The 72,089-nt window shown below is 40.6% G+C and overlaps 1 long non-coding RNA gene across 2 annotated transcripts; it reads right to left on the bottom strand.

The window, feature by feature from the left end:
- Nucleotides 1-21,172: 21,172 nt before the first annotated feature.
- Nucleotides 21,173-68,182, bottom strand: LOC129736365 (uncharacterized). 2 transcript variants are annotated; one of them, XR_008732848.1, is made up of 5 exons: nt 68,134-68,168; nt 56,820-56,913; nt 47,086-47,199; nt 27,452-27,504; nt 21,173-22,086 (listed from the first exon to the last, which is right to left on the bottom strand). It is a non-coding gene; the product is annotated as an uncharacterized LOC129736365 (long non-coding RNA). The 2 variants fall into 2 exon arrangements; XR_008732854.1 differs by lacking the exon at nt 56,820-56,913 and having other exon boundaries at nt 68,134-68,182.
- Between the last annotated feature and the right edge of the window lie 3,907 nt (nt 68,183-72,089).

Raw genomic sequence — 72,089 nt, 5'->3', positions numbered from 1 at the left:
CCTGCCTACTGCTCCTGAACAGCCTGTAGCCCTCCATCCCAGCACTCCAGCCATGGGATGCATTCCACCAAGTGTGAACGCCTTCAGAGTCAGGACGCGCTTGCCTGTGTTCAGAGGGAAATTCATGCCTTTTCATTTGTGCCCACTGGTTCTCGTGCTGTCAGTGGTCACTGCTGAGAAAGGTCTGGCTCCCTCCCATCCAGCATACACACACAGAGGCACCTTGCCCTTAAAATGGAAGCAGAGCAGAAAACTGCAAGAAGAAAGGGAAAAGGGGTCAGGGGAGGCATTCTGTTTCGGTGCTACTTGCTGACCTCAAAATGCCGCCCCGCTGCCTCTGCATCTGAGGAGGCAGCAACCTGCTACCCGCCCGCGTGCCCCAGCAAAGTGTTGCACAGACACTCACAGACAGACGGCTGGCTAAAACAAACTAATTTATTGTCATGTTTGCGTCGCAGGATTACAATAACAGGATTACAAGCAGTATCGGGATCCTCAGATGCAGTGGCATCTCCAGCTGGACCGGCGGACATTCCCCACACGCCGGTGATGCTGAGCTCCCCTCGGGCGGTGTCATGTCCGTGCCCAGCTTGCTCAGATCTGCGGCACACACTCCCCAGGCAGTCTCTGGGGTGAGCAGATTCTCTGGGCCAGTGTCCACAGTTGTCCCTCGGGCCCCACCGTTGAGAGATGAGAGGAGATCCTCAGGGTCGCAGGCACGGGTGGAAAAGCCTGTGACCACCAGGAGATGGGTGCAGAGCTGCAGACCTCTGAGGTGGAAACTGTCCTGCTGGGTGTGCCTTGCCGCGTACCTGCAAAGAAGCATCTCAAGAGCAGCACAGCTCTCCGGCCGTGGCATGCTGTTGGTGAAGCTGGCCTCCGCCTACTCAAGGCCTCCATAGGCACCTGGAGGCACCACAAAAATTAGCTCGGTGCAGATGTCAATCTCAGAGCTGCTTGTCAGATGGAACCTGCAGGACTTGAAGGAGGGCAGCAGCGTTAGATGGCAGTGGCTTGACTCAGGCAAAAGCAGCCAGGCTGCTTTCACCAACTCTTGGACCCAGTAGGTGACTTTATCCATGTCTAGGCAGGAGCGTGTGCAGAGGGTGTAGAGGAGGAATGACTTCTGATCTCTCGGCAGCTGGACCTCAGGGTGGTGAAGCAAGCACGGTTCATCTCCCAGCAGCTGCTGCCTCAAGCACACACACTCCAGCCCCACACGGATGCTGGGCTGCCCTTCTGGCAGCTGCCCCGTGGTGTCCGGCTCCAGGGTGAAAGAGTGCCCGGGGGGGTGGCCGCAGGAGCACAGGCAGGCGGTAGGTGATGCTGTCCCCGTGCACACTCCAGGTTTCACGGGCACCCTCCTCCCCAGTGGCTGGGTACAGCTCTGGCAAGAAACTCCTCTTGCACAGTATCTGGCAGACCTTAAGGAGGTCACCCACCAGCTCCTTCAGGGCCTCGCACGTGTCAGGCAGCTCCTGCATTGGCGGTGGGGTGGACACAGCCATGGAGATGCCACCGCTGAGTGCACCATGGAGGTCTTCCTCCTCCCTGTCATCCTCCTTTCTGTCCTGCTCACTGCGGCTGCCAGAGGCAAGCTTCATTTTCCTGACCAGCCAGCAGACGCTAGCGAGCAGCACCAGGGCCCCCGCAACAGTCCAAAGCGGCCACTGCTGCAACGTGGGAAGGAACATGCCCCAGCTCCGGTCAAGCTCCTGCATCACCCGAGTCGTCTGCTCATCCAGATACGCCTTACGCTGACGCATCCGCTCGTTTGTGGCCATATCTCTGCGGTGAAGGCCCTTCTGCGTGGGCTGCATGGCCAGTATAGCCAGGATGAGGGCGATTGCCGCAGCCATGGCCTAGAGGAGGTGGGAGAAAAGGGGGCTGAGCAGGGCTGGGTGGGAGGGAGCGCGGGGCTGGGGGAGCGGGGCAGGAGCCGGCTGGAGCTGGGGGCCGGTAGGAGAGGGGGTGATGGAGGTGCGAGGGAGCAAGGGCAGGGTTTGTGAGCACTGTACCGGCGGGAGCTGCGGGCTGTCCCCATAGAGTCTCCCGAGGCCCCATCCCTGCCACAGGACAGCGTCCCATGGAGCCACGGGCACGCGTCCCATCCCCAAAGCCGCTCTGGGCACCTGCCCCCAGCGGGAGCCCCCAGCAGCTCTGCCCCAGCCCCGAGGGCGGGTACCGTGCCCTGCCCTGAGGGGCTCGCCTCTCGCTCTGGGTTAGAAAGGCCCTGGGCATCTGCCCCGTCCCCCACCCAGCCCAGCCTTCCCCCTGCATGCTGCACTCACCGAGCGCCGAAGGCAAACTGCAGTGGGGCTGCCTGGTGATGTCCCTGAAGACAGCTCCCATTGTGACACATCCTCGGTGATGTCACAGACGCTGGGACAACATCACCCACCCAGCAAGTTCCAGTTGCTTCTGAGAAGCAGCTTTCAGATAATACAAACCCAAGCTCCTGCTTCATCTCAGGTAGTAAGGAAATACTTGAAATACATTCAAGTAAGTCATTTTTAAACCGACCATCCTTATTTTTAGTTCCCTAAATTGGATTCAGGATTCATCTCGCCAGATACTAACAGTCAATATCATACATGCTTACTTCTTCCCTTCTGTCAATCTTCTCAATGTCCGTGCACCTTCATTGGCTGGTGGAATATTAAAAAAGAGTTTATAAATTTTACAAACTGGAGGGTAAAGAGTTTTGACTTATTTGTGCGTTCCAGCTGGGACCACCACAAGTACTGTGAAAATAGAGTTGTCAGTGATATAGCTGCAATCCAGAGGGAATATGCCGGAAAGCTCAGGAGAAAGACCTTCCCTCCAAATTTTCCAGCCTGACTTGCTGGAACTGGGAGCTTTAGACGACCGAGGTAATATTACAGGAAACAGCAGTTCTGGTGTCATAACTGTTCTGTTCCCCCTCTCCCCCATTTCTTGAACATCTCCCAGTGAATTCATAGACTTTCTTCTGTCCGTCAAAGAGTCTAAATCTTTGATGACCTTTGTCTAACTTTAATCCTAATCTTAAACTTTGGGCTTTCTTTTTTAATTTACAAACAGAAATAGTCCGTCCTTTCCCCACAGGCAATATTTTAAGGCTTTGGGGTATTATTTATGATCATTCCTATAATTTTATCTGGAACTTGTCACAATTGTTAGCAAACTTACGGAACACTTGACTTCACACCAAGTGATAAATAAATGCTTTTTTCCTGTAAGGTAATGAAACTTGCTCTCTGCGCTGTATCCATTAAGATTTAAACAAACATTCTTTGGCACGTCACAAACACTTTTACCAGCAGAATAATAACATTTCCTCTGATTAAAGTTTGGCTATCTTACAGGTCATTGATTAACAGGAAAAAATTACGATGACTTACAAGGAGGGAGTGGATATTAAATAGATCCCAGGTTTGGCAAACACTCAAATTTTTCTTTTTTTATAAGGGATATTTTCCTGGTCGAAGATGGAAAATCGGAACCAACCAATTTTTTTATAGACATTTTCTTTCACTCACAGATATGTGTGTTTAAATACAAGTTTGTTTAACTCTCACTAATTCTTCTGCTAAATCCAATATCCTTGCAAGCTAGCTGCAAGGTTTTTGTATTAATCAGCCACTTCATAACTCCAGAGACATTCCCCTCCCACCTGATCATCCTTTTCTCCCTCTTTTTCCTGCTAAACCTCCATGTACATTTGGGATTGGCTGTCTCAGTAATGCTTCATCATCTCCTGAGACACAGCCTTTGTTTGCTCAAAAGTCTTTTAAATGCACTCACAGGTGAGTATGCACTAGGCTACAGATATTATACTGACCTACTTGGCAACAACAGAAACAGACAGAAAGTCCTTAACAACTTTTCTAAATGAAGGTGCCAGAACAAGAGGTGTTATTCTAGCATTAACCTTATTCTAGCAGGTGGGAGTTAAAATAATGTCCTCATTTTTCATCAGTGATCTCCAGTTTATCCATCTGCAGGTGGCACTTGTTGGCATATTGTGGAAGCAGTTTTGGAAACAGGACTTAATAACCCTCAAACCCATAGAAGAATCCCGTTCAGTGACATTTCCCTCTGTGCATTTATTCCTCGAGATCTATCATTTAGCCAGGGCTTAATCCCATTTCATGTATTCAATACTGATAATTACAACAACTAATTTTTTACGTAAGTGCCATGCAGTGCTAAGGCAAATGTGTTAAAGAAGCCTATCCATCTACCTTGTTAAACAAAATTTAAATTAAAAATAAAAAATACATCAGGTTTGTTTCACAAAACCTCTGTCATAAAATCATATTGTTTCATATTTACATATTTTATCCTTTATCTTTTTTTTTCTTTTCAGATTTAACCTTTCCCATATTCTCTGCTCTTCCGACTTGTACTGATGGCAGGTTAGCCGTTCTTTATGCGATCTGTGCCAGCCCTCTTGCTTTTTTGAGTGTTATCGTAGATTTAGTATTCTTTCAGCCATCAGTCTTTTCCCTGTTTTTTCATGATACTTTCTAGCCAGGTTTTTTGGAGATCTTGGAAAAGTTCTATCTTTTTGAACATTTATCTTTCATAGACACGACCATCTTCCTTAGTCACTAATACCCTGGACAGCCATTCCTAGCACTAATGCAATGAAGTACCAAATTCTCCAGAGCCTGTTTGCCTTTAGCAGTCAGAGAAAGTGTCAAATATTTCATAGGCCATCTGCATTAAAATATCTTTGAAAATACTCTTCTCGTGGTTCTTTTTGTTGCTGGTGTTACTGGACAAATACACAGAGTTCAGTGGTTCAGTCCTCTGCCAGTATAGGACGCAAGGGTCTTGTGCTCCTTTTAACCAAAACTATTTTTTATCAAGCATTGACTTTCTTGATTTGGAAAAGAAAAATTACAGACTATGTGACCTGAGCTTTAAACTCAGACTTCTGTTTCCCCCATCCCTCTGAGATTTCTGTCTCTCAGTCAGATGTCCTTGGACTCACCCAAGGGTTCAGTCTTTGGGAGGGTATACACAAGTGCATGCACTGCAGATGCAACACTGTCAGAGTGGAACCTTCCAGAGTGCTGTTGGTCAAGGAGCTGAAATAAGCCATACAAGAAGAGGCATGAGATTTTGGCCTGTTTTGGTTTGGCAAAAGACCGTCTGAAATTAAATATAATAATATTGCATTTAATAAATACATCTTGGGAGATGCACTGATATATCTGAAGGAGAAAAGCTAGTTGAAGTAGCAATGTTGGCACCAGAATAAATGGGTATATACTGGCAAGAAATATAATTAGGCTGAAGTCCCTGATGTCCCTGGCCCTTGTCCTCAGCAGTTTCTCTCAGTGCTGTGTCCTGTGTTTCCGCGGTTCTACATAAAACCCACACTTTTTGAGACTTACACGAGTCTACACTGATCTCTGTTGTCCTTGAAGAAATAGCCTCAGCTGCAAAGCAAGGACCACTTTTTATCACTTTATTTATCAAATGACATAAAAAGTGTTTAGGCAGAAGATAATTTCTGAGGAGAAATATCGCAAAAGAGCACACAATAATCTGTTGAGTGCTTATGCAACGCATATAAGAATTTCTTTTGGGAGGGAATCAGAATTACTTTTCATATTTTTTACTTTTGTTTACTTGGATTTTTTTCTTGTTAAACCAAAAATATTTTTCCTTCCATTTGAATAATCGTGATTACTGCAGTACCACCTGTGACACTGTAACCACTATTTAATAGCAAAACAGACAGAAGGTAGAAATAACATGAAACTGCTGTTGCAAGTATAAAGAAAAAGAGAATTCCTTTACACTAGATGAGTGAAATGAGCAAATGAATATTTATTGTTCGGACATGTAGTACTCTTCATGCATATTAGAAGTGGCCTTTCTTCTTCCAAAGTTGTACCTTTTCTCATGGTGTCCATCAGGTGTCTTATACTGAACCAATTAAAGTGTTGGGACATCCAGAAGGCAGTATCAAAAAAGAATAGCTAAAATAAAATAAAATGGGCTTACAGGAGAAAGTACTCAGGTCTGAAATACATTTCGCTCTTGCTAAACTAAACAGTGTTTATATAACTCTATATATCAAAAGGAGGAGAACGTGTAACTACTCCCCATGAGCTATAAAACAAAACGAGATTATCACAAATCTTTTTATCATTAGTGTGGGAAGGGAAAGGAAAAAAGAAACTTTGAGAAAACTTTGTAAGCAGATTTTAACCTTCTGTAATATATATCCCACTTTTAATCATTCATTGACTAGTTTTCTAGAGTAGATTTTGGTCCATACCTCACTGGGAAGCTCTTAGCTGCAAGTACTGGAGATTTGAGGGCTTTTGATGAGAAACAACACCCAAGTTGTGAATAAGAGGAGCAGAGTCTTTAAAATTAAAATCACTCTTAAAAATACCCCTCTGATATGAACACTTACAACTTGGAAGGTTAAAATTTTATAGTATTTTTCCTCCACATTCCTCTTCTCAGGTATTTGTAGACATGGAGTTTATCCTGCTACAGTGATCAAAGTGTTCCTGCATTCAGCAGCAGTGTATATGAGTATCCTAGCACTTTCTGCAGACAAGCAACTCGACAGATAACAGCATATTGAGATTTTTTTCTTTTCGTTAAGGTAACTGCAGACGTCCATACTGGTACACCTGAAGTCCTGTTTTGACCACTGCCTCTGTGCAAGTCAGTATGAAGTCTTGACATCACTAGTCCCCTGTTTGATGACTGTAGAAAAGCAAAGGTTTTGTAGTATTCTTTGTGTGGTTGAATTTCACTTTCAAAGCAAACAGCCCAGTAAGGAAATACAGCATCACTTTTTATCTCAAAATAATAATTGCACAAGTTACAGGATGTTGAGATTGTGTCACAGCCCTGAGTAACTCTGAGATGATTTTGGTTTCTCCTTTCTTCTGCCCTTAACAAAAGCCTGGCTGTTATTGCTACTTCTCATGAAGCACCATATTTCCAAGGTGTGAATATCCCCATATGTCAAACATTTTTGTTGTTATGCCTCCCAAATACAGTCAGATCATCATGGCTTTTTGATTTAATGGCAATGGCCCTAATTAGATCAGATCATCAATTAGAAAATTAAGCTACCACAAAATAAACATGTTAACACAGTAGGAAGAATCCTGCTTGCAAAGCACATCCAGCACTGCTTTGTTCTTGGCTTCAGTCTCCAGCCTGGCTTCATGTGCCCCTGCTTCCAGTTGACAAGGCTGTGGAGCTCTACAAAAGCAAGTTGAATATGCACTAACTATCCCAGACATTAAAGATCTTAGGAGTCTACAGATGATGTTCTGTCAGGAGAACATATAAATGTAGGCTAAAATACCCACTAAGCTACAGTGCCGTTCAGTAGCAAAGCACTTACAAATCTGCCATACATACTGACATTCATTTTGACCATCAAGACTTTTTCAGACAGTTAAGTAGTTCAGCTATTAATAGATTTTAAGATCAGAAGATATTTCCCTGTTCATTTAGTTGACATCTACTATGTTGAAGAGGTCAGGGGGTCTCATGCAGCAATGTCTGCATAAAGGCTGGAAATTCCAGGTGACTTCTAGCTACAATACATAATTTAGAAGGATATCTAGCTGTCTTGGTAGACTTCAAATGGGGGAAATGCATCTACCATACACCAGCCTAAGGTGTTCAAATATGCAAATAAAACAGTATACTGCATATGCTACTTCTTCCCTACAGAGAGACTGAGAAAAAGAATGAACCACAGGCAATGTGTATCATTTGCCTCGCTTAATATGAAGGCAAGTCTGCTGAGCACTGATCAGTCTTCTGAACAGAGACACAGCAAGCTCCAACAGAAAAAATGAGAAATGAAATATGTTAGTGCTCACACAGCAGCAGAGTCTTGAGGTTAATCTTTCTACTACCTGTGCACATCTGCCAGATTTACCTTGGGTACCTACGACAGTGAGGCCCTGTGCCATGTAGAGGTACTCTGAGAGCAACATGAAATCTAGTAGCAATGTGAAGTTATAATATATCATCGTTGTTAAAGGATTCTATCTTCCTTATAACTTCTGACTTGTCCAATACCTGCAATTTTTGTTTCTTTCTTCTCCTGAGACAACATTACTGACATTCCGTGCTCAATCATTTCTCTCTTGATAGGCAGGATAATTATCAGTCTTTTCCTCCTGAATGTACAGGGTTATTTTCACGTTTTTTAAAGCTGTTCACCTGTTCAAATATAAACGGGTGGAATATTGAACACTGTAGCACAAGACATGGAAGTTACTAATATATTTTCCATTTTCACCCATTCCCCCCTGTATTCCTAAATCTTACATTCAGCAACTTGTAGGTAGCAGAATTTAATTACTGAAACATATCAATCACTGGTTTTAGCTCCATTGTAAAAAGCAAATTGGATTTCCTTCTATATTACAAAGGATTTTCCTTTGTTTTGCAATAGAAATGACATAGCACAGGCATGAAAAGCACAAATAGAAAAAAGACAAAAGAAAAGAATTGGACTGTGAACATAAAGGATATATTTATACTGACAGACAAAAGAACACATCTGGAACTGGAACTTTATTGGCCTGATACATAAAGGCACATTAGTTACTACATAGGTCAGTCAGAGTTAAATGCAGTCTAGCAAATGCATAATGAAAAAAAAAAAACAAACAGTAGAAAGGCCAAGAATCATATCATCTTAGAATTGTTTAGGTTGGATAAGACCTTTAAGATCATCAAGTCCAACCGTTAACTTAGCACTACCAAGTCCACCAGATTTGAATCCTCTCTGCTACTCAGTGAACATAAGAATAGCCAAACTGGTGAGACCCAAGGTCAACAGGAGACAGACTGTGAGGTTACAGATGCCATAAAGGGGTAAACTAGAGAGAACTGAGCAAAAGGCAAGGAGAGATTATACCCTCCATGACACTTTCCCAGCCACCACCTGTTTTCAGATCAGGAACATCCTGGGTTAAGTCTGGCTTCTGTGTAGTTGGTATTCCCCAATGTATTTCTCTTCCATTAATCTGTCCAGTCTCTCCTTGGTCCCCCCTTACACCTTCAGTATTCACCACATCCTTTGGCAGGCAGTATCACTGACATATAACCTACTGCATGAAGAATAACCTGCTTCTGTTTGTTTTGAAGCTCATTCCTACTACCTCACTTTGATGATCCCTAGTACTTATAGTAGAAGAGACACTGAACCGTTAAACTCCATCCTCTCCACATCACTCCTGATTTTGTAGCCCTCTAGTATGTCCCCTGTAATTTGTCTCTTTTCCAGGAAATAGAACCGTGGCCTACTTAGTTATTCCTTACATAGCACGCATCCCATGTATTGATAGCCCTTGACAATCAAGGACAATTGAACCTTTTTCCAGTCCTACTATATTCTTTCTGAGATGAAAAGAACAGAACAGTACAAAGACACAAACATGCCATGCATTTATATAAAGGCATAACAATGAACTCCGTTTTATTCTCGATTGCTTTACCGATAGTTCCTAACATTTGCAATTTTGTTGTTGTTCAGTGCTGAGCACTGTGCTGTCATTTTCATGGACTTATTGATTGTATCCCCAAAGTCTCTCTTCAAACTGGTAAAGGCTAGGTCAGAACCTTTCATTTTACAAATGAAATTAGGGTGATGTCTTTCCTACATGCATCATTTTACTTTGACAAGTATTTAATTTCACCATCTATCCAGGTTGTGCAAAGCCACAATTTCATTCAGATCTGTCTTTTCAGTTATGTTCTGTTCTTAGCAATGTTTCAATAGCTGCTAGGAGCAAGCTGCTGCGTGGTACTTAGTTGCTCTCTGGGGTTAAACCAAGGCCACAACACACCAAAGCCCGCACACAGAGGCTGGTGTCTCCATTGCTTTATACAGAAGGACACCTTCAAACTGCGGTGTCCTACTGAAACATCAGTGTGAGCAAAGATGACATCTGGGGTCCCAGGAAAAACATCTGGATAGCAAGGTGCAAGGATGAAGCTGAAAGAGCTTTCTGTCTGTCAGCCATTAATTATGTACTTCTTTTGAGGAATCCAAACTGTAACTTGTTCAGTCATTTTATAAAGGAGTAGGTGAAATTCAGTATTTGTGTGTGCACATGGAATTCTCATCTAAGGTTTGGAAATCAAAAAGAGGAAAAAACATTTAAAGGCTTAGGGTCCTTACAATGACGTTTCCTCTGGGCATATCTAGCCCATGCCACTGCTTTCGTTGTAAAATTTGATAGGTTTTTTTTACTGAGATTAGAGGAAGTGTTTATTACACCATTATAAATTGCAACTTTTTGCAGCCATGATAAACAAAGGCCAGAAAATTGCTAGGGAAACTCTACTAGTAAGACACAGAACAGAGATCTTGAACTTGTTTATTCTGAGTTTAATGAAGAGACATGATCATAGACAGTTTTATAAGTTCATGTGAACTCACAGCAATTTGCTTATCATGGCAATGCAGACCTATCTTTTGATCCAAATTCTATTTGAAAGCATGATCTAGTTTCTGGTCCCAATTTAAAGTATTGTCTTCAAGGATATTGTCACTTACATATTTGTATTCTTTTTCTCTTTTTTTGGTTTTTTTGTTGGTTTTTTTTGCACATGTCCATTAAATACCTCACCCAAAAGACCTGGGAAGGGTATATTGGAGGATTATTTTCCATACCTGTACGTATAGTTATTTTTCCTGCATTTTGGCTCCAGATAATGTACTACCACTATAAAATTCCAACAGACAGCTTTGCAACAGAGTTTAAATGTTGACAGCTCATGCAAAGAGAATTACTTTTCAACAACAGCTGCAAAACAATTCTTTTACTCAGTATAGCTGTCTTAGCCAAATTCCACCGGGCTTTTCTAAATGCCTTCCTCCCTCTGTCCTGTCCCCCCACAGGCTGCAGAGGGTCGCTTAATATTTCATTTGTCCTGAGTTACTGTAGTGCCACTGCCCACTGTTACAATTACTGCATTTTGTCTTGCTCTGCAGCTTTACTGAACCCCTTTTTATGTTAACATAAGCAGCAGTAACATTTGCAAAGTGCTTAGGGATCCATCTGCTTAGCACGGAATACGTGTAGGATCATTGTCACCACTAACAGTTAACAACCTTATGCGTTCGCCCAGAAATACTTGTATTTATTTTGTCTAGACTACATCTTCAGGAAATAAGATGGCACAATTCATCATGGTCTAAGTGTGCAATTGTGTTCTTAGGTCAGAAAAAAAAAAAGCTATGGGGTCTGGGAAGTCAGCCCAAGAGCTTCTTAAATACAGATGGTGTCAGGTCTCCAGGGGGCTGGAAGGGCAGGCTGTTGCCAGCTGGATCCTATCCCATCACCTCAACAGAGACCAGGGCAACTGGAGAGTGGCCGAGGGCATAAGGCATCTCCCTGGGGACAGGGCTGAGGCCAGCCTGGGATGTTAGCCTGTGGGTGGGGGTCAGCTGGGCTGAAATGGGGTCCTGGGCCACAGGCAGGGTTGGGGACACCTCAAGAGATGCTGGCAGGGACAGTCCATCCCATTAGTTCCCTCCGGTCATGGCAATGTGCCCTTGGGTGAACTTCAGCTAAATTCATCCTTCGTTCTCTCCATCCCCCATCCCCCCCACCTCTTTTAAAACCCTTGGAAACTAGTACTAACAGGTTGTAGCATATTAATATACCTCCTGGGGTGTTGGTAGGCCAAGCTTTAGCTGGTGCATTACTGAGCATTTCAGTCTTGGCTGCATGTTCTGATATTAACTGTGTTTGTCATGCTACGTAAGGGGCATGATCAGCAGCTGGCCTCAGGCAAAGGGAAAGTAATCAGTCTTCTGGAGAACTTTTCCAGTGGCTGCCAAGAATTTTCTGCATGAGGAAGCCTATTAACAAGCATCATGTAAGAGTGTTTACAGAAAGTCAGAAAATGCTGACCCAGGATAAGGAAAATGTCCCCTCTACGTAGTTTCACAGCTGAATAACTCTCTGATATTTCATTGAAAGGATTTATAGATAAGAGTTACAAAATAACTGTACAAAAGTGCTTTTAAAATATGTTTATACCAACAACAGCCCAGTCCCGTATGGTAATTTTTGAGCAGAGATTACATTGCAAGGGGCAAAGGAATGTTCCTGGGTTGTAATATCTGTGCAAAGTAAGATCTCAAAGGTCAGATGGAGCATCTGACCCCCTGAGCTCCTTACTTCCTCCCCTTGTGACTGAGCCAGCGTCACAATAGACCTGTGAGAGCCTTGTGCACAAGTCAACTTGACTTGCTCTTAAAGGGAACTCAATAAAACCTCAAGTCATGTAATGAAAATAAACTACACAATTAGCAATGACAGATATTCTATTATTTATAACACACAAGGAAAAGGGCATTTTAAAATTCCTTTCCAGGAGCTTTGCCAGAGGAGCAAATATTCACATAAACTATGTCTTTTTAATTCTTTTACAATTCTGCTTTTCTAGGCTATAAAAGTATGTTCAGAGCTGAAACACAGAATTTAAGCATTTAGGCTGAAAAGCTCATTTTTCTCACAAAAATATATATTAAAGAATTTTTCTTAGACCAAATATTCACTAATTCTATTGGTTGAGCTATTTTCTCATGCTTACCTCTAAACTTTCAAATGACTGAAGCATAGCAAGTTCTCAGGTGCTCGCAAGTTGCCTGCCCTAAGCCTTCACCAGGGGTTTACAAAACCCTTGGTGGAGCAGTGCCGATGATCTGTCATATCATGCTGATTCTGTCACCTGTGTGATCATTCTTTTGTCACTGAGTTGGGGCGGGAGCACAGGCTTCCTGCCCCATCTGCTTTTTTGATTAGCCTCATTGGAACACAAAATGAAAAAAGAGGAACCGAACCAGTTGTGACAGAAGAGATTAGTCCAACTTGTTGCCACATGACATGCCTGAAGTTAATACTCAGCATTGCTGCTTTGAAAAAGTGACATTTTCATTAAAAAAGCTAGTAATCGAATCACCCTGAGCTAAACCATCTGCCTTTCTAACTGAGATTCTATCTACAGTGGCATTTAACATAACCTGTAAACACAGAAAATGAATTTTCCTTTTATGTATTACCTTGTGCTCTTAGCAGATAAGTTTCAAAAGGTTGTATGCTTTATCTTTCTTTCAGACTTCTCCACCTTGTGCCTGTCTGTGCCTATGGAGACTGACGCACATATCCTTAGGTACATGCTCTTATGTACACATAAAGTGGTGAGACTATAAACAAAGTTTCAGAGCTGTTTAATATACAGCCTTTATCACTGCAGGTGAGCTCTACCAGTTAATTGTGCCTACATGATCTCCTAACATACCCACTTTTCATGCCAGCAGCAGTCAGGACTAAAAAATGCCTGATAAATGTTCCTGCTTTTCTCAAAAATGCCAAATCTGAAATTTCCTCAAAAAAATATACTGGACGGAATTTTGAGGGATCTTGCTTGGTTTACCTTCTTTGATTTACGTACAAAAGATAACAAAATCAATGTTTCATGGGAAGGAGAATAAAGTAAATAATAAAATTGCATAGAATTGTGTTTTCATGACCTTTCTTATGCATCTTCTGATGGAAAACAGTATAAATTGCTGACACCCCACACTGGCCACAGAGACACTAAGCAGTGTTTCGGTAGGTAAGAAGCCACACACTCCTCCTGGGGCTGTGAGCACAGAGATGACAGAGACAATGGCTCGTGGGAACATGTGCTCAGTGGAAGATGCATCCTTTACCACCTCCTGAAGAAAGGTGTTCACTGAGCACCAGGCTCTGTTCCCAGCTCTGCTGGGGTCTGCACACCCCAGGATGCTCCACTTAGAGAGTCCAAGGCAAAGCTGCACTCAGAGTTACAGTGTTGGCTGTAGACTGAGCGGGTGAAGGACTCTACCCCAACAGGTGGTGTGAATTCTCTCATGTCGATTTGCAGGGGTGGTAAGCTGACCCCCAGAGAGCTGCTGTTTCTAAATATTAATGATTAACGCTGCTGATGAAAGGGAGGAGGCCAAAGGAGCAATTCTAAATGACCTGGAGAGGTCAGAAATATTGGCAGGAAATATCAGTCACTGGTACAACTTGGGGGAAAAAAAAAATTTATGAACAGACGTGCTTCAAAACAAGCCTGAATGCTGAGCTTCAGGGAGACAAAGAAAATTTGAAAAGCAGCTTCAGAAATGTGACTGCAAACAGTAAATTAGAAACTGAAATGGCAACAACAAATGCAAAAAAAGAATTTAGTATATCACAATTGTATGGTGGCTCCTTTTGCCCATTGACTTTTAGAGATTTTCATGTACACAGCCAAGGTACAGCAGTTCTGCACTCAGCCCTTATATGCAGTATTTATAAGAAGCAATTGGAACTTATTGGTAAATGAAGTTTTTTGGGGAAAATTTAAAACATATTCAGTGGAAATTCTTGTGACAATTAATTTTTCTTACAATAAACATTTTAAATGACAAATTATTTTCAAAAATATTTACTTTTTTAATAAACAAAATAGTAATTTACACATCTCTACTGTTAAAAAACTCTTCATGACAAAAGTTTTGCCTCTGCACAAACAAAGCAGTCTTTTCCAGGAAATATAGTTTAATCAAAATTAAAAAGTGGTTGAATACACATCTGGTTCCTACAAAATATTTTAACAGAAACCTTATCAGCTATAGATAAACATTGCCTTCAGACTCCTATACTACATGTTACAGAACTATCTCATTTTTTTTGTCCAAGAAACACCTGAACATAGCATCAGACATTAATATCTATGTTATCATCATTTGGACATGAACACAAAAGATTTAATTAAAAAAAAAAAAGAATATTGACATGAATGTCTATCTAACAGTTACATGACTGGTTATTCTTAAGAGTTGTAAGTTTTCCATCTGAGCCTATAGATTTTTCGAAACAAGTTCCATATGCAAGTTTGGATCTGTGAACAAGTCATGACGGCCATCATGACTGCCCCACCTTGGCATCACAGTAACACAAACCATTGCTGCCATCATCGAGGTCTATCAGCTTTGTAGTCACACTGGAATGTGTTTGCTGAGAGCCTTCTTGGGGACTGCTCTGGCCATGCCAAGCACAGTCTGGTCTTTGCAGGCTCTGCATGGCATTAATGGACAGAAGCAATTCCCTGTGCTTTGCAGAGATGCGTTGGTATCTGGGACATGCCACCGCATTCCATCACCTGCTTTTTACCTCCTGGAGAACATGATTTTCCATTTAAAAAGCAATCTGCAGTATTGGACTGGCTGATACAGGTAGTTCTGTAGTACAGCATGGCTGGGACCTCAGCACAGAACTCATCATCCTCTTTGCTCCCTATTGTGTCATAGTTGCTCCCCTAATTGTGTCCTTCCCACACATTTCTGTGATACCTTCATATCAATATGTATAGCTTCATCAGCAGGACAACTTAGCCTGGAAGGGACCTCAGGAGGTCTAAAGCCCAGTCTCCTGCTCAAAGCAGGATAAGCTGCAAGATCAGACCAAGTTGCTCAGGACCTGACCCATCTGCATCTAAAGTCTCTGATGGAGACTGCACAGCCTCTCTAGGCAACCTCTGTCCCACTGCTTGCCTATCCACGTGGAGAAAAAAGGCACACAGAGGTTTGTAGCGATGGTTTTCCCCCCAGTGCCCTCAAAAGCTGCATACTAAACAGCACATTTGACATGCTCTGGGCTGAACTCACGCAGTGTGACCCCTGCTTGGCAGTTTCTGGGGTCTGTGGCCAACAGCAGAGCAGTGACAAAACTCTGTACACCCTGTGCAGTGCTTCTTTCACCTGACACCTAAACATGTCCATTTGGAAGACAAAACTCTGTGTCTTCTCTTTCTATCCCTATTTCTTGTGTTGCTACAGTGATAACAAATGAGGACAGGGACAATGGTCATCACATCTGAAAAAAAATCTCTGAGAATTTTGGTGCTGAAGCAGTTAAATGAGCAATGCTAAGATTCTTCTCAACTAAGAAGCATGGCAAGCACAAACAGAAGTGGTATTTAAGGAAAGCAGCTACGAGAGTGATAGAAATTTGCAGGCTACAAGGCTCAGTGCAGTACGTATATTTTCTCTGCTTTCAAACAAGAGCTTAGCCCTGTAAGAAGATAGACATCCCACAACTCGTCATCACAGGCTTGGCAAGATACAACTGAAGGAGATGCACAAGAATCTGACTGACCTTTTGCAACCAAGATCACACAAGTGCATACAATACAATTACCTCGTGTTATTGTGATGAGAGAAAATCTCATTTCAACTCTGGACCCAGACGACAAGTGCTCCAATAAGTTATTTTTTTCCCGTAATGATGTCTGAGGGAAACTCTGAGTCATCCAGAGAGGGAAGAAATTAATAATATCCACCTTGAACTCTAGACATAGATGGGAGCTTTCCAACCTGATGTTGGGAAGAAAAAGTCTCTTTGCTTCCTATAAAAGGAAGATGATATTTTGTGAGAAAAAGCAGAACAGGGGGATACCGAAACCATCCTCAACTTGTCTAACTTCTCAGTTATTGCACAGTTATATCTTCCAGCATCTTCCAGAGCAACGGGTTTTAGCCATTGTCAGAATATTGGACCAGTAAATCCTCAGCTTGATTCAGTGTAGCATCTCTCTTGCACTACGGACAGGCTTCAGGGCAGGCAGATTCATATGAGTGCTGGTAATGGTCAGCAACATTCTGCTCTGTATGTACTCTGCCACAGGGTCTTGAAAGAGAACCACAAAGCAGAACACTGACTGTTTGCCAATATGGGAGCAATTCAGCAAGCAACTTTTCTGTATACTCTCTCATACAGATTAAGAGCACCGCTATCAGGCTGTGCTCATTTTGGCTGGGGTAGAGTTAATTTTCTTCATAGTAGGTAGTACAGAGTTTGTTTTGGGTTTGTGCTGGAAACAGGGTCGATAGCACAGGGATGTCTTTGTTATTGCTGAGCATCGCTGACACAGAGCCGAGGCCTTTTCTGCTCCTCACCCCATCCCAGCAGTGAGCAGGCTGAGGGGGCACAAGGAGTTGGGAGGGGACACCGCCAGGACAGGTGACCGCAACTGACTGTACGACACCATGCTCAGCATATAAAGCTAGGGGAAAAAGAAGGAAGGGGGGGATGTTCGGACTGATGGTGTTTGTCTTCCCAAGTCACGGTTACCCATGCTGGAGCCCTGCTCTCCTGGGGGTGGCTGAACCTGCCTGCTGGTGGGAAGGGGGGAATGAATCCCTTGTTTTTATTTGCTCGTGTGCGTGGCTTTTGCTTTACCTGTTAAACTGTCTTTCTCTCAGCCCATGAGTTTTCTAACTTTTACTCTTCTGATTCTCTCCCCCCTCCCATGTGGAGGGAGTCAGCGAGCAGCTGTGTGGGGCTGAGCTGCCAGCTAAAGTTAAACCACGACACAGGCACACATAGTACAGCATGTATGGGTTTGAGCTGAGAGTTTGCTTAGGACTTTTATTTAGCTTCCTTCTGATTCTTAGAAGCAAGAAAAATCTCTTCTGAAAAGGTAGATTGCTTTAGTAATTAGAGCACAGAGTAAACCAAGTTTGCTCAAGGTCAGTTCTCAGAGTTTGTCTTGCTTACTAGTGAATATTTCACACTTGCCAGTGAAACAGTTGAATATGTTGTATTTTTTAAATGGTTGAACACAGGATTTTCAGCACAGAGAGATCAATTTGCTGGTGGGAATGACCTTTGCAGCAGCCTAGATCAATTAGAGCTCTTGCATGTGTGCAGAAGATCTGAAAATGCGCAACAAGCATTTTTTGCAGGGCTTGGATTTCTAAACCTGGAAGTAGCAAGTCCAAGGAAAACACAAGTCCAACAAACTATCGACCTGAAAGTCTGAGCTGTTTCTGTTATTGGAATGAAAAAGAAAAATGAAGAAGGCTTTCGCAATTAAATTTTCTAGATTAGTTGTATAAGTCATGCCCAGCTAAACTCAAAAACAGAAATGCCAAATGGTCTTATTTTGTTGTATCCATTTTAGGATCAGAAAATCAAACTTGGTCTGTGGAGGGGACTCTAGAGAGCTTCCCAGGGTGAGAGGGATGCCCAGGGGCTAAGCCTGAACTTTGTGACTAGGGTACTCCCTTCTGCATCGCCACATCCAAAGCAAAAGGAAGGGTTTGAGCAAAAAGAGAGGTTACCAGAAAACCTGCAACTTAGAAACTCACACTCTCTTCATCAACCTAATTCCTGCAAGATCCTGGAGAACAATCAGATAGACTTCAGCAAATGTTCAAATCCTGGTCTGAGGCTGTCCCTGTAATTCCTTCCCATTAACACTCACAAACTCTACCAAGGTATGATCTGTCTCATGTGGGTTAGTAATACCCCTTGGTACAGCTTTTGGCTCTAGAACAAATGAATAAAATTGAAATAATGCTTACCATAAAGGCAACAGCTCTTGCCCCCTTCTTTAACAAGGCCCTGGCTGATGCTGATTTCACCTCAAATATCATACCAAGATGCATCTATGAAGTATTTAATGAAAAAAATGCTCTGAGTTTTGAATGGATTGAAGTACAGGAGACTTAACACCACCAGAGCCCAGGAACCAGCAATGAACTTTCTAAGCACTGCACCATCTCAAAGAATTTGCAATCTTGGTTAAGCCAGCAAGACGAACAGGGAACATTTTGGACTAGCCAGTTAGAAATGCCACAGAAAGGGACAGTGCCCAAGCCTGTGTGTCAGGGACAGCAGTAAACTGGAGAAGCAGCATAAGGAGGTGACAGCAGTGCTAGAGCAGAGAGGAAAAAGGATGCCCCTATTCCTTCACAACTGTTTCTGGCTACTAGAGACCAAGTCATGATATTTCCCATACTAATGGTTTTTACTCTGCCTACAAACAGGCAAACCAGCCCCACTTAAAAATTGATGATAACTCTATGTCTTTTTCCTTTGTCTTTGTGAAACCCTTTATCCTTTTTCTTACTCTTAAAGACAATTAAATAGGATTTGCCCCTTGGCAGATGTGGAACAAAGCCGCTTCCCAGTCACAGGAAGGCTGCAAATTTTTTATATGGGCTTTGAAGAGCAAAGGTAGAAAACCAGAGGGCTGGAAAAGGTTCACACACCGGTGAACACGGCAGAATTAAAGTGAATGAAGGAAATTCCTGGAAGAGTCAATGCACTCTCCCTGAACCCCTGGATATTTTGGTTCACTTAAGCTGTGTGTTTATGTTACTATTATTTCCTAAGTTCACCTTGGTAAAAACTAACCAACTCTGTCTGGATACAATGAGAAACAATTGAGCAGGATAAAGTGAAAGGGAATGAACAATGACCTTTCCTTCTGCAGAGCCCATTGCTGAGAGAGGCAGGAAGAGATCTATCTGGTAATGTTTATCTGACTAAGGCAATTTACTGGATGATAGCTTTCCCCAGAAGATCTAAGGACAAAAACGGCATAATATCAGCTCACAAGGGACCCACTAATATGAGCCCTAAAATGAAGCCCTCTGTGCTGAACCAACTGTATATTTCATGTGTAAGCCATGCCATTGAGATGTTTAATGTTTCTCTGGAGAGCAATAGACCGGTGACAAGAAAAATAAACAAGAGCTAAAGATGAAGATGTCCTTGAACTGAAAGTGCTTCACTTTAGGAAACCCAATAAAGTGAGCAAGAAACTGTGAAGCATGATTGCATTAAAATAGGCGATATTTTTTGTGTCTTCAAATACCAATGATTTGGGCATTTTATACCATAGGTCTCCATGAAAGTATGAAGACATTGGTTTCAGCTCACTGTGTACTACTGAAAGGTAGAACTCCATCTTCTAATGGCAAACACTCATTTCAGTGGGAGCAGAGGCTTAACCTGTAGCTTTCTGTGCTTGCCCAGGTATCCCCACCGTTGGGCTGCAGTGCCCCTCTCTCCTTTTGTCCTCATGCGTGCGCTCCCTGACATTTCAGCATGTCAATAAAAGTGTTGCCGAATCTTTCTCCTTTAGATTTTTAACCAACAATTACTTTGTCAGAAAAATCTTTGAGAGCACTGCATGCAAAGTACTAACAATCAGGTTAATCTAATAAATACCTTTATTCCCATGCAGTTCATGTCCATAACATCCCAAGCTAAACAATCCAAAAATACACGCAAAGGTTTGTTGACCTTGTTTTCAAATCCCTGCCTAAATGTATAAAGCCACTAGATTTGGAGTAAATATAATTAAGTGAGCAGAGGTGCAAGGGTATGGCTGGTTTCATAAGGCATGTGCACAAATAAAGGCGTATAATCGTAAATAACCTCTTATCAGGGTGAAACAGGAAGCACAAAATATCTGGAGGCGTGAAATGATACAGTTTATATAATACCAAGATTTTAAGTGCAACCGGTTCCTTTGAGGTTACTTGCAGAGAGAAAATGCAGTTACTAAAAATTAAAAATTTAGGAAAAAAGTTGTTTTTCTCTAAATTTTCAGTTTTCTATAAGTGTTTCAGCATTTCTGATTCCAATTTCTTAGATTCCCATTCTGTGAGGTAAAGTATATTTCTATTTTTCCTCTTTACTTAAAAGTTAAACAGAAGTCAAAGTGTCAAGAGTAGCTTGAGTGGTAGGAAACTCAAATTTTTTTCTGTTCTAATTTTAAACTTGGAACTTGTGGCCATTCTTAAAATTAAGGTATTGATCATTATTTCCAATCAGTCATGCTACAGTCCTTATTTTCATGCCAAGGTCTTTTTTTAAGCATGTCCAAAAGTAATCTGCACTATTACTTTCAATTACAGTTTAATAATTTATGAAATTTACTTAGTATCATACCTGCAATATGTCAGTCAGGCTTCATTACATTGCAATGAGGTCTGATTTAACACAGTCATTATTGCTGCTGTTAAGGGTTTGTGGGGGAAAGATTCCTGCAACTATATTAATTTTAGCCATTTTAGACTAAAATAAGCAGCTACAGATAAATGACAGTATACAGTGGGGTGGTTAAGCATACCTAAGCCTACAATGCCTCCTAATTGCAAATACTTGCCTCTTGGAATAGCTCCATGTTTTGCACTCAGTTAGGGAAACATTCTCCTGATTCCTTACAGCAAATTGTTTTACAAGCAAGGAACAGCTATGAAAACCCATGAGGAAGGCAAAGACTTGCATAGCATTCCCTGGCAGCTGGCATGCGGACAGCTTAACTAGCACAAAGACTCCTTGGAAGTCTTGGTAGGGACATCTTTGCACAAAGCGTGCTCAGATCCATCATTGGCCTTCAGCTGGCCCCCGTGTTGTGGGTACACTGACAGTGGACTGGAGTTTATACCCCTGACATACAATGCCATTGGCGGTATGAGGCAGAACAGTGTGCCAAAGAATAAAGAAAAAGTTCATTCAGTTCAAAGAAACTTTGAGTAAGAGAGCATTTGGGAAGGAAACACATGAGGCTTTTTCTTTGGCATTAGTTCTCAAATTTACCTCTAGGTGGCCAGAACTAAGAGTTTGCCAACTTTGAGAACAGGGGTTCTTCCAATCTTTGAAATTAACTCAATAAAACACAGATAGCTAGGTTTCTCAGTGCATGTCCCATTTCGTATTGAAGCATGAAATCCTGCAAACATGTAATTCAACCTAAACATCATGTAACATTTAGAAAGTTGTACTTATTTTTCACTGCTAATATGAAAAATACTTTCTGAGGTCTCAGTCTTTCCACAAAAGGCAATCTAATTTTATTGACCGTGTGTATAATGCCAGGCCAGGGCAAGAACCACTTTCTTGCCTGCATGTATCCTAGGCAGAGATAAAGTAGAGGAAACAGCAAAACCAAAATGCTCTTCATTTACCTGGGATTTCAACAGGGACAGAATTAAACCAAAATTTAACCTTCCCAAACAATTGAAAACAGCCTTTACTCCAAGGTTAATACTTCCGACTGCAAGCTCCCGAGGCAATATTGTCTTCTGTTTGTATTTAATACGGCTCCAAGAGCAGCACAATGAAGAAATAATCAGTATAATTCTTTGCTGCTTCTTTCAGCTCATTAGTTTTTTTCTGACTTGGGCACCAGTGGCTGAAGATGATCCGAGGCATCAGTTGGAGGGGCCGTTGGGTTGCTGTGCTGTTCGGAAGCCATGACAGCCTGGCAAGATGAGAAAGGTTAACTGAGGCTTCTGCTGGGGAGGGAGGCAGCAGACTTGCGTGTAGAATTAGAGTAGGAACAAATATAAGGGGGAAAATGAATCACAGTATTGATGTCTGGAAAGAACAATATTATGACTATATGGATTTAATGACTGCTGATATCTAGTGCAGTGACAGGTAGTCTCATCCACAGGGACAAAGGTACACAGTGTGCTTCGAGGAGACCTGGAGGCAATCCTTCAACTCAAATCCCATGATAGGATAATATGCTATGGTTCCTTTTATGCTGGAGGTGGAATCCTTTCTAGATCCCTTCTGAGTATGTCAGTTGATGATAACAACATAATTTGCCTTAGAAATTTTAATTCCCCCCACACACCCTTTTCCTTACAAAGAAGAAAAGCGTGAACATTTCCTTTGAGCTGTCCTGAATAAATACTTTAAGAATATTAAAAATGAGAAGTAGATTAAAGCTTTCTGAGTGAATTCCAAACCATGTAGGGCTCTTTGTTAATTTTAAAAGGAGGGATGTTATAACCTTCAGTGCTCTCACTGTGTGACAGACAGGCATCATTAGTGTTAAAAACAGGCAGAGTATAACTGTGGCTACAGCCAGGTGTATAATCTCTTCTGGAACAACATTTGTCTGTCCCCTTTCATGGAGGAAATTTAGTGAGGAGCAGGTAAAGCAGTTCTGTGACATCATGGTCGTTCTACAGGAACTCCTGGATGTCATTAGCTGTTGCACTTTGTTTCCCTGTATTTTATATTCAGCATGCATTAGCGGTTGCTTGTTTTGAAGTTCTCCAGGGTATTCTACAACGAAGTTGCCTGGTAGCAGAACAATCTGTGTTCCTCAGATATGCAAGTGACTAATTTTCCATCAATCAGAGATGAGACTTAAATAAATAAAGGTACTTCATGGGGCTGCTGTGTCTAATGATAAGCAATTATATAAAGTCAAATTAAGGCAGTTCTTTGTGAAGGTCCTGTGAAATTGGTTAAGCAAAAAGAATAACTGCACCATTTCAGTGATTCATCCTATTGCTCATTTCAGTGGGAGCATTATCTCAGTTAACTGATGCAATTAATATGAAAATGAGGAAATCATTGTTTAAGGAGATGAGGAGAGAGAGGGGGTCTTAATGCTGCAGCAATGAAGAAAAAGAGTCACAGAGATGGAAATTTGCATAGGTCAATGGTAATGTAATGCATTTAGCACATATTCAAAGCTTAACTTGCATAGTAATACAGATCCATTAAATTCTCATTATGATGACCTGTGTCCAACACAATTCAATTTTTCTAAATCTTAATGATAAAAAGTTAATTACGTAAGGTGAAAACCTTTTGTACTTGGTCTTAAAATAAAGCATTGAAAGGGCATTGAGACTATCTTTTAGATATGGCAGGTAGCTTCACTTCTGCTTAATTCAATATTTTATTAAGCATGACAAGATTTGAAGTTTGGCTTCTGTGTGCACTGCAGATTTTTAATGTAGTCAGTGGCAATAAATAAGCCTTTGTCTGTAGAACTACAATTTAATGCTAGTCATTTTCCACTTACAGGCTTCCCCAGTTTTTCCTGGTTTTCTAATTTTCAGTAACCAGAAAGCCTATCCAAATTTGGGAAAGAGAGTGGAAAAGACATCTTTTGCCTTTCAGCACTGTATACATATTCTAGCTTTTGTTCACCAGACATGTCTTTGAGCCGACTCTTAACATGGTACAGTACAAAGTTTCCAGGAACCATTTCTTGTCATTACCTGGTTTTGCTTCTCACCACAGCTACAGGTGGAAGATAAGTGTCTGAGTGCTGCTCAGCCTCACACCATTTCCTTCCACTTATCCCACATTCGCAGACAATGGTCATTCTTTGACTTACTCATCCAAGACAGGGAGCAAACGTGCAGTTTTCTAGTACTCTGAGCCATGCTATGGCTTAAGCAGAAGGTGCAGAGACATGCTATAATCAGGTTCAAAAAGGCAGGCTGCCATGTGAAACAGGTTGTTGCTCTTAAAAGGTGAGCATGCCAGAGTGGCACCTTCCTTACTCCTTTACATTAAAGCCACCATACATCTCTCAGGTTATGTCAGACTGTTTTAAATTGTGATTAATTTGCATTTAATAGATTTGTAAGGCACCTTTATTAACATCTGTGTAATGTAAGTCAGGCTTAGCGCAATAAAAGCCAAGTCCTGCACATATTATTCTCCTTGTCAGGTTCTTTCATCCTGAAATCTGCATTATACTCACTACAGTACATAACTGGTGTTTGTGAAGACGATGCAAGTGATGACTTTAGCCACCTAACACAGAGCCAGACCTCAGGCTTTGTTTGACAAAATGCAGGCATCTGCTCTGCAGATGCCTGCACCTGAGCTAGTCACGCAGGGCTCTCCAGGCAGGCAGTGAAGACACCCAGTCTCAACAGATCACAGAGCAGATGGCCACATGTGTTCCTGGGCAACAGCCCAGCCCTAAAGATGCAAAGCTGCATGAAAAAGAATATGATACGAATTCTCTAAAGCCAAGCCTGAGATCCAATCCTTGCCTCACTTTTAAGGCTAAAATTCACAGTAATTTAAATTGCTGCTGTCCCCAGAACACTCCTAAGTTCTGCTTTTTACCTCCTCTAGTGCTTCTCTGTGTCCCTGATTTGACCTCCCCGGGAGCCAGCTCAGCGTGCTCAGCCAGCGTAAGGCTAACCCAGCCCCTGCCCATGCATACACACATGTGCAACAAGAGATGTTTTCCCCCACAGAGTGGGCACCAGCCAGAGTAGCACCAGTGTTGCTGCAAGGCAGGGTGCAGGCTCTTCCCTTCAGAGCACTGCCCTGCACTCCTTGTCTGATGTCTCATCTCCCATGATTCAGTGGTTTAGCACCACACAGGAGCTGTACTTTTAAAACTACTTCAATGATTTTAAATGCAGATAAGCCTCAACATCTGAAAGGTAGTAAGGGTTAGATGGCTAAATATTTTTTTGCTCCAGATTCCTATTAGACAATAATTGATCTCAGTAAGAGTTAAATGTCCATTGTGGTCCAGTCTTAGGCATCTAAATACTTTACAGTTTTAAGCATTTGTGCTTCAAAGGTCTACATCTTTACAGACATTTTTCAAACCACAGTATTATGTTCTAGAAAAGGTAGAAAATAGATGCGGTATGTAAGCTGCAAGGTTATACAGTTACTCTTCTAGCTGCTCCAGCTGTTTTCATCAGCCGCCTTTCTGGCAGCTTGCTGGTGGTCACTTGCTGACCCCCGTGAGGGGGCTCCACGTGCAGCTGGTCAGTGAACAAAATCTAGTTGAAAAGTAACTCCAAAAAAAAAAGGCATTCACTAATTGCTTTTAATCTTTCCTGAGAAAAATAAGAAGTGTTGGATAAAACCACATGCTCAATATTGGAGTATGTGGAGAATTGTAAGAAATGGTTACATAAAATTAATTGTGATTAAACTTAGTAGGAAAAATAACTTGTAGATCACACAAATCTTGCTTAAGGGCAGCATATTCACCACACTATTTCAGAAACACCACTCTAATTAATAAGCTTCAGTTAAAGAAGAAGAATCAATAACAAATACTGCTATTCATAGAAAATTGATATTATGTGAGGAGGAAGATTGGATTTTAAAATAGGTTGGTTTCCTCCAAGCACAAATTAAGAATCTTTTAGGGAAAAAAGAAACACCAGGTAGTGACAAATTGAGGAATAATCCAATTAAAGTTTCATTGGTTTCATTGTTTATGAGTATCTGACAAAAGTATTTTATCTCTAACATTGATATTTAGCAAAAGGGGAATTCTGTATCTAACAATAAAGAAAATCCACCTTTCAACACAAACAACAATGCATATTGATAAAGGAACCTCTACTGTGCTGTATAAACAAAGCAACAAACAAAAGCAACGTTAGGAAACCCTAATGACTACAAATGGATATCAAGAAATTCACAGAGCATGCTGTGTAATATAAAACTTTTGAGATTAGATTGATTTCATTTCTTGCCATCACCCAACATTACGAATCCAAGATATCCCATAATCAGAACAGTCTATGGTAACAGTTACCTTTTCTTGGTTGTACAGGTGCTTTGCAACAAACAGCAATAATTTGCCCACAAAAGAAGACATCTGAAACATATTCTGTGATTCCCTGCAAAAAGTTGTCCAAAGGAGATATTTTTCTAAACCATCAAAATCCTTTTCTTTGTATCATGTTTCTGTGAGCTGCTACTGTTGTATGACAACATCATGACCCATTACTGTCCAATTTCACTTACAATCTCCTTGGAGAGTGACACTCTGAAACCAAAGGCTTTGCTGGTATATATGGTCCACTAGGGTCTAAGAAGCTACACTAAGGACATGAGAAGAGTCTTAAAGCTGAAGAGTGAAAGCCCAGCTGCTTCAATACCCTGTTTGCAACCACAGTCTGTGGTCAGGGTAGAGTCAGTTAGGAAAGAAAAATGCTTGAGGTTATTTCTTACAGGTTTCAGGACCTGCATGAGCTGGACGTTGGCACTGGACTTCCAGTACAATTAGTTCTGTGCAAGAGTTGTCTTCCGTGCAAGAGTTGTCTGAATCTCCAGGAATTGGTCTAAACAGTTTGTGAGACACTTTTGGCCCTTGCAACACGGCTAGCAAGGAGTTCCTCAGCATCTGTGGTTTAGGCTCTATGAATATGTCTCTCCTTCCACCTCTGTTTTGGTGTTCTTTCCACTTTCTTTTGCATCAAAAAGGTGTCCAGGTATCTTTTCTCTAATCACCACTATGGTATCCAGGTCAGTCAAGGACGATCATCTATTCCAACATGCCAAAGCAGGCAGGAAGCTTTTCACAATGTGCCCACAGCACGTTGCTTCTTCAGTGCTCACCAGCTTCCACTGTAATCTGCAATTGTTCTTACACAGGCTGACATTCAGGTCCATCTGTATTTTCCATGCCTGTTAAATACCTTTGATCCTCAATGACCCTGAATGGATTTGTCTCCCCTAACTTCAGAGGTCTGAAATTAAGCCTTTTGTCTACACTCCCTGTCTGTGCTCTGTCCTTTGTCAGATAGATCCCTCTAGAGGGGTATTCAGGTCACTTATCTCAGGCCTCTGTTTTAGAATTAGATTAATTGCTGCCCATGAATGCCTTTCCCTCTTCGTTGATGAGGTGACTGGCTTAGATACACAGGTTTCTGATAGCTAAACTTAGGAGAGAGGACTCCCATGCTGGGTGCCTTCCAAAAGTCAACCAAAACAAAAAAACAAACAACCCCAACCAAACCCTACCTTGAATTTGCACACTGTTACAAGTGTTAGAAAATTATGTAAAACATTGGCATGGGCCCGCGTTCCCATATTACCTTAGCTCCTGATTCTGCAGTACTGAAATCAATACAGGCTCCATGCAGAATTTCTAAAGGAAAAGATACAATATCATTATTTATTTTTCAGGATTAATTGGAGACACGTACCCCAAGTGTCTGAGCAAACCCTCTGGAACTGACCTTCTGCCAGCCCCTTCAGCATCTGCTGTCTGTGACCATAACCCCAGAGAATGTGCCCTGCCTGTAGGCTCAGAAAGCTTAGTTCAGCCATTAGAACCACATTCAGATTTCAAAACCCCTCAGAGCTGAGAGCACACGTCTGCAGACTTAGGTGAGACCCATTTCTGTTTGTCATGTCATCAGTAAACTAGAGCTGAAAGACACTGCCTCCCATTGCCCCTCAGCAAGACCAGGCAGCAACCCTGTGCAGCTCTACAACCTCCCCACCCTGCTACCTGCCAGTACCCACCCTGAGAGATCACAGCCCATTAAATCAACATTTCTCAGGGCAGCGTCTCACATGTCATAAACAGAATATCTGGGTTTCTAAAAAAAAAAAAAAAAAAAAAAAACAAACCAAAAACAAATCAACTTGCTTCACTACTGAAGTCATAGAAAATCAAGGAAGACAAAAAATGGCATCTTGCCAAGCTGTCAGTTCCCTTCTCAGTTTGTTCCCAAGCTTTTTTCTTTTGGCAAGAACACAACTCTCTGCTGCAGTGATCCCTGCAGAAAATTTAAGTAATCACCCTGATAGTTTGCTAGACTAAATTTTGCTGGATATGCATACAAGAACGTGAAAAACTATTTTTGTGCAACAAATCTTGTTCCGTTCTAACTCAACAACAGAGAGGAGGGTAGAGCAATGGGGGAAAACTCACTGTTGTGGGAGAGGCAAGGGGTCTCATTAATTTTGCTTACACCAGTATAATGCAGCTGCCTTCTCTGCTAGCTTTAATGCAGCTCCTTCTAATTTACATTGGTGTAAGTGAAATCAAATAAAACCCATTACGTCCCTGAACCCCAGTAGACGATCAATGTAATGCAGACTTTTACAACCCCAATTTCTTTCTGTAATAGCAAAGGAACAATACGGGTTTACAGAAGGGCCAGGCTAAATATAAACCTCCGCTCTCTTCTCAGGCTGCAATCAGAAGAATCTAAATGGCCATTTGAGTGTGAAGACTAAGGTCAAGAAGGACAAAAAAAGATCAAGCGAGAGCATGGGAGCTGAACCTGGAGATAATCTTGAAACTGAAAAATGCTCCATTCACAGAAGATCAGCTACCAATTACGCAAAGATACAGAAAATCAGAACATTAATTAAAATTATTTTATTACTTCATTAATAACGAAGTAGAATTGAGTTATAACAAGTTAGAATGTGAAGATGATTTCCTTGTATTGTTAAACGTACTTGTTTCAATTTTATTGCTTCAGAGTTGCAGTATAAAATGTATTTCAAAAAGAAGAGATACATTTGTATTAATTATAGGATAGGGCACACTCAAAGCACTTTTTTACATAATGCACTCCTCAGATTTGTTTCAGCATCTCTCCTCTCTGCTTATTTTTGTCTAGTTCTCCTTTCCTAGCTTTCCTACTTTCACTGTGAGTCGGCAAAATCCCCACCATTTACAGTGCCAAAACCTCCACTGCAGCTCTGCAAGTTAAAACAGTCTGTCTGCAACTCCCTATTTCAGCACTTTTCTGATCTCCTCAGAAAAAAATTTAGTCAGATGGATTCTTGGCTGGAGAATCTGAAACAGGACTCGGGATACCTCCATGGGCTTCAGTGCAGCTGACTGTCAAGTTTACCCTAGATCGTAATTGCCATTCTCTTTCCCTCCTCATTCCTACCTTCTTTGGTAATTTTTCACTTTGCTGCTCTATTTCATGCAAGAAGTGTTGTGGGGACACTGTATGAAATAAATGATGTAAAACAAATTATATACTAAACAGTCAAGAGAGTGACAATGCCCTTCCTTCCATACATACTCCTGAGTCAGTGAAAGTGGCTATCATACAGAACATTCAGAAGTCAGCTCTCTAATGCAATAGCAGTTCACTTGTGTTGACAGACAGAGATCCAGCGTTCTGGGGCTGGGAGTGACTTGTCTTACATTATGAATTGTAATGAGATGAAGGTCTCTTACAAGTAGGGACTTTCACGGACAGCTTGGAGTGTCTTTTTTGACAATGCAGCACAGAAGCATCCTAGATTAAGTGCTCTGCCCCAGCACAACAGCCTGGGAGACAAGTAAGGGAAGAAGGTACCTCAGATAACGAAAGGGTGGTAGCATTGCCCATGGTCCCCTCAGTCCACAATTCCACCTACACAAATAAAGAGGGGAAAATCCACCTCCCCAATGATGAGATCCTCCCCAGTGACGAGATCCAAGCACTCTGAGCAAAGAGATTTCCTCATTCTCAGTTGTGAATATCTTCTGAAGTGAAATGCTGTCTACTCTCGCAGTCTTCTGCTTCAGCCTTTGCATTTCATTGCAGATATTGAAATCACCATTCTGTTTTGACAGTCAAAGATGCTCTAATCAATATCACTGGAAATGTCATTTAACTTTTCACTTGGACAAAAGGTGATGCTGACATTCTACTTTTCCAGAGTTTCCCAGCAGAACATTTAATCTCTCTGCCCTTGCAGATATTTAAGGAACCATTCACAAGATAACACTGCATTGTGACAGCCAGCAGGGACTTTCTCACAGACAGCATTTTGCCTACAGGGACCACAGAAAACATCTGGATTCAGACAGAAAATAATAATAAAAAGGAACACATTATTGTTATTCTTCAGTATCACTCAGTGATATATTATTATTCCTGCCTATTGGAAACAATGCTGTTGTGTTTTCAAAGCAAAATGAGTGTGACCTATGAATCTGACAATGAGAAACTGTGCTGGTAGAAGCATATGAATAAGATTTACATGTTGCTGAATGCAGACAACCTCTTGCCATCGCTATTAGGTTACTCTTCATGTTTCTTGTCCCTTTGGAGGGAATGTGAATGTACTCTACGGATGTGCTATCAGATTCAGGGGTCAACAGGGATGGCAGTCACTGGCAGCTATAGCTAAGGAGCTCTGGCGTAAGCCTCAGAGGAAAGCTGTTTGCTTTGCAGAGCAGTAGGAAGAGATACAGGGGTTAAATAGCAGAGATCAGTGGGACCCTAGTGAAGATGCTTTGGTCGGTCAGGTGTGGGCACCGCAGAAAGCAAAATAAATTAAACTCCTCCAGCTGGAAAATAAATATGAAACAGCAAGTGAATTTGTGCACTTCATGACTGAGTGAGCAAAGCTTAATTCTCTAATTATTACCTCTATTCTACCCACTGAGATAAAAAGCAAGTTAGGAGAGATAATCAGGTTCTAAAATACTGTGCCCTCTTGAATCCAGCCCAAATGTAACAGTCAGCAGTCACTCCAAAACTGATGTAGTCTCCTGAAAGATCTATAATAATACAATATTTTCTATTTTGCAATTTTGTATGTCAGTAGCAAGTGAAGAAAAGCTTCATTCTTATTTATTTTTTAGCTCACTTTTCATTGCTTATTCAAATGGTTGAATTGCAGAATCACGCATCTATTGCACAAAAGTCTGGCTAAGTATTGTGCATTACATTATTCTAAATATTCACACTCTTCTAATTTAATAGAAATTCTGCTAATACCACCCAGATGTCATCTTGCATTCACAGTCTTTAGTTACGTCAATGCCGTATCATGTTAGGATTGATCATAAAATTCCCTGGTTTCACAAAGGCACTCTGCATGTAGGTACTCTACAACAAAAAAGAAGGGGGGGAGGTTCTTTTTAGTTTGCAATGTGAAAAGAATAAAAGATATCAATAGAATACTTCAAAATGCTACTTGCAGTCAGATTAGGTGTTAATTATCCCATGACCCTTAAGAGTGCCTGATAGCTAAATAACACTCTAATCATTTGTTTCAGCGCTTCAAGATTAAATTTTATGCATTCAATACCTGCACTAGATAAAAGCAAAAAAATGGAAAGAGATTTGATTTGGGTTCATACAATTAAGAAGGGTATCAAGGAAGCTGATCAGTTCCTCCTTCTTATCTTGTCCCTTTCTTCATGAAAAATAAAAGAGCAGTTAAGAAATAAAAGTCTGACTGAATAGCATCTAAACTTAACACAAAGAGGAAGACAAGCAAGTTCACGCAGGAGACAGGCAGCCTGCAGTTAGCTACCACAGGCAGCCAGGCAGCCAGGCAGCAAGGCAGCTGGCGGAGCTCAGTTTGGAAGAGGTGACGCTATTCCAAGCGCAAACCAACTTTCTACCACAGCAGATCCTTTTCAAAAAATGGTTGTTACCATGTGTTGTGTGTAGGGAGAGGGAACAAGGGAGGGAAATGTATAGCCTTAATATCCATAGATGACTGGCAGAATTATTGTCACTCTTCCAGGCAATGGCCGTATAAAGGGGACAGTGTCCCCAGCTTCCCCAGCAAAGCTGTGCTAATTACTGGTGCTCAGAGCAGCACAAGGAGCTTATTGGTGGGCTTCCTGTAGGAAGAATGAAGTCTGAAATGGCTTTATGAGCACAACAGAAATGGATCTGTGGAACAGATCGCTCAGTGCTGCACAATGCACATCTCGGTGTTTGACTTCAATGAGCTCTTAGGCTAACCCTGTAGCTTGGGCTCTAGGATGAGAATGGGCAGGGCATGCTTCAGGAGAGCACCTCCCCGGTCAGTCTCGTTTCAAAGGAACCCATTTTGCTGCCTCAAGGCTGCTCTGTGATACTAATTAAAATGTATGAAGTAGGAACAACTGGGAAAAGCAAGGTGAAAAGATGCATAGGTTCCAGGATAAGCATCTTTTTTTTTTTTTTTTTTTAAGTATTAATTAACCCAAATGGCCAAATAAATGTTCATGAGTTACTTAGTGCAATGCTCAGTAGGAGATACCTCCCATATATTCTCCCCGGCACAATAAGAAAGCTGTTTTTAATTTCATCTTGTTGATCCATGCTGCTGCCCAGAGGCCTCCAGCTCCGAGCTATGGGCACTGCTGTGTGGAGATACGGACATTTTCAGAGCAACCTACCAAACAGAGTGTCAGAAGTAAAATACAGAGGAAAACAGCACAATGCCGACCATCAGCTCACCCAGTTAGTGAGAGCTATGGAGGCTTCTCCTATTGCCTGGGATAACAATCCATAAGCCTGGAGCTAAATGTTTCTACCCCATTTGCAAAAAGAAAAGCAAGGGAGGTTCCATCTCACAGGATCTGATAATCCAATTAGAGCATCCCTGCAATGTCAAAGAGCCAGGTTCAAACCACTCTTCTGGATGATTTGATTTTTGCCTCTTCTATGCAGGGGATCCCTCCTGGGGGAGCTATTCATTGTGCACACAGCATTAAACATTTAGCAGGGACTGAGACCTCAGCTTCCTAGATCTCAGCTGAGTGCACTTACCAGAGGGGTATAGACTAAGTCAGACCAATTAGTATTTAACTTAGAATTGACCTGAATTGAAGCTAGCCGAACCACTCCAACAGGAGGAATACCCATGGAGAACAGCTGATAGTCATTTATCTGGCACAGAGACAACAAAGCCTGCTTTGAAAATAGAAATTCAAGTCAGGATTTCCCCTTTCCCACAAAGCACTATGTCATTTTGGGCACCAAGGACTGTAACCCGTAGGTTACAGGTGAACTTTTCATCCCTAATGACTTGGGTCACATTGTTAAAAAGTGTGTGGGACTGGCTATTCTGAGAAGACAGCTCCAGGCCTGCGTGACTGGGGATGGGCTCCAGGTGAGGCAATGGAGTATCTGCACCCAAGTGCACCCTCCCACATTTTGGGTGAATGTGTGCAGTCCAGACCTGTCTGCTGCTCGACAAATAAATGGAACAAATGAAATGGACAAAAATCAGATTCTTGCCTCAGTAATGATACAATTCCCCAAGGTTTCTGATGCTGTCAGTCATTTCAAGATTACAGATTTTCAGGACAAAGCAGGCGGACAAATATGACATTAGTGTAAAAACGTCAGTATCTGCTGGCTGCTGTATTGTTGCAGTGACAGATACACGTTTCTGCCATAAGAGTTACAGAAGCAGACAGGTCGCACTGACAGGACAATACATATATTCTGTGGGAGAAGCTATCAGTGCCAAAAAAATGGTCCTGCTATTTCTTTACATGTGAGTGATTACACAGATAATCTTGTGCCTCTTTGAATCACAGTTTAGAGGTCCTCACTGAATCATTTAATCTCAGCAGGCACTGTGTTGTTCTAGCATCCTGATGGGCATTTTCTCCCCGGCATATGTTGAAATTCCAATTTGTCCCTGCCCTGTGCCAAAAAAATTATCTAGATTATGAACTGGAGCTGTTTCTTTGCTATTATCAGCTGACATTTGAGGCATGTTAAGAATTTTCATTGTACGGTGTATAACCAATGCACTCACGTCAGCTCTGCAGTGGAGACAAAACTGTTCTGAAAAAAATACCATTTCCCCAAAGATTTGCCATAAAAACATAAACTTTCTACTAAATTTACAAGAGGTTTTATTCTAACGTTTAACATTTTAACATATGCTTTTCCATTTCTCTTCTAACTTTGGAGAGAAAATGAGGAAATCACAGAAGGCTGCTGCTTCGGAAACCGTGAAATCTCAGCAGCTTAAAGAAAGAGCTTTGCTGGGTGACATATTCAGCTTCATTTCAGATGAAGAAGTCTGAAACAGCGTGGGACTTCTCTACGCTTCTGAGTGCTGCTCATTAAAACTTAGTATAAACTTCATCCCATTTTGAGATGCTTCTGTATTAGTGCTGACTGAGGTATTAAGAAGCTGCAAAATCTGCCATATAAAATTTTGAGTAATATAAACTACTAACAGAGAAAATCTTGCTTGAATGTAACATTCAGATTACAAAAAAAAAAATGCTTAAAAACCAAGAAATAGCAAATTTATGGTAAAACATCATCCATTAATTCTCTTCCATTTGCTCAGTTATATGGATTATAACACAGGATTTCTCTGCCTGTTATTTTATTCCATCTTTATTCCCATTGATTTTTATAAAATAAGAGCATTACAGCAAATTATCTGTAATCATAAGACTACCTATTTTTTCCCTCAAATAAAATATTATAATCCCATAAATACAGCTGGGCATGCACTACATGCACTGGATTTCTCTTGTACAGAAAACTCTTTAATTAAAAAAATCCTAATCCAAGATGGAATGGAAACCAAAAAGATAAGAGAAATTAAATTCTGAAAGAAAATCAAATGGCATGGGCCTTTTAGCATTAAAATGAAACTCTTTTATCTGGAGTTTGACTTGCTGCAGGATGTTGCAGTTGCTAGAAATCCATATGAGTGCAAAATGCATTTCAAGACATTCACACAGGAAGAATCTCTTAAGATCCATTCAACACAGAGATCCCTGCCCTGCCTCACAAGGTTTCTGAGCAGAAAAATCTTGAATGCTACTAAAATGTTCTGTGAAAGTGTTTCCTGGAAGTGGAACGGTTAAATTTTTCCCTAGATATCTGATATCACTACTGTCAGAGACAAGACACAATGATCCAGCATTCCTAGGTGGGGGCGTTTCCTTGGAACCAGTAATGCTGGTTTACCCTATCTTTCTGTTCATTAAATTAAAATAATTAGGGGGAAAAATCAATCAAAACATAGAAGTGAGGTGTTCTGTCCCGAAAAGAACAGAACACTCCCTTCTCATTTAGCTTTCCAGAGCAGAACAACCAAGCACTTTCCAAAGTAAAAGGGTTACACCAGAAAACACCTTACACCCAATGGTCTCCATCAATCAGTTTGATGCCTAAACCTAGCAAGTAGCAATACAGAAACTCTTGGAGCAAGACAAAAATTAACAATTTTGTTCGTACTGGACTGGATTTCCTTTGACCAATGTTTGTAAATGACCAGAAATGACATAGAAAGAGAGCAAATTGCAAAACTTCACAAATAAATCTTACATGCTAGGGCCAAACTTAAAACTAGTCATAGGTCTTTCCAGAAAAAAATGCCCAAATTAAGACTCTACTTTCATTGTTAGTCTCTCAATGATGTGGTCTAGTTTTGCTAAGGTGCTGTAGCTGCCGTTCATCTGCACATCCATTCTGAAAGATGAAAATAGAGGCCATGGATAAAAGTATGTGCAGATTTTTCAGTAGATGATTACAGTTACTATTAGGAAAAAATACTACTCTCTATTAGGAAAAAAAAATAATACATTAAAAAAAAAAAAAGGAAACAATGGAAATAAGATTTATCTGAAAGGTCTTAGAGTATTAAAGCTAGGATGCTGTAAGCACCCTAAATGGAGAAACAATTTGAAGAGTTTTCATTTCATTCTTAATACTTTTAGTCATGTGTGCTCTGTGGAAGATGTCAGTGTTTTGGGGTCTCTAGCATTATGCTTTAGTCATTATTGGTGAGTGTTTACAGTCCTCCAGGTGGAAATAAAATGTTAAATAGCCAGCACCATTGTCACATCATGGGATAAGATATTTTCCATCTCCAGAATTCAAAAGCACTGCAAATGGGTAACAGCCCAACTTTCCACAGGCAGGAATTTAAGAACTTGCAAAATATGCAGGATTTTTTCATTGAAGAATAATGCCATTACAGCTAATGGAGAAACAGAATGATTTGTTAGAGCAATTGGGAAAATTATTTCAGCTATAAATGTTGAAGGAAAAGAACAGGAACTAATGAATGTAAAACTGTCTGTGCAGCTATAGAGTTGTGCTATTGGGCTGGCCCCAGCAAATGCGATCTTCAAGAGAAAAATTTACACTCAGTTGCCCAAATATTTTCCTCCAGCAGATGATGATGAAAGAATAAAAATTAATCAAGTTGCAATCAAAATGTTGCTCAAATGTCCACCTTAAAGAGTTCCTACTGGAAAATGAAAGAACAAAACAAAATAAAGTGGATTTCCATTTCAGCCCTAGCTGCCAAACTGACCATGGGCTTGTTCTACAGGCTGTTTCAGATAAAATGTGGTTTTAAAAGCCTGTAAAAGAGGAACAGGCATACAGGATTCCTTTCCTTTATCTGAGCACCATCTGACCATGCTGGTGCAGCTCTTCTACTTCTGACTTGATTAATATTTAATTAATGTACATAGCTTCAAAGATGAGGGTGAAGAAAGGTTATCTCCAACACTGAGATGGAGAACTTATCCCCTCTCCCCACTCCTCTCCAAATCCAAAAGAACCCTGGGGGTTTGGTATCTCTGCCCTGGCACAGGAGACAGGGTGCTGGGCCTCCTCATCAGGAACACCCTGGGCACTGGGTGAATGCAGTGATATGTCAGTTTGCACTCACAAGAGACAGATAAGTTAGAAAGAAAATTCAGAAACCAGGATGATCTCAGGTTTTTGGGCTCTGGAGGCAATTGACAAGTCTGAAGAACACGGTGTAATGCCTCATAGAGTAGGTAGTTGGAAATGCTTTTTCAGGCTTAAAAAAAATGTTATACTCTAAAGAAGGAAAAAAAATGGTTTATTTTTGCAGCCAAGCCTTACACATCAGGAAGAAAATAAATTAGCAATGGACATTTTACACTCTTGTGGGTGAATCCCCCATGTATGAAGCACCCACAAATAAAAGCTTCGCATCCATTTTAAACTTCACTTTTTTAGGTGCTGAAACTTACTGAAGCAAAAATACAGCAATGAACTAAAGTAGAAGGAAGCAGACTGAAGTTGTTAAGGGACTAACAGCATGGCCATTGCCTAAGGACAGAAATAGCTGATGGATGATACCACAACAGCCAACAGACAAATCCTCATTACAATTGTAAATTTTGTGTCCCAGACAATTTACTCTCTTCACTATCATCCCTACACTCACTTTTTGCAGCAGCTGCACTACCACCTTTCAGCGCTGGCACAGTTTGCTTATCCTGTATCGCTGGCATAGACCATAAGCTCCAAGATTGCCACTGTCAAAGTAAAATGATGGTTCTGGAGGAACATCGTGGCAGAGGGACCAGAAGTAATGTCCAGGTGTGCACTGGCCAGCCTACAGCTGACAAGAAAGGCTGCCTAGTGGGGGATTTTTCTGGGGAAAATAAACAGCAGAAGAGAGCACCTGCCCATGAGCAGATACAGCGTACAGTCCACATTGCATGGTGGAGAGAGGATGCACAGCCACAGTGTGGCTGGACTGTACTCTTGTATCCTTGGTTCACAGGAAAAAGAAGTCTTCAAAAGAATACAGTAGCATTTGAGCAGAAAACTGATGGAAAAATCAGGCACTCAGAAAAAAACACAATTAAGTTTGACCAAAAAAAATATCCTCTTGCCTGTTGATGTGATATGGAGAAATAGTGTGAAATGGGGACAATGGACACCGACTGTGATTGTATATGTCTGCCCAGGAATGTGGGTACGGTGACTAGTCATGGGTGCGGTGTCTGGTCACACGGGCACACAGCTTTGAGGAGACGCCTGCCCTTCTTCCTCTAACAAAGGGGCTATTTAAAAAAGAAAGAGAAAAGGATGAGAGATATTCCAATGCTATCTAGAGGGAGGGAGTGCTAAGTCTCCTTGCTGGAGAAGATGGGATGGCCACAAGAACATGAATCACCTACAAACCTGCAAGACCACCACATTCCAGGCAAAGGACTGATAAGCTAATTAACATACGAAGCGGGGTTTAGGTAACGAATATGTATAGGTGTTAATTGAATATTCATTTGTTTTATTGTATAAATGTGAGATGGTTCCTCACTTCGGGCATGCACGCTTGTGGAGGAGCAATCCACCGTGCATCTGCGCGCAATAAACATACCTACTTTATAACTTTCGAGTTATAGAGTCTAATTCCGCACGTCAGATGCATAAAAATATGTGGTCGCATGCTCTTCTCCACCCAGCACTTTTTTTACATATGGTCACATAATTACAGACTGTATCATAAAGCACACCCAAAAGTATGTCCAGGCAATCTTTACTCCTCCTTCCCTAAGCATCTGGTGGGTTTATTTGCAACCTATAGAATGCTTTTTATATGTAGATTGGTGTGGCTCACATTACAAATAGGTGAAACAATATAACATGCAGAGCTAACTTCCAGTCTGCTGTAAACTCACTGGAGTCACTAGACTAACACAAGTTGCAAACGCGGTCTGCATATAAAAAAAGAATGTTTTTTTTGCAACTCATGTATATTCCATAAAGCACGGAGACAGACCAGCTCTATGGAATCAACTTACCTTACCTTCCCTTAAAAGTAAAGTGGTGATGGTAACTATCTAGCTGCTTGATTAATGAAAATAGTCTTCAGTGTGAAGCCTATGACTAACATTTTCAATAGATCTCTCTTTATTGATAAATTATCATATATCTCCAAGCATGCTATAATTAGGTAATAGGGCAGAGCTGTAAATCTAATTCAATTTTTATTGATGTACCTCAGCTTTATATCCCATCTTGCAGGGCCACGAGAAAACCAAATGGTTGTTTTTATACCTGTCTAATTTCAGAGCAATACATCCACTGCACTCATAGAAATCTTCTGGCTACAAGCTATGGCTGAGTGCATTAAAGAGGGAAGCAATTACTCTTGGACCATTTTTTACTTCTTCACCTCTTTCTGTTTGTTATGTCTTCTAAGCTCACACGAAATAGAGACAAAATGGGAAGGTACTTTCTCATCGCTTAGATGTTGCTGCCTGAGCTTCTGTTTCCAAATTTGATTGAGCTTGGATTCCGCTCACCTATAAATTCATTGATATGTTGAATCTGCCTGAAACACAGAGAAGTGTCTGTGAAAGAATGGCCCATCTCAGGTTACTGAGGTCCTGAACAAAAAAGTATCGACTTCCCTGTTCCAGCTGGAAGGATTGAGTCTCCATTTTTTGTTTGGGGTTATTAGCCCTTGGTTTATAAGAAGTGCTGCAGTTTGCTCATGTGCTCAGCCAGGTAACCTGAAAAGAATTAAAATTCATCACTGGGATCTAATTATCTCATTCTGCATGTCATTTTGCACAGTTCAGGAGGAGCAAAAAATAAAATAAATAAAGGTTATAAAAATTTGCACATTGGAATAGAAAAGTTACTGATCCAGACACCCCTCAATTCATTTCACATAGAAGCAGCAATGACCTGAATAATTTTAAAGGTGAAATTCAAAGATGAAGTAAACTTTTGACTAATCATAGCTTTACGTATTGCCCCAAACCATGAATCAAAGTGTGTTTGACATTCAGGTTCCCCCTCCCAATGGCAGAGTTTCAACTAACAAACATTTTCTTCATTACTCTCCATGGTTCTTTTGCCTTTTTCTGTGCTGGCCTCTGCCCACAGCCTAATCATCTCCCCAGGTTGCTCTGTGGCTAATTAGGGTCAGCCACTTAGGTAATGTAAAATGATTTATTCTGCAGACTTGGAAGAAGCCAAGACAATGCCACACACCCACCAGCTGAGAACCTGGGCACCCTGTACATCTATTTTTCTCAAGCACTGGGCTCCTGTAGCTACCAAGATTCTTGGGTAGTAAGTTCCAAGGGAAATGTCAAATTCAGTTTGACTGTATTAGCTTCTCAAATGTTACAATATATTGGTATTTCCTTACAATGGCAGATTTCCAAAATTTAATTTCTGAATGACTAAGTTCCTTCTGAGAATTGGATGGAAATAAGTTTTATCTCTTGTATGAGTGCAGAGAGGTGATTTTAGTCACCAAATATTTAACTTTTCCTTCATATGACAGTAAGCAAGCTGAAGACTTCTTGATAAAACTGGATTTCTTTAACAATCTATAGTCAGTCTGCTATTATTTCACTTCAAGTATTGATTTGTTTCTTTTTCTGAGTTGCCTGTTGTCTTTCGACTATTCTTTGCCTATTGCTTTTTGGGAGTCTTGTATATTTTTTCCACCAAACAGTTAAGTCTAAGGGCTGATTTACAGATAAGTCAGACTCTTTAAAAGCTGTGGCTGTTGGCCATCAAGCTGTCTTTCTCAGAGCCACTAAAATTGTGTTCCATTCTGTTGCTATGTCTAACTGCTTGTGCACTGAAATATATGCTCCTTAAGTTATGAGATGTCAGAAGTCATCAAAGAAAAGGATTATAGGTATTAATAAGAAGCTGCTGACAAGATGGTCATTGGCAGAAAAAAAAAAAAATCACCCTCTCATATAAGACATAGGAGACTGGGATTTTACTTGCTGGATAGAAAGGCATATTATAGATAGGAAATAATTTTTATTTGCCATTTTATGATCTGGATTCTATTATTTCAAGACTTGTAAACTGATAAACAATAGCAATAAGAGAGGTCTAGGCATTCTGAGTAATACTGCAGTGCTTATGTTACGCTTTCTTAGTTTGCAGGAATGTATGTTCTGCTTTCATCACAAGGTAAATCTCAGCCTTTGCCTAATTTATGGAAAGATAAAACCATCACTGGTTAGAACCAGCAAGCTTTTTCAGAGAAGAACACAATAAATCCACAAAACTCCATATTTCTCAATTGACAGTACTAGATCATTTGAAAAAAAATGGCTGTTTCCATATGGTCAGCATCTGTTATGCTCCATGTCACTACAGAACATGTAAGATTTTTTCCTCTAGCATTTGCTAAATCTGACCCAATTTCATTTCAAAAATCAAGCAGATGCACATCTTAGATGAGAGAATCTTCTTTATACATGCTGTCAGAGAAACCTGTACTGATCGTCTCTTGTATTCAATACAGCTGAATAACTTGGCCCCTTCTACATGCGGATCCCAACTTTCTTTATTTCAGTTTGCAGGGGCACTGTCCTTTAATGAAAACCACTTTGGAATAGAAGATATTTTATACCCTTTACTTATTATTAGCTGATTTCATTGGCCAGTGACTGTGCAAAATACCTAAGAATTTCTTTGGTCAAGGACAGCTTGCTAAACTTGTGAGACAAACGAGATAATATGGGAAAACTGGCATGCCCAGGATCCCATGCTAGGTCAGGAGCAGCACTACCTCAGCCTGTCCCTATGTCCCAGCTCAGTCCTCCATCTCCTTGCCTAACATCTCTGCTGAGGTACAAGTAAGTGGCAAGCTTACAAGCCACAGTTACTGATCTTACATCTCTCAAAACCATGACGCCTTTTTGTAATTTACTTGATTATCTTCACATGAAAGCTAATCACAGCAGTGAACAGTTCCTGTTTTACCCATTAGCATCATCTGATTTTCAAACTTCAAGCCTAACTTTTTGTCACTTCAAGTATCGTAAAGTTTCCCCTTTGATAAAATATGGGTGACAGAAATACATGTGAAATATGTCTGCTGTATTAGCAGACACAGCATATTTTTTGGCTTCAGTGAGTTCTCAGCATGGCAAAGCAGTAAATCCTTTGTTTATATGAAATGCATTTTCAACCAAAATGCCTTATTATCCTGTTTATTGGGTCACTTTCACCTCTTTTATACCATTGTTATCCCACTTTCCCCAGGGAATCACTGCTGATTTGAAGCAGTATTAGATAAAGACGAGGACATACCATACCTCAGAATAACTTCAGGTTTCCTCGATTTTGTGAAAGGTTGATTTAACGTTAGATCATCTCTTAAGATCTTTTCATAAAATTGAAGTTCTACTGAAATACCATGTTTTGAGATAATGACGTGCCTTAGAAGTCATGGATTATGTGTATCATGTAAGATATTAAACCTGTCAAGGTGTTGTTTTTAATATGTCTTTTAGTTAAGACCATATCTTGACATGAATTATTCCTAGCATAGCTTCTCACACACTGGTTCAGCAAGCAATCATCCACTACATCCATCATTTCTGTTTCTGTCTCACCATATGTCTCAGAGGGGGTGGAGAGGGGAAGTTTCCAGTTAATCATTTTTTTGCATTTGGTATGCAAATCACTTAAAACTGAATGATGTGGCAATTTCAAACAGTATTGTCCTAAGAAAGACTGAAGTTTTAGTACTAAGTTTGATAGGTTTACTGGGTGCGGGTTTTTTGCTTGCATTTTAACAAAATTTTACAGCTAGAAAAAATTCTCATGATAATCTCTAGCCTATTTCCTCCTCAGAGATATGTTTGCAAAAATTGGTTTTATATTATCTTAGCAAAAGGCTTCTGCTTGTAATATTTCAAACCTTCATCTGTCCTTGGCTGCCATGACATTCATCCATCTGACAAAACAGGAAAAAAAAGCACCAGCCGAGTGAATGCTACTTTAAGTAAATTCGTTAGACAGGCATAAAGGGTACTGTGCTCACTGAGACTGCATTGGCAGCCACATCCTTGAAGGTCTTGTGACTCCTACAGGCAACGGGTAACACAGGGCAGCAGGACTCATGACAGGACATTTGAACAATAGCGCTTTTGCTTCTAAGAACAATCTGTTTTCTTCAGCCGTGAATTAATCCACAGAACAGTGGCACTGCGTAGGTTGCTCTTGGCTCTCTGAAGATGCATATAATGAGATAAACAATGGTTTGTTAAGTTTTGGATTAATTTCCCAACCTCATGAAAAGCTCCATATACTGCTTCTCAATACTGGGAATTGTCCAGCCATAAATGCACATCAGTAAAGCACAGAAGGCTCGAATTTAGGCAACAGAGCAGAGCCTGAATAAAATCTTTGCACAAAACCAGCAAGGCACTGGGACCCGAATTTCTCAGTTGTATAAGCCAGATGTCTGTGCAGTCAGGCCTCAGCCAAACACAGAACAAGACGAAGATGTGGAGAAGGGACATTATGAATATCTATCCTTCCAAGTGTTTTCTGACAGGTCAGTGCTGCGCATAGACTACCAGGTAGTGTCTCAGGCTGCCTGCAGATAGTAGCAAGGATCCATGGAAGCTATCATCACCGACAACAACTGGTTTGAATTTCATACTTTCTCTGCAATTAAGACATATTTTATAAGCAGCTCTTTGTTTTGTGGGATCATCAGGTCAGGTTGGAGCTTAGCTCATGAGACAGATACAGCACCTTACTGAGCATGTTTTCATCTTTCCATTCAGCATGAAAAGCTTCATACTTCTAATAAGGGTTCCTCCTACACAGAGCATTTATGCACAATCCAATTAAACAAAAAGTGGAAACAAAGAACATAGGGTCAGATATTTTTTTATGTTATCCAATGATTTTCCCGTATGAAAGTGTGCAGATGTGTAAGAGCAGGTATGGCAGGCAGATTTCCTTCTGCCAGGTGACTATACAAACTACTAGATGATACAGTCATATTTCCTCTTGGTCCCTCTTTGATCTGTTGAATTTTGAAGGTTTTTCTGCACAGTGGAACAGCTTCAGTGAGAGAGATGATAGATGCTCTCTGTCCCCTCACACCCCACTCCAGCTCCTGTACCAGCATCGCAGCAGTTGGGCCTCTCGTATGGGGGAGAGGTGAGAGGTTTGGATTTGAACTTTCTCCAGCAGGGCAGGACAGAAATACAAATTTCACTGTATAATTAAATATATAAATATATATCAGGCAGCTGTGGAGTTTAGGTTTCCCCATATGTAACTGAGAACTGAGAAAACAACTTTGAAATTACAGTTTCAGTATATGCACTTTAGCTTTGCCTATATAATTTTTGCAGGAGATCCTTTCATTGTGTCCTGGAAAGCCATCCCAGTAATTCCTGAACTGCTACAAATGCTACATTCCTTGCTTTCAAGAGAGAAGTGGCTGTCTCTCAAGATTCCTGGATATTACCAGTGACCAAATCTTTCAGCTAAGAGTATTTCTGTTATTCAGAAACAGGAGGTCTTGTGTCTGAGTGCCTGTGACAGCAATTCTGTCCAGCATAAAGTAGTTCTTTAGAGCTAAGCTGTGCCACTGTGCCCAGCAGTTGTTATATTTCCCTGGCACACTGACACTTTGAAGCTGGCCCTGAATGCTCCTGAGTGGCAGCCTGGAGATCCAAACCTCTGACTCTTGTTACCTTCTGTTTCACTGAAACATATTTGGCTGATGAACAGGTAGTCGATGCCCTCCACAGATACCTGCCTGGGTCCTCCCGCCTGTGGTCACTGAGGCACTAACAGTCTCGTTAGTAAGCCACGGCTCAAAAACCTCCGATCAAAACTTCTGCGGGTCATGAGACATGGGTCTCAAAGTATTTGCCTTTCAGGTGTACAGCAGGCAGATGCAAAGCAGCCTGAGGCAGAGGGGGTTTCTCCCACAGGATCCCTGTGCTATATGGAGGAGAAGGATGTACCATCTTTGTCGCAGATCAGTTGGAAAACTACTACCTTGCTTCTCTAAAAAAATGTGATTCTTTTTTACTTTACTGTTAGAGTAGCCTGTGGATGTGACCCAAAGCTTGATTCATCTTTTACAAAAGGATCAAAGAACCAGATATGGATGGAAAAGGTAGAACAGTCTTTGGCCAGGAACCTCAGCTGAGGAAGGCCTGTGGATGGCTCCATTTCACACCACTCCTAAGGGAAAAGGACACTTCTTTAGCTGAAAAAAAATGACTGCTCTCTCAAAACCATATATTTTGTTTTCCCAGGGTAACTGACAGACATTTTACAATGGCAATAAAGTTTTAATTTAAAGCATCAATGATGCAATCTTTCAAGAGGTAATGCTTGGTTTAGTCTCTGGCAGCTCTTTGGTCCAAATCTCTTGGTCTTCACTTTTCATGGGTCATTAATGAAGAGATGAACTGCAGAAGAGAAACTTGATCCATTAAATCCATGCCATCAGTTCTTTTGTCCTCTTTATCAATCGTACCCCAATCCAGGTAGTGACTAGAATTTTCCATAAACACCTACTGCTTGTTCCATTTTTCTTTCCTCTTCAGGCAATTGTTATTTTAGTCTAAGCATAACTTTTGCCTACAAAACCTTGTAGGCATGGAGAGGAAACTTGCTACGCATACTGATATTTTATTGACTCATTTTATTTCTCAAAAAACGCTATGACTTTGCATAACTCTTGATCTGGAATGTATTGTTTTGTTGCCTAAAGAAACATTAATCATAAATTCAAGAAAGACAGGGGAACAGAAATAACAAAGATGAAACCAGTACAAGAAATGCATAAAACATTGGAAAGATGTAAACACATTCACAAAACATGCCTGTTAAATCCTAAGAATATCAATGATTTTATAGAAATAATTGCTTACATGCTAAAGCAAAATGTTTCTGATCATGACTGTTGTATTCTGTTTTGATAGCCCAAGATATTCTACTGTCTGAAGCATCTGAAGCATTGAAGTAATTTTCCTTTCAAGGTAAAAAGTAATATCAGATACATAAATAGAACTAACAATAAAGGCTTTTTCTACAAAAAAAAAAAGAAAAGAAAACTGTTAGAAAAATCTTGAGTAACTTATTTTAAAGAAAGACAATGAAACCAGATTTTCTTTTATTCTGAAAAAAAAATGCTATGAACATTTTTAGCATAAATAGATATTCATTTTAAAATCTCTTTACTTGACAAGCTATTTTCTTTGAAATATGAACCCAGAAAATTCTCAACCATTTCAGTATCTAAGATCCTAAAAGGTAATAACTTTTGCTTGGCGGCAGTTTCTCTGTGATAGCCATTTTGCTATGTTTAATACTGTGTGAGTTTCTTACGCTTGCTTATCACCTTAGAATTTGCAACTTATTTAACAATGTTAAGGAAGGACAAAAATTGTCTTCCAAATACAATGGAGGACACTAAAACACACAGACGTGGTCAAGCCAAAGCTTCAAAAACATCTACTCTATTTTGGATGCTTAGTTTTAATTCATCCAAGCTAAGCACAGGAAAGACAGAGGATCTGAAATTAATGGGTTTGTGTTAATGACTTTATCAAGGACATGGAGAAAACTGCAGAAGCATACAAGAATTTACTGCAGAAGCACACATGAAGTCTGCCTTCCCCTTCCCGCGACAGTGTGGTGGGAGGGTCAGTCAAAACTGTCACTCGTCCTTCCTCACCACCCTGACAGAGGGTAATTTATCCACACCAGTGGCAGAAGGAACCAACAGCTGTTATAAGGGACTGGTCAAAATGTCTCCGACCTTGTAAAAACTGTCCAGTCCCAGAATCTACTTAGAGGTTGTAAGGGACATGGTCCTTCTGGTGAAGGTCCCCTTTCCTACTGGGGCAGGAGGTCCTGGGCATCGGGTTGGGAGAAGCAGGACAGAATTGCTTGCAGAGCTGTGGTGGCTGACACCACCAGCATCCTGTTATGTGGCCAGAGTCATGAAGGATGCATGTAAGGCAGCAAAGGAAGAGTGGTGCCCGTTTTCTCTTCTGGTGTCTCTTCTGTATTCACACACTCCTGCCTGTATGTTTCAGCACCAGGTCCTTAAGTCCATCAGGTTTATCATTTAAATCTAGGGGGTCTAGCACTTTTACCCAGCACAGAGGAGTTCAGAAAATGCACACCAGAAAAATTTGCTTCCGATGTTAAGAAAAAGAAAGAGAAAAGGATTACAAAAGCAGTGAAAATGTAATCAAAGGATTTACCCATTCTCTACCTGTGTCACCTGTAGATTATTCGGATGGATTTTGGCTACAGGGAGTCAACTATTTTGACTGTGTGTACAGTAAGGACTGCACAAACAGGCAGAGTCTCCATTCAAATAATATAAACAACCTCTCATTTCCTTACATTACACAGCAGTACCACAGGTACATGACCCAGTTTGCTGCATAGCTTACCTGCTTCCATGCTTCATCCAACATTCTTCCTCTGTAGGAAATTGAGCCCACAGTCTTCTTCAGCCTACGGATCTTCCTCTCAGAGGCTGCCAACATCTCATCAGTTAAGTCAGGCTGCCAACCAAAAAACAGTACATTTCTTTCCTGAAGCTAAAGGCGGGGGGTGGGGGGGGTGGGGGGGGGTGGGAATCAGCAATGAAACTTAAATTATGTGGTTTATCCCATTTATTAACTGCTAAATTTCATTGTAAAGAAGTTTCTAGTCTGTATCACTGTTTCTTTTTTCCTTCTTCCCTACAAAGACATGAGTAATTCACATTCTATCTGATGTGGCACTGACCTGTAAAAACCACAATGAACGTCTTTAACAGAAAGAAGAGAAACACCAAATGAATGTATATTTGGTTTTGTCTCAGAATATGCACACACACAAACACACACACACACACACACACGGAGTTTTCAATGCTGCTTAACTAAAACAAACCTTCAGACCCCCAGCAGCAAAGAGACAGTCACTTCTCAGTAAGAATCCAAATGGATATTACAGAGCTGGACTACTTGTGCTTTTGAGATGTAAATATCAAAATTGCTTTTTGAAGAAGTAAAATGTAAAAGCAGTTAAAGTTCAGGATTCCATTTTTTTTCCTCTTCTTTTGATAAATGCATTTACATATTAATTTTCAGTGTTTTCAATTTTCTTCAGTGAAAGCCTGTATCTCTGGATGAAAAGCACAATAATAAAACATTCTCCACTCCATAATTTTCTTGTAATTCACAGAAATGATCTGAGGGCATATAGCTCACGACAATATATATTATAGTGTTCAGTGCAGAGAACTCAATTGTTAGGGCTGCAATTTCAAACATATGTATATTAATGAACTGGCCGTGGCTTCATTTTAAATTCCTATAGACTTTTTTGCTGACACAGAATCATCACCGCTGTAATCTTACAAATCTGCAAAGAGTGTCAGAACCATGCATGTTAGTCCATTTATTCAATCAATATACATGTCAATGCCAATTACCCTGCAGAAATCCATATAATAGTTCTAGGTTTTTAAAGTCTGTATGGCACCATAGATTGTGAAAGGAACAGAATGATGCAACGTGCCATGTCTTACATTATTTGGCAAAGCAGCTTGGCTTTATTTATAAGAAGAACATACTATAAATCCTATTCTGCCTTCGTTGTAATCAGTTCCCTTCCTGCACTCAAAATGATAAAGCAGATTTTGCTAATGTAAAAAAAAGGTCCAAACAAACACTGGAAATGTTATTGTCTTTATCCATAGCATGGGACAGATTTTAGGTACACACCTTAATCACTGGCTACTAGAAATTGAAGAAAAAATCATTGTAACTTGCCAAACAGACAACAGCATCTACAGTTAACAACTGTTCAATGTGGTACCCATTATAAAATGTAAGATTGGTGTGCAGAGCTATAAAAAACATACAGACGCTATTCTCAAAATAAAAATGGTACATCAATAAGTTGAGAAACCACAGGATAAGGCAAAATACATAGGAGGTCAACAAAAATCTGGTAGATAAAGCTCAGAAGAGAGGCTGAAAAACAGCACAGGATGGAGAATGCATTCAGCACTCTGACAAAGAATATAGAGACAGGCTGCAACTAATAACAGGCTTCCTTGGGGGAACCTGCGATTTCATCTTAGCATGGAGAGCTTGCCGCCGTAGGGAAGTGTCCCTCTGCCCATGCTAAGGAAGCCCAGGGAGCCATTTGAAGGCTTGCTCTTTGGGGAGGCTGCATTCTTCTTTATTGCAGATACTGCAATGGGGGCGGGGGGGGGGGGGTCCTGCTTGCAGCAGACACCTTGCCCTGCTCACATTCATTTCTCTTTCCCTCTCTAAAGCTTTATTCCTCCCTGCCCAGGTTTGCAGAAGCTCCCACCAGCACTCCTTGCACCCAGTTTATTTATGTCTTCTGATCAAATTTCATTTTTCAGACTTGGTCAGCATTCTCCTCTCCACATGGCTGTCAGGTCTGTAATCCTATTTCAGTGCAGAGAGATGGGACTAAGGTGGGCCGATAGCCCTCCCTCCTTCAGCTCTGATGCTGCTGAAGGCATTTCCCACAGGTGTACTCCTCCACCTCCACATCATCCCATCTGGGGAGAAGAGAGTCTCTTTTAGAATAGGAGGTGAAAAAGCCTGGCCTTAGCAACCCAGTGACTGAAAGCTAGCTGTTTTGTGGAACTATGTCTAAGGACAAGCATCAGGAAGATCTATTTAAGCTAAAAGTTAGAACTAGCACTAACCAAGGCCGTAAAAGAGGCATGACCCCCATCATACTGGAAATGAGCACACACCAAAAAAAGGTTGGTCTAAGAGTCTAACTTTTTTTTAGGAGAGAAGTCAACAAACATAAGAATAAGATTATGTAATATTCTTCCTTGCTCAAATCTGGAGTGTCCCCAGACCTGATACAAATGATACAATTTCAAGCATGAACATCATATGAAGAGTAAAATACTTATAAACAAGAGGAAAGCATATTCACTTCTACAGTAATTATTCCTCATTATTTTTACATAATTATACATATTATTCTAAACATAATATATGTATATTTATTGACACAGTGACATTGTCAACATATTTTTCCTGAGAAAGTGTTTACTGAACTGGTGCTGAAATCTGAGTATTTTAGTGGAGTTAAATATGTTGCACTTGTTCACTCACAAGTTCATGTCCTTCACATTTTTGGAAACTTAGTCAAGATTGTCGTGTTCACTCATCCTAAATTTATTTGACCTTAATCCATGCTTGATGATGCACTGAGAAAGCCAAAAAGGGACATAACAGGCATAATAAGAGATGCGCCTCACGGCAGGGAGTAGTTTATTCTAATGATTATTTATAAAGCCCTTCAGTTCCCCAAGATGTGCTTTAGCAGTTGATTCTAGTTTTTTTCAGCATTTTAGAAGCTGTTCCTAATAATATGGCAGACTTTTCTAGCTGTTAGCATTGGTTAAGTTTCTGAATAATTTTGTACCAGTTGTGATACTAAGAGGAGATACTTGCCCCTAGTCACAGCCCGTACTGCCAAGGAAAGGGAACTTCACTGCCAAACACCTACTGCTAGTACAAGCAGGCAGTCAAGAAGCTCTCTGTTAAAACTCCCTTTGATTTTTGTAGATTTTTTTTTTTCCCAAGTTAAGGCTGCAGGACTTGGCTGTGAGTTTGCAAGTGCCAAGCAGCCTAACTGAGTTTTACTATTCCATTACTCATGTGTCTCTATTTTTCCTCAAACCCTTTATATAGCCACCACAGTTTCTCTGCAACTTTCAAGAGATGGATGAGCCAAAAAACACCTCTTCAGCAATACCTGTAGCACTTGCCAAGTGCCAAGTCATCTATTTTATGTAGGACGTAAGCAGTAGCTCTGTGTGCTAGACTGCAGGCCAACTGTCCCGTAAATAAATCCTGGTCTTTCCAAGTTGACCCTCTGTGCACATTTAAACACTTCATCCTGCAGGACTCGGGGCTATGAGAAGCTATGAGAAGGTGTCTGCAGCCACAGACAGCCCCGCAGTGAACTGCTGCAGACATCAGCAGGCATGACTTCCTGGAAAAGTTAATTTCCAAAGTCAGGATTAGAATTTGACCACTTCTGCCTCTGACCAGGAGGTCACTGCTCTCTCCTCTTGCCCAGGTTTGACTCTGGGATTACAGGAGCTGACGTTTCCCTCGCTGTCCTTCTTGGCAGCTAGCTGCAATGGACGGTGAGTCCACAGTGGGGTATAGAGGACAAGGGAAATAAATAGCAGGATAAACCAAGGCTTGCTGTTACTTGTATATCGTATTCTCCACTACAAATATTTGGCAGAGATGTTTGTTTCTTAGGAACCACTGAAGCTATTTGCACGCTGCTTGTACCGCAAAACAACTGATTGTTCTATTCACAGGCAGGGCTAATTTACCTTTCTGCCAAAGCAATTTTCATAGAAAACAGAGTTTTAGACAACAACTTCAAAAAAATACCTACTTTATAGAAAGACACAACCGATAAGCAGAAACGTCTCTGACCCCAGTCCAAAAATGTAGCTTTGTGCAGGAGTTTGAAAAAATCTGTAATGGTGAGGAGAAGGAAACCACTACATCCTTTCAGGATTACTTTTTTCTCTCCCAGCACCTACTTGTCCAAGAGGCTGGATCCTGCAGGATGACACCGATTGCTGTGGTTTCTGTGCACACTGCTGGGTCACTGCTGGCCTGACAAGGTGAGATAAACTACGTTGTGCTGACTAGCAGTCCCAGCCAAGTGCTGTGACCATTACATGCACAGACGCTGAGCATTCGACTTCCAAAATCCTGCGGGATTTTACAATATTGTTTCAGTAGTGGCCACCCAGTGACATTCTTCCAAGATCAGGTTGTTCCCCAAGGGGACACGCAAGTTGCTATGCCACAACAAGCTGCAGGAATGGGCTTATAACATGGAAATAGCTACCACAGTCAAAGTGCAGTCCTGCTCCCACTGTGGCTGACTGCAAAACTACCTGACTTGAGCAGAACAGGCATGTAAGGGACTGAATTAAGCCCACTCCCTCTTCTGCAGCACAGTCACTTCCCTTGTATCCCCCCTTCCCATTTAAGCTCAGGCACAGAAACTTCTCACCCAGCTAAGGATGGTCCCCTCAACCCACAGCCTGTGAAGAACTCTCAAGCACATCTGAGCTGTGAGTGCCTGCCCTCCCCGTGACCTTCTGCAGCCCACAGTACCATGCCCTGGCTTATCCCAGGTACAGAGCGAAAGAAAAAAAAAAATCTTAGAGTAGGCTTTAGTTTCCTTAGTCTGTATCTTCTGGATTTGGTGGGCTTTTCTGCTTGCAGTTGAGCTGACTTTCACAGCAAACAGCATAGATTAAGTTCTGTGCTCTGAGCAGGGATTTCTCATTTCATACATCATTTATAACTTTCTGCAGTGATTCCACAAAGTCAGTATCTCTCCATAACACAAAGATGAGAAGGACGGAAAATATAGCTGAAAAAGTGACAAACCTGCAAATTGCATTTGTGTAGGGTTCTGGTGCCACAAAGCTTCTACAGCAATTTTGTTGAAACCTAGCAAATTCAGTATAAATAAATTTGCAGTTTAGGAAAGTTATGCATTTATGGATTTCAGCAAATGCCATATTACAGTTTAGCAGAGATGCTAAATATCTCTCACACAAAATGGAAATGAAATCTGCTGTTCTATTTTGTCAGATCAGGTCTTTGCCTATGGTATGCTGGGCATAGATTTCGCTGTTCTTCCCTCACAGAAGTTGCAGTAGCAATGAAAAATCACACAAACAAAACCCACTTTTGCAAAGGTTGCAAACACTAAGTACATCAGATTACTTTGTAACTGGCAAGCGATGTCCTTTTTCATTTTTTGTTTATCTAGGGTATTCCATGCGTCACTCATTACCAGAAAGTGAACAGGGGCTACTATGCAAGAACCCCAGTACATTTTGGTGACATCCTGATCCCAGTGAAGTACACAGCAAAAATCCCACAGGTTTTGTTAGAGCTACAAACTGCTCCGTTTTACCGAGTACTTGTTTTCATAGTCAGAGCCAGTTACCAAAATGCTGGTCCTGATACCACTTTCATAGCTGGATAATCAGAATTTACTATGACCTAAACTAGTAAAGTCAGAATGGTGTAAATGAGAGGAGAACTGAGGCCATCTGCTGTGAATTTCCAGACACGAAAAGGGAACTGAAGAAGTGATTTTCTTACCAGCCTTCAACTCCTAATGGGCAAAGTTTTACAAAGAAAAGTCCTATCGTGCCTGTCACCCATATTTAACTGTACTTTAAGTCAATAGGAAATAAAGTCAATAGTATGCACACACTCACAAACACACACATATGAAAACATAAAACTGAATTCAGGTTGAAATTATTTTCATTTCAGTACCGTGTATTGCCATCAGACAAAGAAAGAATATATATTATTCTCTGTCTAGCTCTTCCAAAGGAAATAATACCAAAGGTTTAAGAACATGCATTGGCTTCCTTCCTGATAGGATTTAAAATGTTCTTTTCCAATGTAAGTGCAAAACCAAACATTAAGGTTGAGAATCAAGCACACTAGTCACGCACATTCAAAACTGATGTAAAAAACCTGGACCTGCTGAAGCCAGTGGCACAACTCCCATTGACTTCCATGGGGCCAAGATTCCATCCAGTGTTCCTAGGAAAACACGAAACTGGCCACATTATGTATCTCATTTAATGGACTATGCTAACAGGCATGATTTATTAAGATTTACATTCAACAAAGAAATCGATTGAATTGTGGAAAGTATTTAAATTATTGTATCTGTAACAATAGGACCTCTAAAAAGGTAGCATTCAAAATCTTGGTTTTGGTCCTGCCTGAATTGTTGCTCACCAAGGAAGTACTGCAGTAAGGGAATTTTGAACTTGATTTCCCACTTTTCCCCACAATAGAACAGCAAAGGTATCACCTAACATAGGAGTCCTATCAAAAGGTTCTTTAAAAAACAAATGAAAAAGACTTTAAATCAGAACATATTAAGGCACAACATGTACAGAGACAAGTAAATTATTTTGTTACTTTTCTCAAACAAATTCCCTGCTCATTTTTAACCCAATTACAAGTCTATTGGATGCCAGTAAAATTTGGATCCAAGTTTTTCTGCTAACAAGTGAAATTGTTTGGATAGTAAAGTCAGAATTTCTAACATCTTAATCATGTTGCTTTCTGACTTTCTTAATAAAAAAAAGTAATTGGATACATTAGAACTGTGATTCTTCAAAGTCCAAAACAAACATAATAAGAAAATATCCATTTCTTTAGGGAAAAGTTTAGTATAAGAATGAAACCAATAGGATTTTGTTGAAATAATTTCAAAAGCCTACATCAGTTAACAGATTAATCTACTTTCTGTAAGTTTTGCCGCATCTTAGGTAGTTTTATAGGAGGAGTGGATTTAATATATTCTATAAAATACATAATCATAACCTTAAAAGGTTATGAATTTCTTGTCACTTCATTGTGGCCAGAACAGACAAACAGATCGTTTCATTGGCTTTCGTGTATTGCAGTGCTGGAATATCTTACTCATTTTGCTTTGTCCAGTACCTTCATTTGGCCTCAAGCACCTCAGTAAGCGAGTCGCATTCCCCTGCGACCCTGCATGAGTACTCCACTGACTGCCAAAGGATGGGCAGGTGGCACTAGAGCCCTTTGTGCTGCAAGCTGTGGGAGAAAAGAGCCGAACCACAGCACAAACCCTCGGGTTCCCAATGTGGGCAGGTAGGGCCAGGGGTGATGCTTCTGGGTGCAGGCAGGGGCTCGCACAGGAGAGGATCAGCCCCCAGCGCCAATGCACGGCATGGGACATGGGGCACCACGGCACCCAGGTGGGGCAGGAACTCCTCTCTGGCCCTGAAAACAGCCATCAGGCAGACCCTGACCATGTGGAAAATACACAAAACTACCGCTGAGTATTATTTTAACTTGCAAGAGCAAATAATTGCCACCTCCACCCAGCCCCAAATGAAATATTTCCAGGCAAATCTGTACCAAAAAGGAAAAAAGTCTGACCACTGCAGGCAACTGTCAGAAATTCTAAATAATGAGATTTGATTATAGGCATTTCTTAACGCAGAACAGCAGTAGCAATGAATATGCTGGGACAATGCAGGGGTTTTTATTCTTTTTCTGTGGAAGAAAATAAATGGGGGACTTCATATATTCACTGGCTCCAAAGCCAAGAAAAAATAATCGCAACCACCAGCATAACCCATTGCACAAGCAAGTTGTATAACTTCTCCTGAGTGCTTGATTAAATATTCTTCTCAAAGAGGTGCCTTACTTTTGCCATAAACACATCAAGAGATGCTGAATTTACCACATTCCTTGATAAATTATTCCTTTTCTCCCTGCTAAGAAACTGCATCTTCTTTCAGGATTCATTTTATCTAACTTCAATTTGCAGCCATCTTGTTATGCCTTTCTCAGCGAGATTGAAAAATCCGCAGCAAGAGCCTTGCTGAAGAACTGTGCTGCATTTTTGTTATGTGTTAAGCACCCTTCCTTCAAGCCATCTCTCAACTTTGCCTTTGATAAGGAGTTCAATCTGTTAGCGGCTTCTTACATCATGACACTCCACGTTCAGCCGCTGGATCTTGTTTGCAGCCCTCTTTGCTTCACAGCCCTTGCAGTCCTGCCCTTTACACAGTATTCCTGTCTTGTCTTGCATACGCTCTCTTGTACATGCTGCAATCCTCACAGAGCAGGGCTTCCCAAACACACCATCGGTATACTTTATCCAGCAAAACTCTCCCGGAAACTCAGCTGTTAACCACTGAAATAGGATCTTCTCCTGCATCTCCCCTGCCCTCCGAAATGGCACAAATAACATGAGACTTTCACAGTGATTGCAGTACCAAGGCCTATTTTAAACAGCGTCAACTTGTTTTAAACCGCATCCTACAAACACACTGTGCCCTGGATCTTCCCTCAGAGTATCACGGGAAATACAGACCGACCACCACCATTGTTACTTAGATTCCCTTTCTTTCCCATTACTTTTCCCAACCATGGCAGCTTCCCACCAGCATGGTGCAAGGGGAGGTTTGTCCATGGGGCCGGACAAGCACTGCCCTCTCCTCACCCACCTCCTCCCGCCCCATGGCCTCATCTGGACACAACTATTTAATGCCATCCCTCACACTGTAATTTTTCTTGGTCTGTGATTTTTTTTCACAGTGGAAAGAGAATACAGTTTATTAGTTGGATCCTGTGGGGTTTTCTCAGTATTACTAGAAGAAGCCAATATTTTACCGACTAAAGGAAATTTATAAACAGCAAATTTCTAAATGGAACAGATGGCTTATTAAAAATGAGCAGTCCCTTCTTTGGCACACAAAAACAGTTTAATCTGTTTTTGTATTATAATATTACTGGGTTTGTGTATGTTACAAGTAAAAAGAGTGACAGTTATCCTAGACCCACCACGTAAAGCAACAAATAAAAAAAAAAATCAGTTGTGTGGTTTTGTTACAAATTGCAAACGTCCTATTACCTTCACTTATATGTGTGTAACAGAACTAAGTAAAAAATAAGACCAGTACTGAATTCACAAACGACTGGTTTCATTTATTGCCAAACATTTGCAAAATTGATCCAGACCTGCTAGACAGAAAAACTGAAGTGACTGCTGATGCCACGGTGCCCATTCTTCAACTAACTCAGTGTTAGATTGCTCACCCAGGACGTGGGTAATCTAAGTTACCCTGAGACATAGAGACTTCATTTCTTCTTAGAAAGCAAACAAAAGCCTCTTAGCATGTGAACAAAACCCTCAATAATTCAGACAACCCAAACAAACAATCACATATGAGACAGTCTTAACTTCATAATTGCAAAAATGAATAAACACACATTTTCTTGCAGCACTGGACAAAAATCTGGAGGACTTTCTTTTGCTTTTCATCAAAACTCTCCAAGAAAAGCTTCACACAAGCTTCATATATATATGTATGGACATATATGTGTTAGAAAGCTGTAGATGTGACATGAGAATACAGCTTTAACTTCTAAGAAGTCAGGGGACTCGGTTTCCCTCCATTTATCACATCTTATCAGAAGACTGGAAACAGCACACTAGTTTGAGTCAAAACCTCACATGCCCAATATTTCCTAAGAGATGAAAACAAATTAAAAGAAGACAAGCTTACCTAATCCTCATCCAAAGAGTGTGGCTGTTCAACTGAACCAAACTCATGAGCTAAATCCTGAAACTTGTGAGATTTCCTTTTCTTCATCAGTGTACTGCATGAAACAAACAGCTTTGAATATATTTGTTTGAAACTGAAGAATATTACTCCCTGAGAATATTAATAAACCTAAAGAATATTAATACCTCTATATCTAGGTGAAAGGTATGATAATTCATCATCTGAAATCACTATTTGGATTTTCTTTGCAGACACAGAGCAAGCAAGCATTGCCTTCTAGAATTATTTTCAGCAGAAAAAGGAGATCATTGCAAAAACTACATACATACCAGCAAGCTAGCTTTCCTTATGGCCGAGGATTTGCATGTTTGTTGATTATCTAATGTGTGCAGCTTCCAGAAAAATTAATCAAGAACTGACCGTGGCAGAGGAAAAATTTTCACCTTAGCCACAAATATATTTCTGTAATGGATAGCTTCCCCAATTTTCCCAAGTTAGCCTACACTGTGGTTTTCTAGAATGATGTTGCTGACGCTGTCATGAGATATTGGTATATTTAAGCTAAGTCTGAGGATTTCAGAAAACTTTCAAAGAAAGAAACCTCATGACTTTCTACAACTGGGTCTCCGTCTTGATGCTATGAATTATGAATCTGCAGTAATATCATTTTGAGAGAAGCAGAGAAAAAGGTCACTTCAAACATGAGAAATTAGACAATGTGATTCTATCAGAAATCGTGTTGAAAGGATTCATTTCTTCAAAAACAAAAGAGCAGTTAAAAAATTAAATTTGTTCCACAAATGCTTAATAGAAAAGAATACATGAAAGAAGCCCCCAGCCTGTAACAGATACACTGACATATCCAGTCTATGATTCAATTAGACAAAGAAAACACATGTATGTAGGCTGCATTTTTCTTCAGTTGTTGCCACCTTTCCATAGGTTATTACCTGTTAGAAATGCTGCAGCTGCTCAGTGCTACACTGAAGGATACAGCTTTGGGCTCCCACTGCTGCAGGATCTTGTCCAGAATAGGTGAAGACACTATGGCATTATCTTGCCACTTTTTCCAGGCATTAGCAGAATAGTACAGTAAAACAGAATACCAAAAGTCCTGACACATCACACATACAGTGATTTGATTTTTTAATTGCCTTTCTCCAGCAGGACAGCAACTGAGGGCATTTCTAATATTCATGTTTTATCAGATCATCCTCTTTAACCAACAGTAGTTTGAGATGCTGGTGTGTGTCTGCACATCCTTTAGTAGCTGGCCTCTGCTGTGATAAAACATGATATTTGCTATCTTATAGCTACTCTCCACCCTAAAAGGTTGTCACCTGTACGTTGGCCATACTGGATAACATTTATCCAGAGTAACAGTGATTGATATTTTTAAGTCTTAAAATATTAGCAATGTGGCAAGCATCTAATTGCTATACTTGGTCTAAAACCAGAAATAAAATCCAGTGTGAGCTGAATTAAAAGCCAGACAGTGACAAAACCATGAGGATTTGTGTGTGTAACAGTGCACTTGATTTATTGCTTCAGATTGCAAGCAGTAAAAGGCAGTGTCAGTACTCATTTTCAGGTGACAAAAGATATAAAGAGGTTATTATAAGGACTCCAACAAGTTGCTACAGGCCTGGTCTGGGAAAAGATAGTAATGTTAGGTGTTACATAGGGACAGAGCAGAAACCCAAGAGACTGAGAATAACTGTCCATGGAGGAGCTTCCCAGAAAGCAGCTGAGAGTTTCAACCCTTGAGAGCTGTATACACCCAAAACGCAGATTTTCAAAGCTTTTATCTAGTCCTGAGGCTTTTCAGCTGCTAACAAATAGTAAAGTCCTCAAGGCATGTAATATTTTGTTTTGAGGCAAAAAACTATGCTCAGAGACTAAGAGCTCAGCACTGAGTTTGTGCCCAATTCCCAGCAGGACTGGCACAGTAAGGTCCCTTCTCTCTCTCCATGGTTTAGCCCTACAAGGTCACACATCCTGGCAATATGTACCCCAAGCAGAGCAGACAGAGTACCCTTTGGTTCATTCACAGGGGCTGTCAAGGGAAACGTGCTCAAATCCCTGATGCTTACACAACCCGTTTCTCAGAGCAGGATGCCAGCATCCAGCTCCAGGATACTCAGAGGCGAGCCACTAGCAATAAAAATCAATGGCAAAATCTCAGTAGTCACAAATTTCACCCTTGTCTCTTTTATGCTTTCAGTGGGCCACTGAAAAAGCACAGTTAGTTAGGGTGGGTTTCACATTGTCTGATTTCAGTTGCCTGAAAGTTAAGTGCCTGTTCAAGGGGATATTGCCAGCACAAGGAGAGAGACACTTGCAGGGAGCGATTTATGCCATGCATCTCACACATCGACCTTATGATCAGACAGCTCACTGTCTGGAGAGGTCTCTTTCTCTTAGCTATTTAAGGTATGTCTATACTGCAGGACGGGTCGATCCATGGTGTGTCCCGTGGTCCAGGTCACTCTGTCATCAACCTGGAGAAATGCTGGGGCTCCCCCGCTCCAGCCCATGGGTTCAGGTTTCCCTGCAGAAACAGCCAGGGCACACAGATGGGCAGCAAAAACTCTGGTTTTACCCTAAGACGCAGCTGGGTTGCAGCTGGAGTAGACATCTGAGGATGAGGACCATGGATGGTATTGCAGCACTACATATTGGAATATAAACAGAGCCTCAATTCATAGCTCAGGCAAGGACCCTTTTAGCCAGATAATTAGGGGAGATGAATCCAGAAATTAATGATACCTACCTTAATTATACTTTTAACATCACTTATGAAACAAGTAACACCAGAATAAACTTTGAACACACATTCTCTCTCACTGTCTTTCAGACTAAACTCATGCTATTGTAAAATATATTTCAATGCTGATTACATTTTTTAAGATTTACTATATTACAGTAGATTCTATACAAATGTAGTGCTGGATTTGAAATAACCACATTGCAAAGAAATATTCATTGAAATTTCACTTAAAGGGAACTTTACATAAATGAGAAGAAAGCTGGTCATATTTGGTCTAACTGTGCTTTTTCTTCAACTAGAATTGGCCAAATCGGAGATGAAAAAAAGCTCCTTTCCCGTTCTGTTTTACTCTCTTCTAAAAATAATGTCTTAACTGATGTTACTTTTCAGAACTATTATATGAAATTATGTCAGAAGTAAGCGCATGCTGCCTTTAGCTACATTCCATTAAAATAGCAGCATTTAATATTACAGTGTTGAGATACCTTTAGCAGTGCTTTGTTTGCCATGATTAAGTCTTTAACACCATGCTACCCTAACGTTTTTGGGTTCCTACACAAAATGGGTGGTATTTTGCATATTATGTTCTTTACTGAGCATCACAAAGAGGTGGACTGGATGAAGACTGGTCTATTAACCATGTACACTTATTCTCAGGTTGTTACATGTTTCTTTTGAATTGTCTCAAGTTCCTGCAGGATTTACAAGCTCAGGCATGGAGCTATCTGCATGACATAGGGTACATGAGAGAGGATACATGCACCATCAAAAAGCATTATTTTCACTTCCAAATGCTTGCTAAAGAAAATGCTTCAAAAGGTACTAGAATAGTTACTCTTGCAAAACAGGAATTTAACTAATGTGCTTTGTTTTGTAAGCATGTAAGATAAAACTAATGGATGTCTGACATACAAAAAACAATGAAATATGGGCTGAAAACCAATTATTCTGATCAAATAAAAAAACATTCTCCTGGAACTGTCTTCTGTAATCCCAGTTTATCTTAGTAAGGCAAGTAGGACCTTTGGGCCCTCTCAGAGAACTGAGGTACTTGTGCAGCTCCCTGAAACATCCCATTTCACAGGCAGAGTGCTGTCACTGAATCTTTATCTTTCATTATTTTATCTATCATTTTTTATTTTTCATTATTATATCTATCTTTCATTATTATATCTATCAACATTGTCTTAATCTTGGATAACCTCCATGTCTGCACCATCAAAACAGTCCTAGCAGCTCTTTGCCTAACAGCTATAGGAGTTTCATACCAGGTTAGCCAAGAGAATGAGAAAGCAAGTTACTACCAAAGTTTGCCTTTTGAGGAAAATTGGGCAGCAGTGGGAATCTCTCACTTATTTCTGCCCTTTCCTGGATTATTTGGGGGCTAGTGACACCTTTGGACTGTACAGTCTCCACCTTTCCAAAGAGGCCTGGCCACTAATAAATAGAACTGCCACTAGCCTTGGCAAAACAAAACAAACAAACAAAAAAAAAGAATAGTTTGACAAAGTGCCTGGTCAGTAGTGGCAGTTGTAGCCATCTGGATATCCTGGATAAATGCAATTTTCTGCTACCTGTGTTGACACTACAGTGTCAACAGTGTAGTGACTCAATACTTTTTGGCTTTGGTGCTTATATCCACTGTCTTTGCTGCACTGGACATTCTGCACACAAACCAGGATTACAGAGTTACTGTCCTCAACATATCAACAGATACAAAACCTCTCTTATTTGCAATAATCATTGTGTGCATGCTACATGGCACAGACACACATAGCCTTTCCCAGGAGAAAAATAGAAGCCCAGCTTCTATAGGGCTGAGGAAAGAAGAAAAGTTGGTGCATATGCTGCCATTACAGCTTTAAGAGAACATTTTCTCCTCTGGAGATGCAAACAGGACAGAGCCCTACAGGCCTGCACCTGGACCGGCTCCACTATCGGTTCATCTCTTTGAAACTTTGTCTGGTAGATGCTGTATGAAAAAAAATAGGTTTTACCACCTACCTACAGCATGTGCCGTTGTGGGTTCACTAGAGCGGTTCTGATTTACTGTGTCTGGTCAGTGAATGGTACACTGAGCCGGGCAAGTCTTTGCAGCCAGGCAAGAAGCAGGACAGACAGGAACCTGGTGAGGCAGATCATTCTCAACAATAGTCTGTAATGCAGAATGAAGTGGCAGGAACAGTACATTATGGATATTATCGTCATTATCTCTTGCTACCTCTAATAGGTTTTTATATCATTTTGCTCATTTTTATAGCTTGCTGGCTCAGAACCGACATTCTTCATAATTCACTGGAAGAAATGCTTGATTTCAGCTCCCCTTGTTCTAACCATCCACAGAATGGATGAAATAGGGATGTGACTGCTGGGGTAGAACAACCCTTTCTTGCATGATTCAAACTAAGACATTTCCAAAGCATGGTGTTTCTTATACACAAAGGGATAAAGGAAGCTTCATTTTACATCTCTTTGAGGCTAGATTTATTTTTTTTTTCATTTCTTTCTGCTGATGAAAAACCTACAGAAAGACACAAAGTGGGGAAAGCATGGTCCTCACAAAACTGCAAGGAGGGATTCAGCCATGGAAAAAATCTCAGAAAACTATGTAAAATGGTCACACAAACCTCTGAACCAATATCTGTAGGATTTTCCCAGAAGATAATTGATAGTCTGCCTCTTTCAAACTGCCTCAGGATGTGGAACAGAATCATATCTCATTACGGAATATCATAAATTGTTCCAGCATTTTTTGTCATCTGAAAATGAAACCTCCTCTATGAGAAGGCTAACAACAGGTTAGTAATCCATGTTATGATAGAAACCCCACTGTAAATACAAAATAATTTAAAATCACCACTATCCTGGGTGTGTGCCAAGAGCCTCCATCAGGGCAGCTCTGGGGAGCAGGTAATGCGTGCTACTTTCTGCCTCTTCCTTCAGCAGTTGATTGTTCTTCACATGTATTTGCTGACAGAAGCAATGCCCTGGGTTTCTGCATGCTCTGCAGGGACAGACGCCCCGAAGAGAGGGCATTGAGATGTTCCAGTTTGGGGACATAGAGGAAACAAGGGCCAAGGGGGTATTGTAGAGCTTGGGTAGAGGAAAACAGAAACACTGGGCCTGCAGAGCGGGAGCCGGACTAGGAGGAACGTGACAGCAGAGAGGCATAAGCATGGGGTCCTGGGAGAGGAAAGCCGAGTCTGGAAACATGATACCAACATGGAAGTTCAGTGGGAAAATGGGATTGTGTATGAACAGTCTAAGGGATAGGAGGTATGAGATGGAAGAGAAGGAATCTGCCATGGGTACAGGAGAAAGCAGGGATACAGCCACCAGCAACACACTGCAATGCTAACGGACACCAGCAGTGTGGGCATGAGCTGCCTGCAAAGTAAAACAAAATTTAGCTACTGAGTTGTATTACTGAAAGAGGCAGTTTCAGGTGTCACATCCACTGCTGTTTCACACTGCTAAGTCTTTATTAACCTGCCCACACATCTGCCTTGTACCCCACTCATACTGTTATTTCTGAGTATTCTGCTGGCCCTGTTCTTATTACATTCCACAAGTATTTTTCAAAATGGTGGGTGTCTGATTTGTTAAAAGAAAGGAACAAGAACCCACCAGGGAATGCAGGTGAGTTTTCCACCTCACTTGCTCTGTATTCTTTTTAGACCATGCATTATTCTCTTAATGTCTTTTCTTGTTTGTTTTGTTTTTTTTTAAGGTAAGTACAATCAATTTCTAACAGTCTCTCTTCTTTAAAGATTTTTCTTATGTTGTTTATTACTGACAGTGTTCTTTGCTAACCCCCTCGAGTCTTGCTTCTACCTGGGCTGGACCAGTATTGCTCCAGTTGTTCTAGATGAGGTCCAGCCAGAAGCATCCTGTGTGACATGACAGACAGTCAACACACATCCCCTGAAATATGTATACACATACAAGTATATGTGTTCAGTGTTCAGTTTTGGTAGGATTTTACATGTCATCTCTAAATGTTATTATGCCACTTAGACAAGCACAAAGACTGGCACTTGAGGAGGAATATAGTACGTTTGAGATTACCCTGGCTTCGTGTGGGTGTTCAGTCTGATCTTAGAGAAGCTCTGAAGAAATCTCTGTTCTCAACAGAGTCAAATGTAACCTTTACCTGTAGGAAGTCCTGTTATGTCAGACATAGAAAACTTGATCACGGTCTTTATGACAAAGCTTTAGCTAACACGATATGTAAACTGAACTGCAGCTACAGAAGGTCTGTAGCATGAGGTCCAAAGCCTTGAATTTTCTTTGGGGCCCTGCAGGCTGGTTTGGGGAAGAGAAGAGATATAGCTTGTGCATGCTCATATTGGTTTCTGCAACTTGCTGGGATGGTCAGGGTGCCAAGCCTTTCCATGCAGGTTTAGGGAACTGCCACTGCCTGCAGGAAAAGGGAGTCATAGGGAATGGGCTGATGTTTCTGAGATGGAGCTAGGGTCCTCAGGATAGTTAGAGGTGGTAGAAATCATTCTGTATCACTACACTGCTATTCAAGAGCTTGTTTGAAATCTATGTATTTGGCTGGCATTCGGGTGGCTTTTGTCTAACCTCTTGTCTAGTGGTTGCAAACATAAGTTAAATAAGGCAGAAAAAAAGAATTAATGTATCAGGGACTCTGCAAGTTAGAAGAGTGTCATGGGGAACACTGACAGGTCCTAGATACAGTTCTCAGGGCTTATGCTGTTAAATTCTGTACACAATACATGCTCACACTGCTGTTTTTCAAAGAGGACTAAAACATACACAGGTTTTTATCCCTTTTTGTCAAATGGTATCACTATAATGCTTCCTGCTACGCAGTGCTGCATTTATTGTGGAGTGCCTGTATGTAAAAGAAACCATCAGCACCAAGGAAGATGCATCAGCCAAACAGGGTTTTTTTCTCCAGGTTCTGGAAAAAGTTGTATTTGGTGAAAAAATATTGATATGATCATTACTTCAAGATCTTCCATTTGACTTGAGAGCATAAAGCTTATGTTAGAATGTCTTTAAGATCCATAGTTGAGACTGCTTATTTTCTGCATGCAATCATGTTTTGCAAAAAGAGGTGGTGAAAGCCTCATCTTTTCCTTTCAAGTTCTCCCTGTTAAAGTAGATGTTGAAGATTTGGCTTCATCTGTTGAAACTGTTATTGACAATACATTAAGGCCACACAACACTGGTAGTTTGCTCATGAATATCACAAAAACAGTAGAAGCACATTTTTAAACTAGTGGCTTCTCACACCACTGGGTTTCTTTTCTAAAACAGGATAATTTCTGATGAAAGGGATGTATATATACAGTTGCTAGGCAAGAGCTCACACCTGTACAAAGCAATGGACCTGTGCCCATAGTTATTGTCCAGGTGCCAGTAAATGCACCAGTCTGTGTATTTTTCTTAGTTACTACTATACTATTTTTCATAAACAAAAATACCTATGAATCCTGTATGTAAATCAATCAGCTATAATCTTCAACATCAACAGTGGTACAGTGTGATAGATACAATATGTTGCAAATCCAATTTCTTGATCACAGTTGACTGTCTTGAACAATGCTGTGAGTAGTAAGAAAACAAAGCATTTCTATTTCATAGTAATGCCATGGTACTTTAATGACAGTGAATATTGTTGCTGAGAATCCTGCTTAAAGAAATGACTTCATATAATTCCATCCTAGGATACATTTTTCAAGTTACAATTATCTAATCATGCATTCATTCAACATGAGCTTTGTCTTCACATGAAAAGATACAATACTATATGGTCTAAAATAAAACATGGAACTGCAACCATGTATTTTAGTTTTGCTTGCAATGCTAGAATACACACAGTCATCCTAGCTTTTGAGAGGAAGCACAAATTAAAAATGTGTGTTATTAAATGTATTTCATGTGAATAAATGTCAAAATGGCAGTTTCACCTCTTGATTATGCTAAAGAATTCATTTAATGTATTAAAATGAAACTATACAGATTACCTCAGAGAAAATATTAGTAGAGTATCAAATTCAGATTATTATTACCTGCTATCCTACAGAGGCTGTCTAAAAATGAAGGTTTCCATTTTCTTTTTTTTCTACTTCAACCCACCATCCATCCTGCTCACTTTTAGAAATCATACAGTTTGAGAAAGCTATACGGGGGTGGCAGATAGAGCCCTCACATGCCTATGGGTGACCTAGTAATGCAGAGCTGTTAAATCAAGAGGGCAGATCTTAGGAGCAACACTGCGCATTACAACCTCTGCATCACACAGCCCAGTGCCGTGACTGCAGGCATACTGCAGGGTGAGAGCACACCAAAGGTACAGCCCTGTTTACAAGCCCTTCACACTACTTTGCTAATAAAAATTACAGTTAGATAGAAAGGAAGAAGAAAATATAGATCACCCCGTGCCATAGTAACGAAATTTCCTACAGCAGTGTGTTTTTTCAAGGATAAGCAGAATCTGAAATCTGCTGTGCTTTTTAAAGACAAGGAGAAAGGGCTAAGGCATCTGCACACATACAGTAAGTAGCTAATTTGGGAGTCCTTTTCCCTACCTGTATCTGGGAAAGACAAATATAAGTGCTCACAGTAGAAGCCCCATTTTGGAAGCTTTTTCCACCAGAAGGAAGTATGTCACAACACTGTCTTATGGATGCTGAACACACACAGAAGATGTGAAGAGGCTAAAGAAAATAGTTTGATTAATAAAGAAGCATACTGAGTTTAGCCATCCCCTTCATGACCGCAAATCCCGTTCAAACCATTAGATAAGGGCACAAATAGTTAAATAATAGCACTTACTGAAGCCTCAGGTGCTCAGCTTGCTCAAGGGTGATACAGGGGAAACTAACTAGCTAACAGCCATTTATGCCTTCCTCCTGATCTACTTACTGAAATGTTTTTCCCCACTAATAAAGACAGTTAGGCATGATTTTCCATGCACCTGCTTTGGGGACTTGCACAGCTCTGTAACCAGTTCAGCTACACAGGGGAAAGCTATAAGAAACTTCAGTTGCATTGTTTAAAGTTTTAAAGCATTCATTGGGGTTCGGTGAGATCAGATCTCATCCTAAGAGAGAACAAGACCAGACAATGGTTGCTAAAAAATATGAGTATTCAGGAAGAATAGACTTCTTCCTTACAAAGAGGAAACGATAGAGTCAGAAACGTTTTCTGCTGGCAAAAACGCACCACATATGCAAAACTGGAAGATGCCTAGGGGAAAAGACAAAGTTGATATCAGTGTGAGTGGCATCTTGGGGAAAACCCCAGCTGACAGAAGGAGGCTGCATAGAGGGAAGAGTGCTGGGAACTACTAGACGACTGACTGGCACATATGTGGTTTCTGGTGATTAAAATAAGCCATTTAAAAACAGACCTGCTTGAAAAGCAAAAAAGTAAATGACATTATACTGGATGGAACAGCTACCAGATGGTCCATTTACCAGCAGCTACTAGATTTTGGTTTTGTTTTTTTAAATACACACATGCACTCACACGAGCAAACGCTCATGGGCCAAACTGGACTGTAAAAGCCATCTGGCACTGCCTGTGTAAGTTTACTACACTGCGAAACCTCATTCTCTCTGACATTATTTGTGGTTAGAGGACTAATTCCAGTTTCAGCCAGGCGACTAGGCTGCAATCTGGAGCACGAGAATCAGAGGGCATGGAAACAAAGCAGGGAGCCATAGGGTGGATTCTCAGCTGTGAAGAGACAACTTCCAAGAGGAAAATGAACTTCACTTTCTGTTATTACCATGAGTAAAGGGATGGTGAAAACAAAATTCCCCTCATCCTTTGATGATAAATCAAGACCTGTAAAAGCCTCCCCCCACTCTTTACACATGGCAGAGTTCCACAATCCTTTTCCAACTAGGATTTTTTTTTTTTTACAGTCACCCACTGCTTTCTTCTGTCTTCAACTCCTGCCCATTAGGACATCACAGCATTTGATAAGTTCCTATTCTCCGTTGGTTCATCTACTCCTAGTTCAATTCTACCTCCCTGCTCTGGCACATTAAGAGGGTTGTGATCATCTCCAGGTGTATCCTAAAAATGAATGAGAAGCATCTGCCACCAGGCACAAATGGCATTTGATATGTCATCACAGAGCATTTATATAAGATACTTATAGCACTCGTCATATTAACATCTCCTGTACATCTTTTTCTTAATTTTTAAGGAAGGTGCTTAACAATGTGTATTCCTAAAGGATTTCATTCTGGTAGTAACTGGGCATTACTTTTCTAAAACAATTGAAGCATTTTAAAAAAAGTTGAACACTTACCTATCAATGTACTAGAGACAATGCCCTTGCCCTGGTGTCTAATCTGGGAAGTGACCCAATACAGTCAGTTCAGTTTCATTAAATACTCTCCTTGATTGCAATGCAGGATTGGTTTTTTTGGTGTAAAGGAAAAAGAAACAAATACAAACAACAATTTTCAGATCTATAAACATGCATTAATAATCAGTATATAGATAGTTTTCTAGCATATTAAAAGCTACATCTGCATCATATATGTTAGGTACCTATTTTCTTGCTGTTCGCTGTTGCTGAACCAAAGTCCACAGCCCAAAATGAGGCTTAACACATGGTACAAACATAGTCCAAAGTAAATGCCTGGCCCATGTTTACCTTACAGTCCCTGAAATTCTCTGGTAAAGTTTTGATCTGTGTGAACATGAACTAACTCTGATCTACAGAGCAACTCAAAAAAGCTTAAAGCACTGCAATCAACGTCCGGGCTACTAACATTGCCATGTAGCCCACTTGCAAGGGCAGTGAGGTTCAGGTTTATTGAATTTATCTATATAGGCTTGCCCTTGCTGCACCTTAACAAAGAAAATTCAAGTCACTTAAATTGTGGCTGAGAGCATTTACACAGGGACTGGATGTGGTTCAGTTTGTTCTCAATATTCTCAGATGGCAATTCAGAACTCTGGATTAGGAGGTTATAAAATTTACGAGTCTTCAATATAACAAGAAAAGCACTTGTGAAAGAGATAGTGGAAGCTGCAAGCTCCTCTCTGTAAGGTTGCTAACACTTTGTAACAAATTCAACCCAAAATGTTCCTAGGAGAGTAGCAAGTCAGGGAAAATGTTATAAAGGGCCAATTATCGCTATATAATCCATTCTAAAATTAATTCAAGTAACAGATAAAACCCAGAAATGCTCTGGTCACCAAAGATGCCACCTGCAATGCTTCTTAGCCATTTTCCACACAGAAACACTCAGGAAAAGTTAATCAAGTAAACTAATGTGAAAGCTAGGATAGCTCACTGGGATTTTCATAATCTCTATTCCTCCCTCTCCCATCTTAAATGCATTGTTTTCATGCTTGAAATCATCTGTTGAGGAGGCTGATCCACAGAGCTTCAGCCCAGTTCTCTCCAGAGGTCAGGGACAATGGCTCAGACCCATCTCTGATTATTGGCTCTATATATTAGAATTTAGATATTGGCTATGTATTTTAGACTAACTTTTACCAGTAGAAAAATCAGTATTTTGATGATAGTCATTTGATCGGTTATAATCAGTCTGTCAGAGTTTCATTTTATGGTAGTGGAAACAGTAAGCTTCTGTTATGATAATTTTGTGGAATTCACAAAGATCCATCCCCCAAGGACTTGTGTTTCTCTCCACTGAATGTTAGAGCAGACCTCTGAACTCTACAGGACAACCCAAAACCCCACAAAGCTTTCACATGTACTTACAATTAATTTGATGGAAAATAGCTCTTCAAAACTTCCTGCTGTAGGACTAGAGGATGACAAATGTATTCCTTTGCCTTAATCCCCAAGAAGCTGTATACAAAAACATTCATGAGTCAGACCAGAATTTCTCAGCCCTTTCCCAGCCCCATTGCAAACAAAAAAATAGGCTGGAGGTCTCACTTCTTCTACTTGTAATAACCATTCTACTTAAAAACAGTGGCACTAAAAAAATACACTTTGTATTGGATTTGGTGTATTTTAATTATTTCATTTGGACTCAGATGGAAAATGCAACGTTGCTAATGGTACTGTTGCATATAGCTGATCACACTAACTAACAGATATTCATTCAGATTTGTAAGTTTTGGACAAAACTAACAATTGGGGTGCATTGCTAGACACAAATCATTGTTAAGCCCTACCAAAAGATGAGATCTGTGAGGCTTTTCCCAAGGAGGACATAATCAGATGTGCCATGGCACTGCATGCTCTGTTCCTGCGCTCCTGGAATCCCAGGTTACTCAATATGTCACCTCCTATTTATAACCAAGTGTTCCCACTAAAAGAAAATATATACATCTGCAGTTACTCCCAGCCTTCTGCAGGCACCGGCCTTGCCTTTTCTGCTTGCAGTTACAGGGCATTTTCTGGATGCAGAAGAAAGGGTTAAAAGAAAACCAGCCTAATCTCTGCTCACACATTGTCACCTTCCCCAAAATAGCTGCAGAATCTGAGCATAGTATGCCATTTTCCTCCCTGACAGGTTAATCCGTTTATTATTCATCCATTTAATGAAAATACTGTGTCTCCATGCTAAGAACAAAACAAAACCTTCAACAACACTGGTTCTCTTTAAATCATATTCATAATCTTGCACAATTTGATTTTTCTTTGAATTCAGCTTTATTTTTTAACTATAAGTTAGAAGCAGGAAACCTATTTCTTCAGATTTTGCATTGTTGCCTCTAGCCACATTTATGGAATGTTTTCTGGGTTTTCCAAAATTATCAGCATTTCATTACCTGCTTCTGCAACAGCCATGTATCAACTGTGAAAAGGTCACCCAAAAGTTAATGAACCTCATGCTTAGCCAAACTGTTCTTCTCCTGTGGGACAGACATTTTCATGAAACTCTGCAAGGCTCATCTTGCGGAGTTTCCTGAACATGCACCAAAAAAAGAATAGTTAGTCAGTCGTGGAGCAAATCTGTCCCCTTCTCACAGGCAACTGGCTCTGTTAAGCTTTCTGCAAAAACATGGGGCTTGAGTTCTCAATGGCATTGTTTCTAAAGAAAAACTACAGCAGTGTTTTGAACCAGTCACAGAAGTATTACAACCATGTAGCTACACAGAACAATCATATTCTTTTCCGGGCTTTAATTCTTCTAAAGGATTCCCTGTCTCCACTGGAAGCACCTCTTTGGATGTATCACATACATATTTTTCACAGATTCATCGTATTAGAAGACTGGATTCATGATCCATTCAGCTACTGTGCCTAAATCTTTCTTTTCCTCATGGTAACTACCTTGCAGAAGAATTACGTAATATTGCATTTTGAACTACTGAATTTCATCCCACTCCTCTTATTCCAGTCCTCATTTCCATATTATAGCCCAGCCTTTTTCTATGAGCAATGCCTCCCAACTCCAGCCAGCCAGCACGCTCCCCCTATGCTTCAAAGAAAGTATTGGTGAAGGTATGAAATAGGAAAAGCACCATGAACAATATCTGATTCTCTCTCTGATACTTCCTTTCCCAGCACTGACGAACATTGCCATGTTCTCTGCCTTCCAGTTCCCTTAGGCAGCCTCTGCTCCAGAAGCTTTTATTTTAAGTGACATCAGAGAACTCCAGTAGAATCTATTCTTCATGAGCCTGTTTTATTATACCCCATTTTGCCTTTCTTAGGTCTGAATATCAGAGACAAATCTGTGGCCATTTATTGCACATTTAATTGGAGCTCACAACATCCTGAAACACCTTTGTGGAAGCTGACACTGTCTCAAAAGTGAAACATTGCTGTTGGATTTTGAATCTCATCTACTACTTTGACAGAGTAACTGCATGAAGAAATTGCTGGAAAAAGATGACTGGATGATTATTGTCACTTTATCGAATTTTTTGAGGGAATGTTCTTGCACCACAGAGTGCATTCAAAAGGAAAATATATTTTTAAAAATCTAAAAACAATTTTAAAAATGCTGTAAAAGACAAGGGCAGTTGTTTTGGAGTTGTTCTGCTTTGCATTACAGGCAAATCGCAAATGGGATGTTTTGTCTTTCTACTTTTAGAGGAAATGATTACAGCATTAATATCTGTAGGCGAACTAGAAATAGAGCAAGACTTCAGTTTAAGGGATGTTAATTCAACTGAATGCAAACTCTGCTAGACACTGTGGTGTCTGGATTTCATTCACTGATAACCAGAGCTGCTAGCTCAAGTGAACTGTGATTTCCACCTACATCAACTGCTCAGTTCAAACAATGCCATTCCCAAAAGAAAGATACTATGTTTTTTAATGCTTTCAGTTCATGATTAGGAGCTGGTGTTTCCCAACTAGATGAGGTTATGGAATTTAATAAAATGCATGTTCTGATAAAAAGCCAGATTAACTATAAGGGAAAATCTTAATAGAACTATTTTTTTTTTTTGGGGGGGGGTGGGGGAACCCAAGAGGTTTGTAGAAGCTGTAGAAACATCTGATAACCACTAGAAAAAGAGTAGGCAACCTCAAAATACCTAAGGGTCAAAAGATCTGTGGTGTGCCT

Source organism: Falco cherrug, chromosome 1 (genome assembly GCF_023634085.1).
Source record: "Falco cherrug isolate bFalChe1 chromosome 1, bFalChe1.pri, whole genome shotgun sequence".
NCBI lineage: Eukaryota > Metazoa > Chordata > Aves > Falconiformes > Falconidae > Falco > Falco cherrug.
This window is presented reverse-complemented; position numbering and strand designations above follow the sequence as displayed.